General features: G+C 43.3%; 2 protein-coding genes across 2 annotated transcripts; both read right to left on the bottom strand.

Moving 5' to 3' along the window:
- Nucleotides 1-41,860: 41,860 nt before the first annotated feature.
- Nucleotides 41,861-65,952, bottom strand: MTHFS (methenyltetrahydrofolate synthetase). Its single transcript, XM_082060582.1, has 3 exons — nt 65,788-65,952; nt 62,198-62,462; nt 41,861-43,148 (listed from the first exon to the last, which is right to left on the bottom strand). Exons 1-3 carry the CDS (start codon nt 65,923-65,925, stop codon nt 42,925-42,927), a joined length of 627 nt encoding a protein of 208 aa, XP_081916708.1. The 5' UTR covers nt 65,926-65,952; the 3' UTR covers nt 41,861-42,924.
- A 2,258-nt stretch (nt 65,953-68,210) lies between these two features.
- On the bottom strand, nt 68,211-71,075 carry BCL2A1 (BCL2 related protein A1). Its single transcript, XM_082061143.1, has 2 exons — nt 70,581-71,075; nt 68,211-69,082 (listed from the first exon to the last, which is right to left on the bottom strand). Exons 1-2 carry the CDS (start codon nt 70,998-71,000, stop codon nt 68,978-68,980), a joined length of 525 nt encoding a protein of 174 aa, XP_081917269.1. The 5' UTR covers nt 71,001-71,075; the 3' UTR covers nt 68,211-68,977.
- Nucleotides 71,076-72,089: the final 1,014 nt, after the last annotated feature.

Here is a 72,089-nt window from a genome sequence, read left to right as displayed (position 1 = left end):
TAAAAATGGTTGAATGTGTGGTTGTGCCAGGCTCCAGATGGTGGATTCACATCTGTATTGGGAAAAATAAGGCGTATACCGCAACGAGGTGTTAATTTTTAAGCAAATTTAAAACAGAGCTAAGAAGAGTCTGTAGCTGAGAGTCTCGCAGTATCAAAGGTAAAGAGAAAATGCACAGAAACTATTTTTTTTTAATTTGAACTCATTTTAAAGTTAACTTCTGAAATACGAACCTTTTCTGCTCCTCAAGTCCAGGCTATGCCTGCTTTTATAGTTTCTGAGGGCTCATTCGTACTCTTGTAAGGTGCTGTGTCCCATTCTTATCAGCTGAAAGATTGTCTCTGGGAACAGTTTACTCTTTGCCAGTGGATCCTAAGGCATATGATCGGTTCAGTCATGAACGAGAAACTGTAATAAATGGGGCACTTCTTTCACTGACCCACTCTATCCTCTTGATGTAGCACTTGCAGGTTTGTTAAGGTGCTCAGAGATTAATGTAGACAAAAGGAAATACAGTGCAGGAACTCTGGCTTAACCATTCATTTTGAGGTAAAGAGTAATTACTTTAGAACAGTAGTTAGGGTGACAACCCGGGATTTAGGGAAGTTGTGTTCAGCTCCCTGCTTCACCATGTGTCATGTTGCACCTCTGTGCCACGGCTCCAAATCTATATAATGGGACAACTGTATTTTCGTACTTCATGGGGCTCTTGGGAGAATAAATGTCTTTAAAACTGTAAAATGTTCAGTTAACCTGACAATGAGATCGTATAAGTGTATTACATAGATTTGGCAGAATCCAATGAAGGTGGCTTTAAAATAATATTAACATATATCTTCTTGAGTTTGATTCTGTGAGGAGAGACTGTTCTGCATCTATATTTCAGGCTATTAATCATCTTGCTCATCCATCCATTGCTCAGGATGTTCCCTGGCCCTGAAAATCCAAAAGAGCTTTATCATGAACTGCGTATTAGAATATTTCTTCCATTTGACAGAACTCCTGGATCTGACATTTTCTTAAGTATCTTATATTTTTTGCTAAACTAACAGCAGTTAACAGAATACAGTGATGATTTTTACAAGGTGTCCTGTAACTCAGAGGACTAGTTTGCAGATCTGAACTTTGCTTGTCTTTCTAGATGTCTTGCCTGGGCTCTAGAGATAGGCCAATTCCAATGATTAAGAAGTTCTGTTAGTATCAGCACTATTCAGAGTTTCTGCTGCTTTATCTCTGTCTTGCTTTTAGTCCCAGCTGAAATCAAGAAGTAGAAAGGGAAATTGAAGGAGAGTGATTGTTATTAACTAAAAGAGAAAGTTAAAAAATTATCCAAACTTCTTTAGTGTCTCAAAAAAACGTTCAGGTATGTGATGTCTTAAGCTTCTTGAACAAGTTGATATCTATCCCTTCTTTATCTGGGTCCATTCAAGCATACCACACAGTTGATATGGGCCCCGTGTAGCTTTATCTGAATCAGTTCTCCCAAAGTCTTAAACTACATAATTAAGCTCTTTTTAGCCACTGGAAAACTGCCACTAAATTTGAAATCTGTCATGGTAATTTTGAGGCTAAAGGAATTAAATTTAACAAGAGATATTATTGCTAATTATTACCCTATCTCCAGTGTTTTGCACTTGCCTGAATTCTTTAAAAGTTTTGTCCCTTCCATAGCTGCCTGATCATCAGAATTTTAATTAACGCTAATCAGGATGTCTCAACCATGACTGCCTATAGATTACTCTGACTTAATAGTAGGTGTTCGTCTCAAAGCCTCATTGTATTTGCTACTTGGGGTGACATAGATGTCATGGTTTCCAGGTTTGATATAGCTTTTCCTGAAATTATTTGAATTGAATGAACTGAATTGAATTTGTAATTTCAAAGTAGATTACCACTTTTTTTGCATTATGGCAAGCTCACAAGAGGCTAAATCCTTTTTGGAACCACTTATTGTTGCCACTGATACCATATTTAGATGCAGGGTGTGATTTTTATCCCAGAGAAGTAGAGACGAACTGCTTATACTGGCCAATTTTTTGTTGGTAATTTAGTTTATTGACTTCAGCAAATATCTTCATTGATTCCCTGTAATTGTTGGCATCATATTTTTCAGTGGTATTTAATAAACTCCTCTGGAGTTCTTAATAGGTTGGGTATTATTAGAAAAGATAAATTCACATATGTGAAGAAGAGATGGGGATCCATCTTTCCTTCAAGGGGTGAACATCCATTGGAGAGCAGTGGTTGTACATCACAGGTCTTAATGAATAGGAAAGAAAATGTTGGCTGGGAGGATTTTTCACCAACTTATTCCCATTTATGAAATTGTTGTCTAGCCATAGTTTTCCTGGGGCCAACATTTGACTTTATAGCTATTGTTTTCCCTTTATTTCCCTTTTCATTTTCAGTAAATGATGCTGTTTACAGAAGAACACGACAACAGCTGTACTGGGCTGTTGCAAGAGACCCGATCCTGCAAAGTGTTCATTTATAAAGATTTTTGAAGGCAGTATTGAAAATGAGCGAGTTTTTTGCAAAAGAGGGCTGTGCTAAGACAGGTCTGCGTAGCAGGACAGGGTGGCCGGGTCACTGTGCCACATCAGGCGTGACATTCTCAGGAAACTGTAATGAGAAGCTCTGTACTGTGGTTGCTCTTTGTTAGCAACACTCAGGGTAACATAAAACCTGCTGCCAACATGGTAGAAATTGAATGAGAAAGAAATTATGGTAACCAATTGCCATTTAACGGGTAGAAAAAAACAAACCCAAGGTTTCTTCTGCATCTCAGCTTGTGGTCTGACATTCAGATAAAACACCATAACTTCCAGTGATTAACTGTGAAACACTGGAAGTGAGGCAGTTGAATTTGTTCTCAAATACAGCCTTACATCCTTGCGTCTAGGCACTTCTTTTGAATAGCACGGCCTTCTGTGACACTGTGGAGCATTTTTATGTGCAGACTTAATTGGAACAGTCTTATTTATAGTGGTGAATATTCATTCTTGTTAAAGGTGATTCTGAGGGAGGCTAATAAATGTTCTCGCTTTCCTTTGCATCAGCTAATGATCTGGAAAACAAATATACTGCCATTCCTTGGGAACCTGATTTTGCAGTGCTGGATTATGCTGGACAAAAGTTGTATTTCACCTTCTATTTATTTGTTATTCACGTCTCTCCAGTGCCCGAAGTTCCTACCATGATGCATCAGGCACAGACTCAATGGGCAGTCCATGTCCCAGAGCTGGCAATTTAAGTCTGAGACGAGAGACGATAGATGGAGCCAGAGAGACAAAGAAGTACGAGGAGATAATTAGACCAAATCCATCAATGCAACTGGCCATGGTCTTCGTGCACTAACGCTGTGGCAAAGGGTTGTGGCAGAAGAGTGTTTAAGGAGGGTCTTGTGAGACACATGTGGCATACTATGCTGAAATATTACTTTTGATATGAGGCAACTAAGAAAGATTGTTTTAATCAGAGAATTTGACTGCAGAGGGAGTTATTTTTATCACCGATCAGTGGCTGTTCTTTATGGTACTTAGTTCTCAGCTTAGCTATCTGTGGTTTATCAGACTAAAGGTTGGCTTATGACATGTCAAAGGAGACATCAGCCCTTTGTGCAGCTACAACACAACATGGAGCTGCAGCTTTTCACAGAGTGAGGTATCTCAGCATGGACATATGAACTTCCAAAGCTGAAAGCTGAACGGGACCGGTTGTGTAACTCTTTTTTTTTTTTTCTTCTGCAGTGATGGTGTTTCATAATTTAAATTGCCAGAAACAATCAGGACAGGCAGCAGTATCCTTTAACTCAGTTCTTTTATATAACCGAATGACACATTGCACTGCAGTGAGGGATTTGGGGAATCAGAGCCTGTCCTGGGCACTTACTCCCTCCTTTCTCAGCCAAGGAGAGAGGAGTGATACTGGCAGACGGAGCTCATGAATACTGAAATTTCATGGACCAATGCTCCTGTGAGCTGTCTGAGGACTTGAGCTGTGTCGCCTGGAAAAGGCCTGCACAGGAGCTACCCCTGCATGGGGGTCCCCGGGTAAAATGAATGACAAAGCATCAAAAATTATCACAGTCAGTGCTCTCCTCTAATGACTCCTGATGAGTGATCTCAGTCTGCCTCATAGATGCGTGCCCAGATAATTCAATCGAGATGTTCTTTATGGGACACCAAAATGTGTTGCTCTAACCTCAAAGTAAAGATCTCATCCAAAAATCAGGCCAGTATGAGGACTCAACCACAGCTCATTGTGTAGATGGGCTCTTTCCTGACTCATCCTGAGCAATGGCCAGGGTGTTACAAGTATTGATCCAACCCAGCAATTTGTAACTTTCAGAAACTATACCAAACTCTGACAGAAGTAACTCTGGAAAGTCATGAACAGACCAACGGTGGAATGAAAAGCTTCTGAATGGTAAAAACAACCTTACTTGCACCTTGTCTAATTCTTCTCTCTCCTTCCAAAAGTGGTTCCCTCTGCAAGCTTTTGAAATTAGCTCTCATTAGCCATTGACAATAAAGGAAGAGAAGGCATAAATTGGAAGCATGAATCATATCCCAATTTAGGCTGTCTCTTCTGCTAATAAAAAAAGCATATGCTTCTCAGATACTCCTCTGCATTAAGGCTAAGATGGAAGGTAGCAGAGGGAAAGCTGAACCATGCAGACTTTTACAATGAAGTGATTTCTATTTTACTTCAAACAAAAGAATAATAAATAAGAAAATTTTCTTCTTAGAACTGTCTTCATCTTGTATCAGGTATGTGCCTAAACTAGTTCTCCATATCCAAATGCGTGGGAGGAAAAGCTTGGTTTCTGGTTAAGTGCCTGCATGTCTGGGGTTAACTGTGCGGCTCTGATGCAGATTGTATGTGCTTGAGCAATCTTTATGTAATAATCTGCATTTTACAGCTGAGGAAATAAAAGTGCCCTGACACAGTTCATGGAAAGGGCTGTATGAGACCATTGCAGTAAGAGGGAGCTCGCCCGTGTGACCTGCAAGATCCTTTTAGCCTTAAATTCCTGAGCTCATGAGCTTGACAAGAGAATTAATATTTTTGAGGGCTTCGGGCACTATAATGATGGAATAGGTCAACAGAACAAAAGGACTTCTTTAAACAGACAGTAAGGATCTAAGAATCAAAACAACACCAGCTCCAAATAGTCCTTTTCTTGAAGGAACAGAGGTAACACGGATTAGGATTAGATTGTTGTAATGCTCAGTTGACAATGTAAAGCAAAGGCTCGTGAGAACACGCAAATACCTTTCAAGTAGCACACACGTACACCACCAGTGATGATACCCTAGATAGAAATAAAGTAACCCAGCTAACCCAACCAGGCTGTGGGCATACTGAAATAATCCAAATATTTTCTTTTGAAAAAACCATATTTTTATTCTGTTGCAGTGTTTTGTATAAGCATTCTGTAGTGCTGTACTACATTCATAGTGAAATGCTCTTCTTTTTCTTTTTCCTGCATAAGATCCTTCCAAGTACCACCTGGTGAAGTTACAAAACTATATTTAGTTTATAGAAAGTGGCAACATTTAAACAGGCCCAACCTATTTCACAGAAAGAATAAGATATCAGTAAAAACAAATGTGTAGTATCAAAACACAGACTAAATAATGATGACTTCCCAGATTCCACATGGTAGTAAAACAATGTTTGCTACTCCGGCAGCATAGCGACACGGCTGCTTAGAAACAACTTGGAAAAAACTCAGACTTTAAAATGTGCAAGCTAGCTGTGGCACTATTGTATGTTATTACAGCTTTTCAGGAGAGAAAGAAAAACAAGACAGTAGACAGAATGCTCTCTAAACTCTGTTTCTTTTCTCTTATGCTGCTAGTAGTGTATTAGTAGAAGAAGAATTTCTCATTTGAGTAAGTGCTAAAAATGAGCTTCTGGAAAAATGCAGTGGTACAATTCATTGCATTGCATTGCAAATCCCAAAGTCTACCAAGAGATGCAGTCAGTGGTGAACCACCTGGGGAGGAAGGTGATGAATGTAAAAAGTCATTATCCCTTGATTTTTTGGTGAAGTTAGATGAGGACCCAGTGATGCCCTGCGTGACATGACGGCAACGAAGTGGCAGTGTTTGCCCTTAACAAGTAACAAAACTTAAGAGTTCTGGGGTATAATTAGCACTGTTTCTTGAAATGGTCCATACCCCTCCCCACAGGCCAAAAAAGTCCCTTTCTTCCCAGAGTGACACACACAGGCAAACTGAGGAAACTGGGGTTTGGGACAGCATTTTTCCTTCTCTGAACCTTCTCATATGATGAAAATATACGGAAGTGGAAGTAAGTTGAAAAGTACAGTTTCTGAGTATCGAAAGTCCAGCCCCGTTCTGGTGTTCTCCAGTTGGGTCACCATTGGCCATGAAAACAGCTCCTGTTAGGGAAGTGAAGATGTGGTGTCTTCTCTGGAGGGTTTTTCTCTTTGCTGGAAAACTTCCCTTGGACTCCATCTGTCTTTGGCTCAAACCTTCCTGGTGTCCCAAAGGCTCCTGGATGCCCAGAAAGGGAATAACAACAGTAATGAGTCTTTCCCATTTCACAGCTGGCAGAAGATAGACTGGGTAATGCCTGGGTAAGAACAAGTAGAACAATTCACATTAGAAGTCCACAAATCCACTTGACTAACACAGCTCAGGCCAGCAGCACCAGATAATGAAAGTTATTATATGAAATACAGCCCTTATTTTAGAAGTTAATACTCATTTTAATCTCCTTAAAGTTCTTTCTGTGAAAAACATAAATGCTCCATCCTTCCCAGAGCCTTTTTGGGCCTGCTGCATGGACTGTATAATATACCAATGTTTAAGATTTTGTTCAATTTTATACTCGAAAGACTGAGCCCTCAGCTCTAATCTGTTAATGCCTGCTGCTTGTAGAGGTGAGACACCAGCAAATGCTTTCTGGCTGTTTGGGTAGTTTAGTAGTGGCACTGATTGCCCAGGGAGATGTTTAGGAAATGGCTTGAGACGTTTTTGTTGTAGTAATTTGGGTAGTGTTGCTTCTGCCATTGGGCAGCCTGGTAGAATAGATGACCTCTTGAAGAGGCCCGTCCTCCTTTCTGTCATTTACCTTTTCTTTCTTGCCTTGGTCATGATGACTTAGTCTTTCCCTTGGTGTTCTTTGGAACAGATTATGGCTCGTGTTGATGTCTCCTTGTAGCTGGGCTGGCATGGATGGGCTTTAAACCCGCCATACGAGGAATACAACCAGCTCATACACAACCAGGCCAGCAGCTCTACTTGTGTTTTGGAGAGGGATGCACATGGTGGTGCAGAATCCATGGGTGCCATAAGTGTCTCTAGAAGCTTTTACAAACTGAGGCCATTTAAAGCAGCCTGAAGCTTGCTCTACTTTGTACTGGTGGCAGATTTGGCCTTTGGCCCATGCCAGGATCAGAAGGAGTGGAAAAACATCTCTACCTATCTTTGCCTTCTTACAATAGCTACACTGAACAGCGCTCTACTCTGTTAAATCAAATTTCCTCAGTGCTATAGCTAGTGTAAACACAGAGGGTCGTCGAAGTTACACTGATTGCAAAACCAGTGTAAAAAGCAAGGAAAATTAGGTCTGTTCTTCTGCTAGCCAGTGTGTAATTTTTAGCTGGAGTGAGCATATTGCCACAAACCTGTCAGCAAACAAAATGTACAGCGATCAGAAATACCTGGGGAGAATGCGCTTATTGATGTGTGAAATGCCTCGGCTGTCACTCAAGTGATCCTTGCAGCTCCAAGGACAAATAAGCAGCATCTGCGCTAATGTTCTTTGCAGCGTTCAGTGCTGGCAGCTGTATTTTGGGAGGCTGGTTGTGCAGCGAGCCCTCACCGCTCTTGCATGGGCTGCGTTTTCATCTCGTGTGAGTGGTCTGTGCCTTCCAGGAGCTTCAGCACAGATGTTTTTCCCCCTTTGCCCAGCACCTTCTCAGGCCAAGTAAATCTCAGGCTGTGAGGAACACGGTTTTAGTCACTGCAAACCAGCGTTAGACGTTTCATGCTGTAATCAGAACTGGCAACTTCCAGTGAGCCTCTTTACTACTTAAAAGCAGAACTGGTTGTATAGTACTATAGCAAGGTTGAGATCATGAAGGAGCAATTTCTCTCACGTAGACCTATCTGGGGTAGTTAGATGACCTGCTCCGTAAGCTGTAATTTCAAAGCAGTTGGATAGAAAGCCAAATATAGGACTAAACCTTGAAATAATTTCTAGGATCCTCCTGAAAGTCCCGCAGCACGCATTAAAAGCCCCATCACTCATGGATTTCTGGATGTACAATTCTGGTACTCTGAGCTTTCCCTGTTCGGTTAGCAGATGTTGTTCATTGTTTGCAATCTGCATTCATCTGTCTACTTCTTTCTGCTCATCCATAATCAAGTTCTTGAGCTACAAATGAGCTACTCTACAACCCACAACCTTATGTTCATATCATAACCCATTAATCTTGAGCATGCTTTATAGGAGGTTTCTATTTCTAGAACAGTGGACAGAGGGTTAATAGATGTTGCACAGACACAAACATTTTGTGTTAAAGCTGGTTGTAATCATATCCCTTGAGGTGTTATTGGTAGAAATCAGCTGTGGTCATAACTGTATAACAATCCACATTTGATTATCCATCTCTTCAAATAACTATTAATTGTACATTAGTGCTTTAATAAGTATTTATATACTCATCCTTCATATAAAGCATTACTGCAATGTTAAAGTCTAGTATTAGATTAGTTAAATGTTAAATTAGTTAATGTTAAAGTCTAGTATTAGATTAGTCTAGTATTTACATTCAACCAATTCAAAACTCAATAAGAACAAGTTTTTGGAGCATTTGCATCTCTTTGACTGAAAGAGCTGAACATCAGGACTTAGTCCCAGATTTAAGTGGATGGGGGGGGACTTTGTCTAAACACTGTGTGTGTGTGTGTGTCTTGCCAAAGTTGTTCTCCTGTGTTGCCTCTGATGTTAGAGGAAAGACTATTATCAGAGCAAAATAGACCGAACCCACCTATTTCAGGTCCCAGGCTCAAGATGGGTCAAATCACTCTCTGACTCTGGAGGTGGCCAGCTGGGAGAAACACCAAAGAGCTGAGGTGAAGTGAGAGAATCCTCACCATCCCTGGCAGTGAAGACCTGATTCAGCAAAGTGCTCCAGGATATGCTCAAATCAAAGGGCTGGATGGAGCTGTAGCACTTAGCCAGGGCAGGGGAGCAGTGTGGTTTACAGGATATCTAAGCTTGCACAGTGGCTGAGAGTATTTAGTTGTCCACATGTGGAGTGAGGAGCTTAGATACCAGTGTAGGACATTCATCTTTATCATATCAGGAGGTTGGAGAAACCTTGGAAATTTCAGCAGGGCATTCAATTCCCAGGCATATTCATTGAAAGGTCTTTTGTCTTTGGCTGCAGCAACTTTCTCTCTGGCTCTTAAGACTAATAACAGGAAAGCTAGCTAATGCTTATGAAAATACTTTGTACAGCTTCCAAGCTGGGCACTGCACTCTTTCTGGTGCATTTACACTTCAGTCATCCTCCTTCATCATCTCTATATCCTACATCATCAGGCAGCAATGTGTCACAAGATTACATATCACAAATTAAACCTCATAACAAGCTGTTCTGAGCTGGGAACGTACAAGAAATATATTTGGGCAAATCATATGAGAAGCAAAGAAGAACAGCAGATGTTTCCAATGGGTAACGTTTTCAGTTTGGCTACGAGTCTGTGCTCTGGACCAATCTGTAGATAACATCCTCCAGCGTCATGCCAAGGGGAACAATGGCTCTTTAGATCCCTGTGCTGCCCTGGTATCTGCAAACCCTGGGAGGGCCAACCCAAATTCCTTCCAACCTCACGCTCATCCAAAGATGCCCAAGAATTTCTTTATTCTCTGTCCCTGGCTCTCCATGGCTATAATCCAACACCTGCATTTGAGCCACTGGAGGCAAATATCCAAAATACTCACAAGGGAAATAGTGAGAAGGCAAAAGACAATCTGCCATGATATAAGGTGGGTAATTCCCTATCAATGCCTGAGCAAACACACAGACACTGTGGCAGGGAGCCAGACAGATGGTTAGAGAGGAGCAATAGGCTTTTATTCACTGAGGCATGGCCACCTTCGATTTCTGTTTGAAACAAAGGTATAACCTGGATAACAGTTGTCTGCTTGTTTACTTATTCAGGCCCAAGTCGAGGGGATGGATGTTCACATGGAGTGTGCAGACACCAGGCAGGGTCCCCACCGGTTCTTCCTGTACATCCAAAAATGTCAGTCTATTTGTTCATCCCCTGGACTACTCTCCCTTTCCAACCCACCATCCCTTTCGGTGCTGGCATCTTGAGCTCGGTGCTCAGGTGCCAAGTCCTCAGCTGCTGTGCCTGGACACAGCCCCGCTGCCCGATTGCAGACGGTGCTGCAGCAATGGATCTTATCTTCCCTTTGGGGATGCCTGTGCTGTCCTTGGATGCTGTCCTGCTGTCCTGCTGTCCTGCCAGGCGATCCCACAGCTCCTTTGTGCCGGGTAAGAGAGCACCTGCCACCAGTGCAGCCTCCGAGCAGGTAGACAGTACCAGGGATGGGGAAGAAGCTGAATTCCTCCCCTTTTCTGGGTGAATTTCCAAGTGTCCAGCCTTGGGCAGCCCCCAGGGAAGGGTCTCTGGGAGGCAGGCAGCCCTGTGGCAGCCAGGCTGGCCCTGCAGCATCGCTCCAAGCAGGCAGAAAATACTTTAAAAGCTTGTATTTCATTCATTTTCTCTTTTCTTTCATCCAGCTATCAGTGCAGTCAGCTTACCTCTGATGTCGCCTTTAAAGTGATTTCCCTCGCCGCTTTTGCAAACACAAGTTTATCCCTCCTAGAGAGGTAAACCGGGGATATGTTTAATATGAAAAGAGAGAGGCGAGGTAATCAAACACCTGCTCCCACTAAAACAAAGCTTTTCCTCTTCACAGGCTATTGAGCACTGATGAGGAAAGGCAAAGGCTCACACCAACCCCAAGCTGGCGCGAGGTGCAGCCTTTGAAATGGGTAAATCTGGATTGTAAAAGTAGAAATACGAACCACACTCTGTGCTCGAGTCTCAGCTGCTCTGCCCAGGTTGGAGAATGTTTTGCAAACATTTCAAGTTGAAAACTACAGATGCTTTCCCTGCTGCCTGTTCCCATTGTCAGTCAGGGAAAGCACAAGTGTTAATTGGATTAATTTAAGAAAAATTACCTTTGTTATTTTCGCTGGAGCTCCTGGGGCTCGGATCCCACTGACTTCAGCCAGACCTGGCTGTGCTTGGCCTGTTTTGCTCAGGGCTTCGTGCTGGTCCTGGGGTCGCTGAGCTGATGCGGCCACAGGTCTGTGCTGGGAACCACCTCCATCTGCCCATGTAGCACGTATCTGTGACTCCCCAGCACTGCCCTGGTCGCTGTGGGGGACCCCAACTTCCAAACAAGCCCATGTGATGGGCATTTCTTGCTTCCCTGAAGGACTTGTCTCATGCAGGATTTCACACCTTGATGTGCAGCCTGCAGGTGAGGCTGCAGGTGACTTGGAGAATGATGTTTTACAGTATTGAGCGGAAAAAAAAGGATGGGATCAGAGGATTGAAAACAAGCCCAAAAGCTATAAGGATTTCTATACCTCAACTTTCCCACCGTTCACATGGCAATGACACTATGAAAGCAGACAAATAGTACTGGCTGGTCCTAGTACTTCATCAGGCGCCCTTTTCTTGCCCAGTGAAAGGCAGCAGTGCCCTCACAAATGTCAGAATCACTGGTTGTCCATGAATTTGAGATGGTTTCTCATGGCCTCTAATGGCCGACTTGCAATAATTTCAGTGGCACCTGCACATGATGCCTATCAGCAGGCAATCAGGCACCTCATGTTTCTCTTCTAACACACAATTCTCCATGCAGGATGGTCATTTTCTCTGGCCAGGAGCCCCCTGGCCCTTTGGCTGTTACCTTAGTCTGCAACTTAAAAGAAGAACTTTCTCTACAGCAAACACCAGCTAGGATCGACTGCCACGGAAATAAGCACATATATCATGTGGAATACAGTGACACCAGCCCCAGAGAGCTCTTTCCCAGATCAGATGTCCAAAAAAATCCCATCTGATGTTGGCTGCCCTGAAAGGCTGGAGATGCAGAGGTATGTATAATATTTCAGACAAGGAGCCCCCAAAGCTAATCTCTGCAAACCTCTATAGACTGCACTAATGCTTGAATTGTAACCAGAAGGAAATAGGCTGCCAAAATATAGCAGGGCTCAGGGATGTTATACACATAGCTGTTTTATATTCTCATCTGCGCGGTGAACATTGTGCACCACCTATTGTACTGCTCTCCTTGCCCGTATTTCATTATAGGTTTGCCATTTCTCAGAGTGTAAAAATAGGGTGTGCTGGCATGGTTTAAATGGTGCTAAGAGCACCGTGGAGAGGCACAGCGATAGCTGCGAGGGAAACAAGGAAACAGAGGAGTTGTCCTGAGCAAAGAGCAATATTGAGCAAACGCTGAACCGACAACCTCTGCTGCTGAAACCAAAATGCTCTGGCAAAAAGCCACCAACACATATACATTTTTTTATATATATATATACACACACACACACAAATACACACAGCAAGCTGCAGCCTCAAAGAGGAGAGCACATCAGAAATGCACTCAGTGAGTAAAGCCTCAGCTGTGTAAGACACTGCAGACAGGATAATCCTGCTGTTTCACCCACCTGTGGTAAACCGGGTTTGGATTTGGAGGGCTGTTTTCCATGGCTTTCCACCTGGTAAATTCAAAGGCAAGTGGCTGTACAGCGGTGCAGGTCTCACAGCTCCCCAGGGTCCAGGATGGTTGAAGGAAACCAAAGGGGAGGTCTCCAGGGCTGGTTTTCTGAACGTGTTGTGGTTTTGCTCCACTGCAGCATGGTGCAGTATTCAGTGCTATCCCGGACACCGAATTTTCAGTACCGAATGTCCCATGTAAGATCTGCTCCTGGTGGGCTTTTGTTTGATGCTGGGGCCGGTCTGCCCAACCTTGTGGTGGTGACATTCAGGGAACACAGACCTTCGGCTCTCTTTCAGATCCCTGGTGGAATAAGGACCATGTGTGGTCAGAGGAAAAGAAAATAAGGAGAAAACTGGTTGGAAGTGATCTTGGAGACTTGTTTGCCAGGATTTAATATGTTTTGGATAACTGACAGCTGGCCTTCCATAGTCACATTTTTCTCTCAAATCTTTCTATTTCCTCAAGCAACATTTACCTCTGCTTTTAAAAGAAAATACAGTCAGAAGCAGAACATCACAGTGCAGACTGATTGACGGCTTTCAGACAGCTCTCCAAGCCTCCTAAACACGTTAACCCACCTCTCCCTGGTGACCAGCTCCCAGGGATTTCAGCATGAATGAGGATGTATCTCTGCCAAGAAGCATCAGTGCAAGCATCATCATTCACAAGAGCCACTCACTATTTCTGGGCTGAAATTATCCACAACAATATTTTTATAATTCTGTTTTTAATTTCTAGTAGTGGGCACAAGAGTCACTCTTCCAGCTGCATAGATAGCTTTTCTCATTATCTAACACGTTAATATTTTTTCTTATAGTGAGAAACCAGTTAATGATCCGGATTTTTGGTTTTTATCCTAAGATAAATTACAACTTTGTATGAAAAGGATCATGTTTGTGTTTCACAGTAAAATGTGATATGTTTTGCTTGTAAAGCTGAATTTCATTTACAAATACTAAGGGATAAAAAGACAGTGTTTAGGTAAGGTATTTATATTAATGTTTGGGAGTGATGAATTAAAGAGGTTTTTGGCTGGGAAGAGACATGTAGGATATTTAAAATTTGCCAAATCTAGTGAGTAGATTGCTTTTCTCTTGGGTAGAATCATTTCTTTGATCCAGGGAATTAAAACTACTGCATCTGGATAGGAAAGACAACTTTGAGAGGCCAGTTAGTAACAAACCCCAAGATCTCTGGATCTGCTACAAATGTGATGAACTTGTAAATGAGAGATCCAGACATGCAACACTTTCCTGCAAGCCTAGGGAATTCAGTAAAACACAGCCCAGCCAGCTCACCCGTGGTTCGTCTGCACTCCCCAGCTTTAATTTCATCCCTTACCTGAAATACAGGAGACCAATGCCATAACTAAATCTCAGTATCACAAATTCAAGTTGCTAGGGCTGGTACATGGTCAGTGAGTCTCTGGTATATAGATACTCCCAGGTATATGGGCCTTTTTCTACTGCCAAATCTCCTCAGCAGCTGCACATGCTGGATTTATCAGACTTTATGAGATATGGCACCACAGAAATTGGTCTGAGACTGCCAGACTATTTACTACCCCTGTACCAGAATAATTCATATGTTTATTCTCCATCCTGAATACACCCAAACCTAAACCTCCCAGGTGAAGTTGCACTGATTTAAAGCTAACATAAATCTGTTGACCCTCAGTAAACCATGCTGTGCTTTTTTTTTTTGGTGAAGGGAGAGAACATGGATCTGTTCAGTGTTGTAAATAAGAAAGCAATTTTCCAACCGTATGCATCAAACAAATTTCCAGATCCTCTACGCTATCGCCTCCTTTCGCTTTTTCCTATTTGCTTTTATCTCCCAAACTCTCTACAGTCTCTCCTGCCCTCCCCTAAATTTTCTCCCCAGCCTCTTGCATAAGGAGAGCTATACACGGAAATGCTCTTGGTTTATTTGTTCCCCTCTAAGCAGGGAGGGCAAACAAAATAAAACCAGGTCCCTCTGCATGCTGTATATCAGTGCGTTCCATCAGCGTGGGCTGATTCACCGTCTGTGTCAGGCACTGCCCGATCCGGAGCTCTGTGGGGAGGAGGTGACCCTGGGCTGCTGCACTGGGAGTGGATAACTGATGTTTTATTACTGGGCTGATATTTTTCCCCTTTGGGATATCAAGTTGATTTAAGGGGGGGCTAAATTTTTCTCTTGCCTGCTGCTGGCCAGATTTTGGAAAGCCTCCCGATTTGGGACAGCCTGAGTCATTTTTAAGCTCGTTCTCAGCTCCCACTGGCTTCCCATTAAGCTTTTTTGTAGTTCACTTCCATGAATAGGAGCCTGTGTCATCCAGTGCTTCTCTGTCCCTTCATCACTTCCAATCTCTTACCTGCTTTCTGCACTTCGGACAAGAAAAGGAATAGGCCAGAGTTTATACAAATCTCTAAGTTCTTTTTACTGGTTTATTGCAATCGAAAAAAGATTTTCATGCTGTGAATGCATTAATACATTCTGATTAGCCTCAAATAGTGGTAGGAGGAGATAAGATAAACTCTTAACATCTTTCATAAGTATACAGCAATGTGTTAAATTGGTTTAGCAGCTTTTGGAAGAGTTTAAATGAGGTGTCTTTTTTTTTTTTTTTAAATGACATATTTAGAAAAAATTAGCCCTTTGGTTCTTTAATGACACATTCACTTATATCAGTTAATGTTGCATGCTACTTCTACAGGCATTGCTGCGTAAAGAGCATTGTTGCCATCCAAAGCAAATAACTACTTCCTTAGCTATTCCGCTGATTAGCTAATTTTAACAGTGCAGACTTTCTTCATGAAATTCTTGGCTAAACATGGCATTGACAAGAGTCTTCTGTGCAGCTGCAAGCACAGTGGCCCATGGCCATGACCTCCAAGGTTACTGATAATAATGAATTCAGAGGGTCCGGACCAAAGCAGTTTTTCCAAACTAGACCATTTCTGTACCAAAAATGGTTTGATGAAAACACTTCATCCCACCCACCACACCTTTCCTCCACAGCTTCAGACCTTCCCTGCACGCACCAGATAAAAAGATTTGTCCATGTCATCCAGTTGTCGGTCTCCATTCTGCCTGAATGTCCCGTATATACCAGGACTAGCGAGCAGTTCCACACCTAAGCCAAACGTACAGAGAGACCCGACAATGTCAAAAGAGCAGCTTGGGGGCAGCACTTGGTTTTCTTTTTGGCTGTTCCCTTGCAAGGGTCCCAGACCTGGTGAGCAGAAGAGGGGGGACGTGATGCCCATGGACTCTGGATCCTGCAGTAAACAAAAGAAACCCCCAGAACCTACAGGTTAATTTGGTTAGAAACGTTGGCCTTGGTGCGAGGGTGTATTTGTTGGGTTCTGATAACTGCCAAGGTTATAAAATGCAGATCTCCCACAGGGAGTTACATAGGCTGAACAAATTTCTCCTCCATCATAATTTTACCAAGAAAGTATCTGTTGGTATTTTTAAGGAATACTGAGGATAGGAGAAATTAATCCCTGTTTATTTTTATTTTTTAATTTATTTTGGAGTTACAGATTGATAAAAAAGGAATTGGATAAATTGGATGAATAACTATATCATCTATATTTTTCCCTGTCTTCTTTAAAATGTCGATAAGAATATGGGAGTTTTTTCCATGCCTTTTAGGAGACTATTTCACAGAGATTTTGTCCTGTTTCTTAGCTCAGACTTTCCCTTCTGTCATTTTTATCATGCTCCCCTTAGCATCACAATTTTGTACACACAAAATAATTCTTTTCAGTCTGCCTGAGCATAGTAACCATAACCCTAGTCATTACTCAGTGAAGCTATATATATTTAGTTCATCATCTTTTCTCATAATTCAATCTTTTCAACCCTCAAATCATTTTAACTGCTCTTTGAATTGTCTCCAATTTGTCTATTTTTTCCCTTGTAATGAGGTGGCCCAGAGCTGAATGCTGTATTCAAGGCAGGCTGCCACCAAAGTAATGGGAACCAGGATGATTTCCATTATCTGCTGTTTGACACAAAACTTCATGTGAATACATTGCAAGAAAAGGTCTGTTCTTGCAAATGTAATAGCACTGAAAACATACACAATCTTTATGTTCTGCATTTAACAATGGGGATCCCAACCATCTGGATTTCCTGGATTGTCCTGTTTGTCAATCCTGACTCTTTGTCCATGGGGAATTTGGCCTTTTGGCCCTGATTCCAGATGCCAGTGTCCAGGTAGCTGAGGACCTCCTGGTGCTACCCAAAGGTACAGGTTCACATCACCACTTCTGCAATGGTGGCTCTGGATCCAGGTGGTGTCAGGATCCCTCTTTACTCCTCAAATCCTGCCCTGTGGCAGGTCCCTGCCTCCTCGGTTGCACTGGGACAGCCGGGCAAGGCAGCGAGCTGGTCCAGATCCCACCAGCTCTGCTGCAGAAGGACTCTGTGCGCAGACCCAGACCTCAGGGATACCCTTTCAGGACTAACTCTCTTCCTGCAAACTGTAAGGCAAAGTCATGTCCTATTTTCCGCAGTGTGATATCAGTAAGACTGAGAACATCAGAGGACTGAAGTTGCAACATGCAAATGAAAAGCAAGCTCAAAACCACTGTGACATTTCAAACTTACCTTGGGCCCCTCTTACAGGGGAAAAGTTGGACTGAGCCTTGTTCCTAACACCCTGCAGGTCTCAGGTTTTCTTTTGCGTTATCCAGAAGTCCTGTTCCTCCTTGCCCTTCCAGAAATGCATCGTTCAGCTTCTGAAATCCTTCCTGAGCTTCAGCTCATGTCGGGTCATAGGACTCAGCTCAAGCCAAACTCTCCACTTGAAGCATCTACTGATCCATTTTTATGGTACAGCCGTCACATAAATACAGCACCAAGTTCTCTTTATGGCCATCGGGGGACTTGGTAGCCAGTCTAATAGCCCTGTTATTTTGATGTTAAATTGAGCAGCAACAGTAGAGAAAAACCAAAAATCAAAACCCAAGCAAAACAAGGTCCCCCCATCGTTAACAGGTTTTCTGAAAATTGTTATATTTCCTTCCATCCATGTGCCAGCATGACAATGGCTGTTCCATGTTCCTCGCATCAGTAATGGCAAAGAGCAAAAATCAATAGCAGGAAAGGAGGATCAATGCAAACAGAAATGGCAAGTTTTGTTTTAAAAGATTTTGGCAGAGGGGTTTTAAAAAAACGATGCCATCTGTGGTATTTCTTTACAATGACAGCATACGCTGTGGATAATGCCAGTCCCACATCAATAACATCTGCTAATGCCGCTTTCTGAGCGGCGTAATCAATCCTGCCCAGCGGGCCCTGAGGTAGAAAAGTCAGCTCACAAACTGTGTCTGCCATCTGCATCCCACCCCCCTGCACCCAAAATCTGGCAGCCCCCACCCAAAGCGCCTGATGAGGCCATTGCTCACGGCACAAGGCGTTTTGCTGGGCAGAACGAGTCGGCGCGGGGTTATCCTGCCATAGTGCCAAAACCCATAATTTAACCTTTTGCAGCTTCTCAGTCTTGAACGTAACCAGCGGTTTCCCGCAAGCAGCTTTGCTGGTTGGAACAATGCGGCTCCAGTGCCACAGCAAACCCCACATGTCACCGTGAGGATGGTCACTCGGGGACCCTGACATGTCACAGGGACAGAGTTGGGCTGTCACTGTGTTCTGGGAATGCAGGTGGGGCTGGGTAGCTGCATTTTGTTCTGCTCATGAACTATCTGAGGATGCGTTTTCAACACCCCCAGGGATGACAATGAAGGGATGCAGGGAATATTCTAACACACTGTTCAAGGCACTCAGCCCTGTGATACCTCTTGGCTCTTACCCCAAGAAGAAAGCCCAGGAGCTGCCTGCTGTTTGAGGTGGCCCTTGCAGAGAAGTTTCACCTGTTCTTTCTGCATGAAGTCTTTTGAAATCTGCTGAGATTTGAGGTACCACCCAACCATCAGCCTCACCCATCATTAAACACCCATTTTCCTGCTAGAACATTTTGTTTGCATCACCTTGGTCTGCACAGGCCCCAGGTGGCAACAGGACTGCTGGGAGTGCCTGTCACATCAAACAACAGTCCCTACATCCCCAAACTCCGACTCTCCAAATGCATTTATACAATGTTGCAGTTACAGGGGATTCTTTTGAATTTGATAGCAAAGTTCACTGGGTGGTAGCAGAAAGGAAGTGGGACGGGAACAGATGCATTTGCTCTTGGGGGCTGGATGGGCTGGTACCCTTCAGCATCCAAAAGGGTTTGCCAAAGCGTAATGGAGATTAGGATAAGTCAGATAAAATAAAAGTGGTCAAAACACACATATTTGATAGGTAATTCAAATATATGGAGGAACTGGCCTCCTAGTCTCATCTAATATCCCTTTCTACAGAAGCATGAGGTTAGGGCGCTGGGGGAGGGTGAAGCCGTAAAGTGCTGGTGTTGAAGGGAACATTAGGAATGGCTTTTCCCCAGAGGCTGAAATGTGTTTAATAAAAAAACCCAAAAGGTTTTACTTTTCATAGACCTGAAAATAGATTTCACATTGTCATCCATTTTTAGCCAGATTGTGAGCACTTATTGCTTTTTCTCCAAGTGCAGATAAAGCAAAAGCTCCCTTCAGAGTTGTTTGCTTTCAATAGCACAGAGCCAAGCAGCTGTTTTAATTAGAAGGTTTTCTATAGACAAGGGCATTTCCCTAATACCTTTTCTGTGTCAAGACTGAACACAATAGGAAACTTAGTGCAAAAATTGCTGGGAGTTATCTGTAACAACATGTACAGCCCAAAATAAAGGAAAACCTGGCCGATAGCTCACCCAGAACCCAAGCATCCAACCACTGCTGCTCGTCAGCAGTATCATAAATAGAAACCTCTGTCTGTCCAGCAAGCAATTAAGTGTTCACCATCTCACTGCATATCTCTGGTAGCAGCATCGCAGCAGCACAGACAATGCACAACCTTAAAAGCAGTTTTACCATTTTGGCACTTGCAGGAGTTTGGGAAAAGGGAGCAAAAAGGAGAAGGAGAATGATGTGGTGAACTTAGTGAGATAAAGTTTCATTTGTCAAAGAACGGTTGTGGAAAAAAAGGCTGATGTATTCCAGCCTGTTGTATAGTGTATTACAGAAGCAATCTATTTTTGTTCTGCTATTATGCCATGGAGAATTCATCTCTCTGCAACAGTAGAAGCAATAAGGGAAAAAATTGGCCCTTTTCCTGTAAATCAACTCCAGTATTTTGGGGTGGGTTGTACTTGCTTTCTTTGCAGCTGAATGCAAGCTTGTAAACTCCCGAAAGAACTCCATAGTGGAAGCCAAGGGGCTGTTGAAGATCAAGTGCAAAACTCAATGACCCAGGACAAGGGAACCAACCTGAGCTGGCTTCTGAACCACAAAGTAAATCAAACACTTGGAGCTTTGAAAAGTCCAAAAGGCTTTAGGAAAGATAAAGTCACTTGCCACCGACCTTCTTATTTAGAGTCTTGATTTTTGTTTGTTTGTTTTGTTTAAATAGAAAGAAATATTTCCAGGGAGCTGCTACAAATTCAGTGTCATCGTTTGGAACAAGAAAAAGCCAAAATTCTCTATCTGAGAGGAGGACTGAACCTCTAGATCCTGGAGGACATGAAGCCTTTGATGCCAGGCAAGATGAAGGCATTTGACGCATCCCCTATCAGAGGTACTCCCATGCACATTGAGATGCATCTCCTTGTGGTTATGACTTATAAGAACAGTCTTGAAACAACTCAAAGCAAAAGCAAGTATTTTGCATTCAGCCCATTTGTGCAGTGATATCAAAATCCATCCTAGAGCCACAAATGAAAAAAAAAGAGCTTTGGTAAATGTAGGCTTTTTTTTTTTCTTTTGTGTCACTGGTATGGGCTTCAGCCATGGGCATGGACCCTGCAGTACCATGCAGTGACTTAGGGTGGCCAAGACACTTTACTCTGAAAGATACGTACAGATGCACCTTCTCTTGGCCAGCAGCTGCACAATGCATGCCCTGTACTTCAGGGAGACTTAAAGAATAGCTCTTTGCCAAGAAATGCAAGGACAGGATATGACTACACCAGATTTGCAGATGCAACAAAGGGCAACAAAGATGATTAAGGGAGTGGAGCACTTCCCTTATGAAGAAAGGCTGAGGGAGCTGGGGCTCTTTAGTTTGGAGAAGAGGAGACTGAGGGGTGACCTTATTAATGTTTATAAATATATAAAGGGTGAGTGCCATGAGGATGGAGCCAGGCTCTTCTCGGTGGCAACCAATGATAGGACAAGGGGTAATGGGATCAAGCTGGAACACAAGAGGTTCCACTTAAATTTGAGAAAAAACTTCTTCTCAGTAAGGGTGACAGACACTGGCCCAGGCTGCCCAGGGAGGTTGTGGAGTCTCCTTCTCTGCAGACATTCCAACCCGCCTGGACATGTTCCTGTGCGACCTCACCCAGGCGTTCCTGCTCCATGGGGGGATTGGACTAGATGATCTTTTGAGGTCCCTTCCAATCCCAAACATACTGTGAAACTGTGCTGCTGTCCCTCACTGCTGGGAACGACTCTCCCAGGGGACACAACAGGCTCAGATCTCCCAGGATGGCTGCTTCTCCTGCTTAGAATCACAGAGTCATAGAATCATAGAACAGTTTGGGTTGGCAGAGACCTTCAAAGCTCATCCAGTCCAACCCCCTGCAATGAGCAGGGACATCTTCAACTAGACCAGGTTGCTCAGAGCCCCGTCCAGCCTGGCCTTGAATGTCTCCAGGGATGGGGCACTTACTGTGAGCGAACAAAAAAACATCGCCTCTGCCCCAGGAGAAGGCAAGTGATAGAAACAGTGATATCAACACCCCAGTTCCCAAACCCTGTCAGGCTGCTGTGGGTGTGCAAGGCAGTATCTAAACAACAGAGCCCCTGCAGCCTCCAGAAGGTCAGCCAGAAACCACACTTTCGCTGCTCCTGGGCTGCCAACAGCAAGGAGGTGTTTGGGGCTGGGCAAGCGAATGCTACACATGCTGGCCAACATGGGCTCTTGCTACCTGGAAGGCAAAGATGAACCTTGCTCTGATGATATTAGGATTAGTCTTTTTTTTTCACTGCAGAGCAGGGAATCTTGAGACAGGAGAGGTGTCTTCTGCTCAAGACAGGGACCCAGCTACAGCTGGCCAAAGAATATACAGGGGAGGGTGCACCAGGCTGCGGGGGGCTGCTCAGGGAGAGATGCTCTGGGGCCTGGAGAGGATAAGGTGGTTCCTGTGAGGATTTGGGAAGCTTTTAAAAAAAGAAGTGGGGAAAGAGAAAAGAGAAAGAAATCTGAAGGAAAAAGACGGAAAATAGAAAGGGAGCAGGGTATGAAAAGAAAGCAGAGACTGCTGTTGTCCCTGCTCTCTCTCTGGGAAGGAAGCAATGAGAGTGGAGCAGCAAGAGAGGGGATGAGGACATGGGGGGACAGTGTGGCGGGGAGGGAGCCGCAGTCGCTCCTGTCATGGGTGTCCCCTGGGAGCTGCTGAGCCAGCAGCACACAGCAGCATCGTTTCACCGAACAGAGGGGGAGAAGCCAGGAAAGCAGCCGAGGAGGGAGAAGCACGGAGGAGAGCACAAGGCTCTGAAGCAACGAGCTGGGGGAAGACCCGCCGGTGCTGCCTGGCCTCGGCTTTTCCCAGAGGCACCCAGAATAGCGACCGTCTCAGTCACACAAGGGTTACAGCAAGGTGTCATGCAGGAGCATCCTCCATGGAAAAGGATGGTGCTGTTTATGTGATTTATAGCCAGATAAGACGATTTATAATAATGAATAATGAATCTCTACACATGTTAACTGGAGCTGCAGCACAAACCTGACACCCTCTAAGAGCAAAGTGCTTGCTTTGACCCTGTCTACCTGTGTGCACCTTTCTCCAGCATTGCCCTGTTAGCACTTCCATTCATGTTTAATATTTATGCAGTGCTGGGTACCAGGAGATCAGTCAAGCCGGGGCAGCTGGCTGTGTCCTGTGTGCTGCTTTGGGACATCCTGAACCCTCCCTCCTGCCTCAGGCACCTCAGATGCCTTCTGCATTTGTTCTGCAAGGCATGCAAGCACCCCAGAAGCCTCCTTCCTGCAGTTTTAATAAGGGGTTTTTATTTACTGGGTGTTTGCGACATGCTCAGTGCTACAGAGGGGTCAAAATGAGTTTGACCCTGCTCCCAAGACGCTGGCCCAGGTGGGCTGAGGCAAGTAGGAGGTATCTGCAAACACCAAGCAAAGCAAATTACCTCCAGAAGTACCCTTCAGTCCTTCCCATGGGGTGCTGAGGGCCTTGGGGATGGAACAAGCTTTGAGTCCTCGCTGGCCACCTAAAAACCCCATGATGATGGTGATGATGATGGGCACAGCTCAGATGCAAGTTCCACGCCATGAGTCAGAAGGACAGGGAGAAACCTCCCTAAGGAGCTGCAGCCCTTGGTCCCACACGGGGTGATTATTTATTGACTGTTGATAATTCAGTTCTTGCGGGAATGAAGGGGAAAAGCAACTAAAAAGCCACGGTTTTGGAAGAGACGTAGGTTCTCATGGCCTTCCTGCTAACAGCCTGGGAGATGATTTTGGTGGTCGCTGCTGGAGGCAGAGGCTGTTTCTTAAATCTTAAAAGATATTTGCTAATATTTTTCCCAGTTGGCTGGGTTGTAGCGCCCCAATTTGCATTGCAGACACTTACACTTCTGCTCTATGTTTTCCATTTCTTGATTACAAACATTGTGTGGAACGAAAACAGGCATTTTTGAGCTGCACTAATTTTAATCTAATTTCAGGCAGGTTGGTAAGGTAAGGTCAGCATTCTGTCAATGACAAAATTAATGAAAATAAAGGTCCAGACACCAAAATGTTATGGAACTGGATAAGGCTTTTTGACTGCTGTCATTACAATTGATAGTTCTATTCAGTCACTTGAAATTTTATTGATTTTTTTTTCCAAGCACTCCACCTTAAACTTATTTTTCAGTTCAAGAAATCAATACTATAGATTCTTTGACACAAGGCATGCAGCATTCTGCCACAATATGTATTTCATAATGAAAGGAGCCGCGATATTTTTTTTTTCTGCTCACTTTTCCATCATGAAAACAAACTGAAAAATCTCAGTTACTTATAAAAATACAAATCTGGGGAAAACTTCCTGCCCTTGCTTCTCCGCACTAGATCACCTGTGCTGCTGTTGAGACTTTTTCCTGCAGACCTGCTGCTGGTGAGAGGGAGAGTTATGAATGTGCGATGAGGTTCATCTAACAGCTCTGGTAAGTGGAATTTTTTTTGTTATTATTATTCTGTCTGGTTTTCTTCTTTTTTTCCTCTCAATTCTGTTTCCCCGGTCAGAGGTAGAAAATCTTACTTTGCAATTTTGTCAATAGAGTGAAAACAAAACAGGTTTGGCACAGGTAAAGGCTCTGGGCTGGAGCTCCAGGTAACATCGCTGCTGCCAAGGCACGTATGGTCTGGGTTGGGGTACACGATGGGTAAGAAAACACGTAGGGTGATGGAGCGTTATCAGGGACAGGTCTCCAAGGAGCTGTCTGGTGAGACAGGCGTGACCAGGGGTGGGCGAGGAGCCTGGCCCACTGGGGACACCAGTTTGTTGACTGTGGGGACCAGTCTGCACCACCAAAACCACACTTTCAAGCCCACATTGGGTGGCCGTGGGCTGACCTGTCACCACCCACCCGTCCACACCGCACTGAGAGCACAGACGGATCACATAACGCGAGCTCAGGCGACTCAGCAGCGATAAAACCCTTGTTTTTAGGCAAAATGTGAGCAGCAGCAGACGGTGCTGCCCTTCATCACCAGCCTTGCAGTGGCCCTGATGGCCACCTTTGCTCTTCTCATTTGATGGATGAGGAACAGCCAGTGCCCACCTTTCACATCATGTCTCTATGCTACATTTTTCCTAGTAAATGTTTAATTTTCAAAGCCTAATCTGTGCTTGAATAATGCCTACCGCTTTCCTCTGCCAGGAAAGCTCTAGGGAACAGAAAGAGCAAGGTCAAACCCCTTCTCAGCCCAAAGGAGATGACCCTTCTGGTCAGCCGAGGCCCTTAGAAACACTCTGTACTGTGGATCCAGCCATCTTTCTGACTGATAAATAATTCAACTCTGCATGTTACGAATCCTTGGCTTTTTATGAGTATAGAAATTTATTACAAGTACAGAAAGTCTCACCTTTGTAAATAATTAAAGTTGGTTACACACAACGACTTTGTGAATGATCTGAAATTTAAGTGAAAAAACGGAGTATTTGTCCCTCTTTTTCAGAAAAAAATATAAAAGAGAGGCGAGGGAGTGATAACAATGTAAGGGCATATAGGAGGGGTGAGTGGACTACATCTTTCTTCAAAGTATCGCTCTGACCCAACAGATTTGTGACTACAGCTCTGTAATTTTGAGGTAAATAAGTTCAATTCAGAGAGAAGCAGGAGAGGAGAAAGAGGGTAGCTCACAGTCAGCATTCGTACAGGTGCAACAGGTACAAAAAGACAATATCCATCATCCATATCTTATTACATCCACCACTAAACCAGAATGCTATTAGCAGTCATGGCACAACAGAGAACGGGAGGGGAGATAAAGAAAGAAAAGAAATCAGGAGTGATGTTCTCTTCCTGTTTTTGTTATCTTACAGAAAACAGCAGCAGAATACAAATCAACCCACCCCACATACAGGAGGGTGGGATCCTTCAGGACTCTTGGTTTATGGATGAAATAAATTCAGTCACTGGGGGATGAAAGTCTCTAGATATGTAAAGAAAAACTAACCTTTCGCATGCTTTTTTCATCCAGTCAAGAGCTTTTGGAACAGAGAGTGGAGTCAAGGGAAACACTAAGAGTGGCTTGACCAAAGATGGTCACAATTTTCCCCTTATCAGAAGAAATCAGGTAGATTTCTTCCACTCCTTTCATGGCAGCTCCTTTCTGGACAACAGCAAAATGGCACACACAGAATTGCTACTCATTAAAAAAAGAACAAACAACCAACCAAAAGAAGCCTAAACCACTAAAACCAAAGCTTTTAAAGGGGAAATGAGCTGGCTAGGGAAAAGTATGTGGGCAAAAGTGGAAATTCCCCAAGTTTCAGCAGAGACTGGCAATCTGCTTCTCTCTAGTCTGCAGTTCTCCACCTGAAAACACAAGTTTATATGTGCTACAGACCAGATCAGCATCTGTTACACTTCGGAGGGAGTCTGTATCATCATGAGAACATGAAAACACAGTGAGCACCAGACTGGCAATGCGATCCCACCTCATCACCACCACCTCCTGCTCTGTGCTAGCGGCATTGCCGAGGTATTTCCCACATTACAACACACCTTGAACAGCCAGAGGGATTTCACAGATATCTATAGACTAGACACAGCAGCAAGAGCTCAAGTTGAACGGAAAATCTACATAAAATATTCTGTTTTTCATATCTCTTGTAGATTAACATACTGCGTGGACAGCTTTTAGGCTTGTGCCCTTTGATATATTCATTTGCAAGGTGGAGTCAATAAATTAGTCATTATTATGGTATCACTCATGAGCACACAGTCCTTAAACTTCCATCATAGCAAATACCCCAGAGCAACAGGGACTCTTGGGGTTTCCAAATACCTTGTGCCCTGAAGGTGGTTTCTCCATGAAATCAAACCACACTCTAAAACAAAGGGCACTTTTCAGATTGGTGATGAAATTCTTAATTATGCAGCATCACTGCAGCAGTACTGGGAAGAAGCAAATTCACTTACAAATTATGCACATACATCAAAACCACCCTCTGTTTCAGAGACAAATGCCCAATCAATCCAATCTATTTTGCCATCTACAGCAGACGCTGCATCAGGCTATTTTATAACTATAAATTTTAATGTGTCTTTCCTCCATATAGTCAGTCAACTTGTGATTATCCAGACTCAGGGAGGGAGCTGATCTAACCCAAATAAGGTAAAGCATAGTTAAACGAAACTGGTGTAAATCAGATGGTGAAAAGAAACGTTTTATTTTCTGTATTAATCTTAGTGAAAACTGGAGTGACGACATAGAAAAAGGTCAACAATGGGAATAAAAGTGTTTTATTTTTGCTGTAACGGTTCATTCACAACTGGATAATCTGCCCACACATAATTAAAAGTTGACAGCATCTGTATTGCGAGCTGGGCGAGGGGAAAAGCAAAGCTGATTTTGTTTCAGTCTTTGCTGGGGCTTTGCTGCTTGGTCCAGGTGATGGATTAAGACGGAGCTGGGATGCAATTTAGAGCTCTGTCCCATGGGCAGCCTTTCTGGGGAATGGAGAGCAGTGATGGAACAAGCGTAATCCTGATCGCTTGGCAAAACGTTAACATGCATCCAAAACAGAAGGGGCAGGGCCACAGACAAGGGTTTAAATAAAACCAGTTTGCGAGAGCAAGATTATTGCTAAGTCTAAGTCAAAGCTGGGTGGAGAGGATAGACCAAACGCAATGGTTTTGTCAGGAGAATTGGATCGAAGTGACCACCACACAGCTCCTCTGCTGCTATGATGTGTACACACAGGAGAGGCAGATAACTGTTAGAACAAATTCTGTACATTCAATAATCATCTTTTTCTGTAGATTTGATAATCATCCTTACAGAGATTTGATTCCCTATTACATCGTTCTGAATTATATTAGAGGTAGCACACAGAATAAAGATTGGGCTCCCTCATTCTTTTATGCCTTTAAACCCAGCTGGAGTGCAAGAAAACAATAAAGCTCCTTTCCCTTATTTTTTTTTCTTAATTTTTTTGTTCCCCTTTCTTTACTTAAAGGAAGAGGTGCTTAATAGTTTTAAGATTAAGAAGGAAATGGGTATTTAAAAAAGAAACATATTCCTCTTGGGTCACTATGAAAAGCTGTTTCATTATTGCCTAGAACCAATGGAAATAAAGCCAGCATGTCATCAAATTCTTAATACAGCATTAGATCTAATTGAATCTTTTGCATCTATTTTTAATGAGCAGCTCATTTGTTTAATGTGATGGCTACATAATTATGAGTTTGTTCTCTACTTGGGACATATTGGTTCTAATGCGATGATATTTAATTACTATCTCTCAAAGAATTATAAGAAACAAGCTGCCAAGCTTGAAAATATACAGTGATTTATTTCTTGTCCACTGGACTGAAGAGCCTGCACCCTGTTTACCTGTATCCTGTCCCTGAGGGGACCAAGACTTTCATCTCAGATTTCTTCATCAGCATCTAGCACTGCATCTCTGTACAGAAAACAGCCCAATACCAATACATGCAAATGTATTATTGGGTAAGACTTTCCATAAAAAGAATTAAAAGCCTCATTAAATGTGCCATAGCAAGCAATAGGAACAAGGATGCAATCCAGCTGTTGAGTCAGAAACAGAGGCGCACATGAGGAATACACATCTGTTTTCATGGAAATGGCATCAGCCGTTTTCCCTGCAGCCCTGTAACTCTGTTTCTGTCCACTCCAGCACCCAGAAATGGCTTTAAGAAGCCACCAAGACTCCTGCCGGGATCTGCCTGTCCCAGCTTCTGTCCCCTAGGCCCCCGACTGGAGGTGCTGTCCCTGCCACATGTCACCACTCAGCATCCCTGCGTATTCTTCCCCCCAGGGGCTCAGTTTGAAAAGCAGCTCCCAAGACGTACCTGCCCTTCTCACAGCTGTGGGGTTTGCCTCTGAGCCCTTCAATCACAAGCACCTGTTCCCTGATAAAAGTAATAAAACCCCTTAAAGATGCAACTAACAAAACTTCACCTTCAATCCAACCCTACCTCACAGGGAACAGCTCATGCCCCTCAACTTGTCCTTTTAAACTCCTATTGGTATTTATATTTTCACTAAAAACGGCTTTTCCAGTATTTTTGCTGAAGGGCTGTGTGCTGTGGTTACCCCTCCAGCCAGCCCGGAGGATGAAGGAGTTACCCATCCGTACATGCTCCGCGCAGCAGTGATTTCTCAGCCAGCCAATTTGCCATTCTCTCTCTTGATGCCATTACTCTTCCCTTCGGTGTAAGCCTCCCTCACATGCAACCCCATTAATAATGCTGAGCTCTGTTCCAAAAAAATAGCCATGGATCCTCACTGCTAATGCCCAGGCAGCTCTTGCTGAAGCAGAATGACTGTTTGGGGACTGGTGGCCACAAAGGAACCCCTTCAAAAATGCACGGTTTTCTTGAACAACATGTGCTACCAACTCCATTCTGGGCTATGGCAGCGGTACAAGTTATTGCAGAGCGATCAGGGAATAACGTCACTCCATTGACATGAATAACTGCAGAATTATCATTATTTCCAGCAGAGCTACAGTGCAGTGCCCACAAATAACTATACAATTGACTTATATAAACCCTGTTATTGTCCTTCAAATGTTTTCTAGATAACAGGAGCCATCATTGCGAGGGATTTCATAGGTATACATTAACAAAATTAAAGATTTATAGTTTAGCCAAAGTCAGAAATCTCATTGACATTACTGAATCAGACCTTGCTATTTTATTCATACAAGACAAATCCCATGTAACTCACGCAACTTTTTTTCCCAAATGAGGTAAGAAGGATTTAGCCAGTAAAACACACTGGATATACACAGCTTTCTTATGGACTACGCACAAACAGTGACCTAAAGGACATCCAGAGCAGTAGATTTGCATCTGTGGACAGGAGAACAAGTAGATCCCTCGAAGGTAGGAAAAAATCTATATGGACTGAGGATGCAAATGTCGAAGGGGAAACAGGGCTGACAAAGCCATTTTTGCCATTCTCATTATTTGCTCAAGCTTAGAGCAGCACTGCAAGGGTTGTGGGGTTTTCTGTTTTATTTTAAGAGTCGCATATTTTGTCGTTCCACCTACAAAAAAGGCAGCACACAGGAGGAGAAGGGACAGCACCGACTAAACCACCAGCTTGTGCTGGCAGTGAAATATCACACTCAAATGCCTGAATAACCCACAGCGAAGAGAAAATTAGACAAATTAACAATAAAACTGACTGTTTCATCTTGTCCTTAATGGACAGGAAAGTAATGAAAATCTCCCGGAAGATAAATGGTAAAGTTAGTTTAAAATGGACCTAATGAAAGTAAAAGAGGATGTGTGTTCATTCTAGGCTGCTGATTTATATTTTCTATATTTCAGTCTTCATAATCAAGTTCTGTCTCGTTAGCCATTAGAAGTTTCATACAGGGTTACACGTTCAGTTAAAATACAAGCAGATTTTAATACTTTGAAAGAGCACAATGCTGCATTTTGAAAGATTAGCAAGGGCATCCTTGGCTGGATCTTTGCATATTAAAAAGTGATCTTCAAACTCCAGTTTTTCTTGTGGGATGGGGAATAATTCAAACCATCGGCCCCTTTTTTTTCTTCCATTGAACTTGATCTAATGTAAAATTATACCAAACTTGCAACAAAAGGAATAAAGGTTTGCAAAGAATTAGCTTCAAAATTAGCGGCTCTTATGAAGATGAAACACGTTCCAAAATTAGCTGCTTTTTTAAAAAAAAAAAAATAAAAAATTCTATATTCTTTGTCTTTCAGCTGCTCGCATGTTCTACAAAGAATGAGCTAATTTTTCCCTCTGCTTCCTCTCAATATTTTTCCACTGTATAAATACTACATAACATTAACAATATTGGTTTTATTTGGAAAAAGCAGAATCTGTCTTGGTGTCAGAGCCAGGCTGGAGGCAACTACAACATGGATGCAGGTTATGCACCGTGACAAAAACCTCACGTTACACAGCAAGGACCACAAACCAGCCAACCCATCCTTGGCTAGATGTGCTGGAGGGACATCAATAAAGGGACACATAACCTTATAGATGGGCAAAAATGAGCAAAAGCCCTTTATAAAACAGGAGGCACAATACAAACACAGCGCCAGGCTGCCCACACGACCTCGCCAGTGACTCAGTGCCAAAACCGAGCCTCTCCTAGACCCGACCAGATAGCGCCGTCTCCTGTGACTCATCCCCAAAACAACAGCAAAGCTGCCAAAATGCCAACGGGACCTTGTGACAAAGGTGCTATGCACCAGTGTTCAGGGTGAGACCAACCCACCCGCTTCTTATAGGAAAAGGCAGCAATTTTAAGTTGGCAGAACTGACCTGGGAGCGAGCAGGTCTTCATCTCTGCAGGACGTGGGCAAGACAAGGCAGCTGCCATGGCCAACCAGATGCCAATTAGCTAACAGTAATAAACTAATAAGTAATAGTAATTGGCTAATTAGCTAATAAGTAATTTAGAGCACTGGAGGCCCTCTAAGCTCCCTGGCTGCAGTCAGAGGGTATGAATCCTGATCTCTGCATATTGACAGGAGTTTTCTTCATCTTTTTAGTTGTATAAACAAGTAAACAAATCGCACATGCGCACAGTCCTTCAGAAACTAATAGGAATTTTCCACACATGGTCAAGGTGCAACTTTCTACTTAAGGTTTCCTCCCCTCCGTGTCCTCAGGACTCCCACGTAACACAGGATCCTGCTCCAGCCTCTGCCCACATCTCTGAATCTCCTCTACTGCCATAAAGCAGCTGTCAGCACTAAGTGACTTTCTGCACCAGCGGTCTTCTCGGGAGCAACACTGATTTTTCTTTCCCTTAGCAACTGAAGATGCAGGGTCTGACTTCAGTCAACTGATTTTGATGGGGATCGCATCCACCTGCACTGGGAGGAATTGGATGCGCCAAGAGTGTCTCAGTCCCCGAATGAACAATTGTAGTAACAGCAAGGATGCAAAGGCAACAGATCTCAGGCAGCAGTAACAGTCAATCACCTGCATGAAATGATTGTGTTACAGTAAATCCTCCTGTGCCGTGGAGTGAAACCATCCTGTTCCTGGCCTCTTCAGAGCCAAAGAAGCCACTTATTTCTTGATGGAACTCAGCTGGGCTTCGGTTCCCCATGGGAACCTGTTGCACAGTAACTTTGCAATCCATGATCAAAATGAAGGAATGCAACCCTGGCAAAGCGAGTGCTTTTAGATGTAAATCCCCCCAGTGCCCGCTCACTGTTCTGCACTCTTATTCTGGTGTGTTAGTATTTATAAACCACAAACTGCTTTTTCTGGGTATATATTTCTTGACCTCAGCCAAGACCTCAGTCCTGTTGCAAAGCTGTGGCAGATGAGCTCCCAGAAAACAGCCGCACCGTCATGTCCCATGCAGGGAAGGTGACCTCTGTCCCGTGGCAGTCACACCATGCTGGGCAGGGGTTGTCTGGGCACAGCCACATCCCAGCTGATCCACAGATGTGGAGAACCTGGCCATGGGTGTCCTGCTGCCCTGGGGTGGGTTTCTGGACACTTTTAACCCTAAAAACCCAGTGGGTACAAGTGGGAGGCTCTCACACGTCACAGGGCAGTGAATTGGGTGCCCTCTTCTCCAGGCCCTACCAGCACTGTGCGTTTTTCTCCCTGGTGCAGGAGGAGCAAATAAATATATTACCCACCACAGCAAATGCCAGACAAATAAACACAGGCACTTTTCAGGCCCTGATGAGTCGGGCACATCTCTCCCCAGAGAATAATCTCCCAGAAATCGACAGATAACATTGAAAGACAAATGAGAATGAAAAGGTCTCTCATATTTAATAGCCTCCATGAATTACACTGCCTTTCGTCTACATGGACTGTCACTCTTTCCATTAAAGGGTCCTGTCATCAGTAATCCATTTTAAGATTTATGGATGTGGAGATTTATAGACTTACTGTTCTTATCTGCTTCTTTTTCCCATGCATCTCCACGGGCCCCCAAAAGGTGGGATTCTGTCCAAAACCTCCGCCCTGCATCTGAAAATATAAACCCATGATGGGATGGCAGGCTTTTGAATTGGATGCCAACAAAAGTAATAATGCTGATAAGGATAGCAAGGACGATAACATAGCAGGGTGGGGGACGGGGAGATGACAAGGACAAGAAAGGATAAAATATGAGCAGGAGAAAATAAGAGATGGATAATCGAGGTTTTAATTTATTTTTCTCAAATTCTCACTCTATAAATTCCATAATTTCTTGAAATAAATATAATAATTAAGTTACTTTTCCTCCTTGGTCACTTTTTCCTTAAGAGAAAAAAAAACCTTGCATCTTTGAAGTGAATATATTCAGATCGAACTTTTGCATCCAGGAAGGCCACTTTACAGTGTTCACAATAAAGAATGTACTCAGGTGGGAGTACACTGACATTATAAAGTCTCATCAAACAACTAGAGGAATTTTAGTATAAATGAGCCTCAAGCTACCTGCTTTGCATATTTTTATCTGATTCTAGTGCAGTTGCACAGTTTGTTCTGATAGTAATTGAATACCCATATGTGGATTAATACCTCCAGCACAAAAGAATTTGAATATGTTTGTGCTGCTTGAAACTAGTCTGTTTGCATGTGCAACTCAATACTGGGTAAAATTGCAAATACTTACGTGACTTAGAAATCAAAGTGCTGTTCAAAAAGCTTCTAACTCATTCTGAGTCTGGTTTTGGGATGTGTGTGTAAGAAACAGATCTACTTATCCTCACTCCATTATTCTGCATATTACACTGACAGCAGGTAGTGTTCGAGGCAGCTCTAAAAAAGTAGAATTGGACAAAATTCCTCCGGTAACCTTTAAAATCTCTCCTCCTTCTAAGTACTGCTTGGTATTTTTCTACGTGCTTGTCTGCAGGGAGAATTAGGACAAGTCTTTTTCCAAGTTTGGTTGCTGTATTCAAGAAAGCTGCTGTATTTGGTGAGCTACCAAGCAAAATGCTTCGGTTCAAATGGCTAGGGTGTAAATCAATGGAAGACTGCAGGCAATATTACCCGTGTAGATTAAAAATAAGGCTCTTTCCCAAATGCAAATTTGCTTAAAGAACAGTGAACTGTGGGGACTGAATGTGTAATGCATTCTAATTAGCTTCCTCTTAATCATAGCTGTTAGCACGAGCTATCGTTGTATTGGAAGCTGTGTCTGTGCTGATCCTTTACAACATGCCCATGTGACAGCTGTCCAAGTAATTATCAGCACAAATTTCACTTTCTATTTGTATTTTCTAGCTCCAGACAGAGAGAAACTTTACTGGTGGATTAATTTTGCTGTGATCCTGGGGAAAGGCAGAACAGTGCTCAGACTCATTTTAAATTGATCCTGCTGAAGCTCTTCAGCAGATGGGGTTGTGACCCAGGAATTCAAGAGCTGGCTTCCTGCACTCTTCTGTGTTACATGGGAAGGAAACTACAAAGCCAAATCTGTTAGAGTCTCCTCCTTGAACAAATAGTTTCCTAAAGAACTGCCCTGGGCTCATCGCTTTTAATAATCCCTTGACTGAATGTCATTAATATGTGCATATTTTTCTCCCAACAGCATCGCTCTCTTGCAGTACAGTTTCTACACTAGGTCTTTTATGCACAGCACCTTCTGCATGGCACAACAGCTATTTGAGAAATAAAATTAAACAGGTCAGAATGGGAAATGAGGGCAGTTTAGCGTGCTTGCATCACTCTAGTCTCATCTTGAAGGTGACAGTGAACAGAGGTCATTTCATGGAGCAACAGCACTGCAGGGGCCTTGCAAAGAAGTGGGATGCTCAGCTGCAGCCAAATCCTTCCTCTCTGGGAAGCACGTTACTGTATTTTGAGCACCAAGAGATTAATTGTGTTGTTTCATCGACTAAGAAAACGGAAAAACAGTGTAGAGCTTGCTCTGTGGTGGCCTCCTCCTCATCCTCCTCTACCTGACAACAGCTGTTGCATGAACTGGCAGTCACGGCATCTTCCCAAACCCATGGATCTTGCAGATCTAGGCAGAAAGAAGACATGGTACCTGGAAGCACAGAAGTTGCCTGTAGCTGCCCCACCAAAGGCTGTTTTTCCAAACCTGCTGCCACACAACGAGCTGCCCCGTCGTGCCAGTGCAGCAGTTAGATGGATGTTTCCCACCTGAATCCGCAGCAGAAGATCCTCATCTCCCTTGGTTTGCCCCAAATCGCTGGGCAGGGCCAGTCATTCCGGAGACCTGAGGGAGAGGGGGGCACACGGGAGGCAGCAGCCTCTGTGCCCACGTGAGAGCTGCCAGAAGAGCACGTGTGATCAGTTATTAAATACATTTGCAAACAAAGCAGGTGATTGAAAATGCCATTTTGCAGCGTCCTGGCAGTAGTCGCCACACTGACAGGGAGCAATGCGGCATCAGACAGTGGCAGAGCCCAAAACTCATTTTTTACACACACATCCCCACTACTTCAGGCGGTGATTTAGAGATCAGAGGAAGGACTTGACAGTTTAATATTTAAACAATTTGTTGTGTGTTTAGACCATCACCTTAATGATCTGCGTGTCACAACAATAATCAAGTGGGGTAGCAACACGCTTGCAATTAGCCATGTCTCCTGTCACAGCACACAGGCCTATGGCTTCTAATTTTAGCCAAACGCTTGCTTTAAAATCTAATTTACATTCTGTCTTCCCCCCAAAATTCACAAATGCTTGTGTTCCCCATGGCTCTGTATATAAAGTCTCTTGATGGACAGGAGATGAGTCTGTGACAGCCCCTGCTGCAGGGCTGGTCCCTTCCCTCCTCCCTGGCCATTCACCCTTGCAGCTCCATGTTCCCCCACCACGATGCCCAGACACCTGCAGTCCTCTCCCTGCTGTCCCGAGAGAAAAGCATTTAATTTCTGAGTAACACACAGAGCAAGACACCTGCCACCCCTCTCACGCTTCTGTCCGTGCACCATAGAGTATCTTACAAATTTTGAAGGACACTGTTATTCCAAAAGATTGGGTATTCATCAGGGAAAAGTGAGGCAAACCATACAGCTGTATACCCAGGCTGTGTTTTGAGCTATTCAATTGGTGAGAAAATAGCCTGACTGGTCCTGCTGCTGCTCCACAGCCTTTACTCAAAACCAGATTTAAGCCTCTTGCATTAAAATACCCTCTTCTTGCCTCTTTATTATCCTGCTTCAATAATGTGCATTGTGCTGGTGTTAATCCCAGCCAGAGGCCTGTTGTGCTGGAGACTGTGCATACAGAGCTAAGACCAGTGCCCTAAAGAGCTTTAAACCTCACTTTAATTTTGGTGCAAATTACGCAAAACAAAGTGTTCGCAGCACTGTTCAACAAGCTGGGGAAATTCTTCAGGAATTCGTATTATGTTGAAAAATTATGCTGGACTCTTTTTCTTTCTTTAAATAAAAGCAAAACAATAACCTCGCTACCAAAACCAGTTTTTACCAACAGTAACCTGCATCATTTTTACAACAGCAGAGAGTTTTTGACTGATTGTCCTGTGCATATCAAATCTCAGCTCTGCTGTGGTGCAGACCTGAGTAACAATATCCACAGCAACCCGCCGCCTGCACCTCTTCAACATCTTTATTAATGATGTACAGCCCAGCCCCTGCTGCTCGCCGGCTCTTACCACCAGATTTATGGCTAACTTCCAGGGCCTTTCCCACTACTTTTAATTTATTATAACAACAGTGGTCATACAGAAGCATTTTGTGTTAGGGAGACAGCAACACGTCGGTAGCATTACAGCAGATAAAGTCTATTAAAAGCCTGACCAGTTCAGGCAGCCAAAGTCTCATGGAAGCAAGTCTCCCAAAGCTAACGAGCTGCCAGGTTGCTTACTTAGCCCTTGTAAAGTGGAAGCTGATTTTTTTTAGCCTTTGCAAAGTGTTTATCACAGTCATAAAGGAGTATTTTGCATCTGGCCACTGACTCCTGCAAGGTGTCCCCAGGAGGGCGGCTGAAAAACTGCTGAAGTCTGAGCTAAGCCCTTTGGTCTCCCACGAAGCCACTGCAGCTCAGCTTGCAGAAGGTAATCTCTTTTTTCCCCTTTTCCAGCATGATTTGATTATATCTAAACCTCCCCAAATTCCCACCTCAGCTCCTGCTTCCTGTTAAATTTACCTGCTTTCTCCAGACATATTTTTTACTCTTGTCCCACACTGTATTAAAGGGTTGGTGGGCTCCAAGGGTGATGTTGGCAGAGGACTGCAGACCTTCCCCACACCAGAAATGATATAAAATCTCTAAGACTGAAGAGCCTAGTCCAGCCTCTGCACAGCCTGATCCTACCACCAACCCTAAAGAGATAAAATGGAGCCGTCTCCTTCTCTCTTGCCATCCCTGCCTGATGTGCCACCTCAGACATGGAGCTTCACTGGCCTCAGGGGTCTCCTGGAGATGACATTCCCACCGCTCTCTGTGAGGGCTGGAGGTCAGGAGCTGATCTCCGGGGTCAGCCCTGGGGAAGCAAAGCCCTCGCAGCTGTGAAGGGTTGGCAGCCTCATCCTTCACCATCAGCGCACCTGAAGCTTGGGTTTGCCACCACTAGCATGACTTGAAGGTGATTTGCTCTGTCAGATGACACTTCTGGACCAATTCCTTCAACCAGCGTGGCCAGAGGCGCCACCTGACTCCCCTCCCCTTGTTAAACCCCATCTCATCTTGCTCAAAAGTACATGCACAAGACCATCTCATCCCTGCCCCATCGCTCAGGCAGCTCCCAGCCCCGCTCCCATTACCCCAGGCATGGACCAGGACAACAGCGATAGAAAACCAGCTGGGAAACTTGCAGCAATAGTGAAGACTCTCCATAGTTTATCTGTAATTACATTTTCCAGCTGTATCCAAAATGAAAAAGCCTTACACATTTTAATATGGCCTAATAACAATCACTCTATGAATCCAAACTATTTAATAGTAAATGATCATTTCCAGTATTTTTTTTTCAGCCATTCTAATAGAATTTCTTTATTAGTAGTTTTTTATTAAATTTGACAAGGTGATAACAAAGGGGTATAGAAAAGTATTCAGCTTTAGTATAGTCTATAGTACTTTTCCATAAAGGTTAATATGGATTCACCACTCCTAATAATTAAATAATTAAAAACGCTGAGACTATTCAAACCTTATAGTTCTGCCTTTTCAAGAACAGTCCTTCATTTTACATTTATGTTCTACTCCATTCTTGCTCTGTGGTGTTCCCCATCGATAAGCTACATTTGCAGAAATTTAGGGAGGTCTTCTCGCTCCTCCCCAAGGATTACTCCATAGGCTATACTAAAATACAAAATAAAATCTACTGATCAAGACAATTCTAAAGCTGTCAACATATTTTGTTCCCTAACTATATATCTGAATAATATCAAAAGTATTGTAGTATTCTCTTGGAGCTGATAAGCCATTTAATGTATTATTCTGGTGACAGACAAGCTGGCATTCACTACAAGCATTTTTATGATTCAGTAGTTTTCAGAGAGACTAGAAAACTAAGCAGCAGATTTACACTATAACAAAATAAAAGCAGAGATCTCATCTGCCTGATGAATGACTAAAGCAGCTTTCATCTGCAGATTTTTCAGTTAGTTTGCCTGAAGGGGGAGAACTTATTGTTTAGGACGTGATAACGGTACCCTCAGGCTATACCCAAGTGCCATGTGTTGAAGACTGTACACATGCAGGGGGTAGAGAGACTGTTAACTCCGGGGCAGTTTCCAGCTTAAACAAGAGCTGTAAGTGCCATAAATTTGAAAGAAAAAGGAGGCAAGGAAAAGAGAAGCACTATATGCATGTATATGGGCTAACAAGCCTTTATGCACCAGCAGCCGTGCCTGGGTGGCTGCTCTGCTCAGCCAGTTGGCTCTTTGCAAGGGTGCCACAGCAGATGTGGTTTCTTCAGAAAGAAAGAAATGCAAGGACAACGGCAGCTGAAAGGCCATTACATACATTAAATCTGGCAGCAACAGTCAGGCAGATATAGTATTGCTGGCTGCCTTATTCCTTAGCAAACAGATATTAGATAATGCCTCCCCCTCTGCCAAGCAGTGAGTCAGTGGTTGAGATGGAGAGCTCTTGAATTCCATTCTCCACACCTGACCAGGGATCACACCAACAAAGCCCAACTCCAGGGGCCAGCTTTGGTAGGCAACGCTTAAGCCGTGTTTCATGTGGGAGGGCAAGCAAGTCAGGTGTCACCCATGCATTTCAAAAAGCCACATCACTAATGGCACGGGTGCCTGTCTCTCAGCACCAAGCACGACATTCAGCCCACCTTCTATTGAGGGTTAACAAGGCTGTTTTGAGATAAAATGCCATAGATGGTGTGAGCGGGATGGAAAATTCGTAGTGCCAGCATCCTCTTATTATGCTTTTCCATCACCTCTAACCTTTCACCCCCTCTGCTGGAACTTTATCCGTACCCTATCAAAATCCCATAACAACCAGTTCCTCCCCTCACAAGGCAAAAGGCCACGAGGACATGAAGCACTATCAGATCTGGACTGCCCAGAACGTCTTCCGAGGCCAGTGGGAATACTGGACAAACCCAGTGGCTTCATTTTCTACACACGGACATTTTGGTACTTTCCGTATGATTTTTAAACCATAATGCCAGCTTCCAAAGATTTGTCCTATATTTGAACCTTGCTCTCAGTCTTCCACTCGCTTAGCCATGAGCATGATTTCAACAAAGCCATTTCAACCTCTTAGCTAATTTGTTTCTGAGGCCTTTCTCTTTCAGAGTGTGTAATTAAACTAAAAGAACCTGGAAAAACCCCTTACAGTAAATAATTTACAAGTTCCTCCCTGGGGACATTTTTTAATTATAACTCCACTGGTCAGATCTTACTGAATACTCTGAGATAGCATTCCCTGCTGAGATCCTGAAATATAATTAACTTATTCCTTTGGTAATGGTATTTTTCCGTAGTCTATCAATTTCCTATGCAGGGCAGGCAGATTTGTTTATAAACAAAGCAGAGATTGATAGACGCTTTGTCATGAGAATAGTGATAATGGCACCCACTGCAACAGACTGGGGCACGTCCATTTGAGGAGAGATGATACTGTTTTGAAGCGATCTTTATAAATCCTACCCTGACAATCCAGCATGGAGAGATACAAGAGAGCAACCAGACAGCCCCGATTCCTCTCCGTCTTGGCAGCCTGCCTTGCTCCCCAAGTGCCATTTCATGCATAGCAAACGTAAATAATTCTGACGCACCCACCGACCCCCTAACCTTTGTGCTTCAGCAACACTGCTATATACTATCAAACTGACAGTGATTTCATGTTATGTGGCGAGAAGAAAAACCCTGAGCGACAGCAGCAAGGCTGGGGATGTCAAATGAAAGCTGTCACATTTATTTAGCTCCATGATTCTCAAGACAATATACATAAATATTGTTTTACTATCCCCAGCAGCCAAATGTTAAGAGCTGTCTGCACTAGGCAGGGTCCTGCGGCTCCCCAGGCCTGGCCGACGAGCCTGTGATCATGTCCTCCCGACCAGAACAGCCTGGCAAGAAACAAAGCACCAGCTCTTGTTCCCAATGATCCAGTACATTCAATAGTTTCCTCATCCTTTCCCGCTGGAGCTGTCGCCGAAAGGATGGTTTGGAGTGAAAGCCGGGGAGAATGGCTCCATGATGTACTGAAATGTCATCTACGAGATATAAAGTTTGGGGACACATGTTGCCTCAAGCCCTGAAATCCTCCAAAGCTCACATGCTTTTCCTATACCAATTAGTTCCAGCAACTCCAGTGAGCCCACAAGGACAAAGCCTGGTGCCATCTGCAGCTGTGCTGGACAGGGACGTGTATTTTGCATCCAAACTCTTGCTTTTTACTTTTTCCCCCTATTTTGAGCTCCCAAGCAACAAAATGTATGCCCAAGTCCTTGTGTCCCTCTAAGCACTGTGTTTCTGTACAGTTGTTAGTGCTGGCCCTGAAGTCTCTTCATCATATGCTGGTCTTTTTATGCACAGTTGTTCACCTGCTATCACCTGTAGGGAAACACATACAAGTCAAGCCAGCCCTTATTCTAGTGAATAAATCACAGCTCAGACAGCAAGATCAAAAGCTAATCCAAAAGGGCCGTAAAGTTTTGTGAATAAACTCGTATCTAACTGGGCAAAGAATAAAAATAAACAACCCCTCTTATGTAATGTCTCAGAAAAGCAAAGCCACAAGGCACAGAGACTTTGGATGAAAAGTTTGCTTTCATGGTAGCCATTTGATTTATGTGGCACAAGGTATCCTAATAAAACACAGATTATAAAAATAGTATTCAGCTTTAAAGCCAAACATCATGGCTTTCCCTCAGCTTGAACATCGCACCAAGAGGTCATTAGCCTCTGATTATGTTCTGTTACGCTGACATGGCCTCTTAATTTTGTGCCTAATGTTAGCATTCATGCATCCATGCTAACCAAAAACATGTAAACACGTCTCAGGATTCCAGGTAAAGCACCATGGTTAAACCTGGAGGCAGGACACCACTAAAAGCACCCACTGGTTTTGGTGGGGTGGAAGCAGGCAGCTTCTTGAATGAGGCTGGACTTAATATATGCATTTAAAACATTTTTGATCCAGGTTTCTGCTGTGAAAAATACTGGCTTTGATGTAGCTTTGTTGATGTCCAGGGCAGGCTGTGCCATATGGCACAGAGTCGAGCCCAATGTGATGGGTGAGCTCAGACAGCCTTGCAGACAAACCCAGAATCAGGTCTGCTACACACAAAGCCCGCTCCATCTCTTTGTGTTGTTGCTCTCCATGCACCAACAGAAGTTCAGAAATGAAGAAGGGATTAAAATACCACCAGGGCTGAGCTGGAGAATGCTGCAACAAACACACCGGCACCAATACGGTCATCGCAACTCCTTCTTGCACAAACCTGTGTGAACACGTGAACGCACCTTACTCTGCATCTTTCATTTGATGGAGTGAGCCAGTGCAATAAAGAGCTGGTGCAAAGTCAAGGCTGATCACCATCATTTTACTAAATAGTCCGTATTGCAAACTGCTCCCAGCTGTCTTGTTCAGGTTGGAGGCCCAGCAGGACAATGCTGAAATTATCGTCACCCCATCCGTGTTAACGTAGGATGGAGAAGCACCAGGGAGCACAGCACAGAGAGAACGGAGTTGCTAAGCTGGTGTTAACTCCTGAGTAAGAGGGTTTAACCAGTTACTGTATTGGCAAAATGGAAATAAAACTGAATATAGGCATTTTGAGATGAAAAGGTTATTTCTGAGGAAGCCTTGAGCGCATTCTGCTCCAAGCTGGGCCTTGAGAATCCATGGAATTTTCAATGATGACACGGAACAGTTTGGTTAAAATAAATGGACTGATTTATTGATTGAGAGGAGTTAAACATTCTAGAAAAAAAAAGTGAAGTTGCATTGAAGAAGGAAAAGAAGCTTTTGACTGTTTGATTATTCCGGATTAGAAATCCTGTGTTCTGTTTCCACGAGCACAGCGTACAGAGGAAAACCATCTTCTTCCTCCCACCCAAAAGCTTACTCAATCCATAAAACCTGTTCCCTGCAATTCTTAGCATCTCTTTATCCTTTAAAATAGTATCCAAGCTTCCCACAGTATTCAAGGACATTATAAACATCCTATGTATCAAATTTAAATACTTGAACTAATTCTTAATATTATTTTGCAAAAAAGAGTAGTTTTTCTCCAGACTGAGGACTCAACAACCACATTTTATACTACACTACAATCTTAGATAAAAGAAAGAGATATATACCAAAGCTATGGATTTTTTAAAATTATTTAACAGATACTTCTTTTACTATAAGAGAACTTCAAGGAGCAAAGTAAATAGTCACATTATGTTATGCAATAAAATAAATTAAGGCTTTTTTCCTAGCACTCTTTTTTCCCCAGCTTACTATGGGACTTATCTGTCAGCTTCTTGTTTTGCTCATGGATAAACATACTATTTAAGTACTACGAACTTTTACTATAAGACATATATAATTCTAACATTGGTCAAGAACTGTCATGAGTAGACATTTCAATCTTAAACTGGAATAATAAAACTGTTAAGCATCAGGTAGCTTGTTCCTCAAAAGCATGATAAGGAATGGTGCTCACCATAACAAACAGCCACAGATTCTTGTTTCTATTGATTCTAGAATAACACTGCATACCAGATATTTGCTAATTAGAAGCAAAACAATGCGATCTTTGCTACTATTACCACATTTACACTGGTTTTTGGTTGGTTGGTTTTGGGTTTTGTTTGTTTGTTTGTGTTTGGTTTTGTTCAAACACAAATAGTCTATTTTATTGTTCCCAAAGTCAATTAAAAAGTCGCGATGGTTGGATCTGATGTTTTTGCTTGGTCGCTCTGCAGGTGGGCTGGTATCAGGGTATTTTCAGGAGTCTTCATAAAGGACTTCATCTATTTGAATATCATGTTCTGCTGCAGGCACTGATTCACAAATCTGTTCCTTAAAAGCCAAGGCAATCGTGTAAGGCTTTCCACTGGGATGTTTCATACATCTTTCGAGATAGATATCATAATACCCTTTTCCTCTTCCCAATCTGTTGCCTTTTTTGTCGAATCCAAGGCCTGGCATGAAGATAAGGTCAAGACCCCCTGTCGAAAAATGAAATAAACATTAGTGGATGCACTGTGGATTTCCCGATGGCTTGACTACATCTGCAAAAATGCAAGCTTTGTGTTTTGTAAAATGCTCCCCTCTCTTTGATCAGGAGAAAAATACTTTGAATACTAAACCTGTAAATTTACATTTTCATCTTATCAATTGCATACTAGATCAGTCACAAAATAATTAGACCTTGAAAAGCTAGACAGAAAAAAAACCTACCTTATAACAAATTTATTTTATCATTTTAACCCCACACTTCCAAATACTAATGATTATGACTCTAAATCCAGGCAGAGATTGAACTCAAGGAATTAAATGCAGGAGGAATCCGAAAATCAAATGAACTTCAACATCAGACACAATAGAAAAGGGAAAAAGAATGAAGACGTGTGAGAGCAAGCGTATCTTCCTGACACAACTGTAAGATGTCATGAACCCCCACTCAGCCTCCCAAAACCAAAGAGCCTTGAATACAATATATTCTCAAAGTGGGTATTTGCCCTCTGATATCGAGATCAAGATCTGAAGGCTCGTCTCTTCATGACATCAGGTTCCTCTTCTCCCACATGACTTTTCTTCCTGAGCCTCCTTTTCACTGTTGCTCCAGCAACATCCTCAGGAATTCTGCTCGCTGTCCCCAATACCGGGACGTATGGGCTCCCCGAGACGCTGAGATTGCACTTGATTAGAGCTCAAAATCAGTTAAAAACCACAAACAAGCTGCATAAGCTGCCAATCACCTGGACAAATCAGAACCAGCCGACTGGTGAAATCCTGACAAAAGACCCCACCAAACAGCTCCCGATAAAAAGGCAAGACCAGCTAAGCCCAGGCTTTGTTCCTACTCTGTGAAGGGATGTCAAGGGCCTCATGCCAGGTAGCCAGCTACAATTTACACTCGGCTGCCCACTCGTGTCAGAGTTAAGTCACATCACTGCCAGGTAGGCGAAGACACACTGAGTGACCAGCAGGCACAGGGGCAGCCAGCGAGCAGATCCCTGTTACTCATGCAAGGCTTGTTTGTTTAGTGTGAGAAGTCTTGCAAGGACATCCTCTAAACAAATGAGCTTGGCTGGCCGGGTGCTGACCACTGAACCCAGGAACATCCCACTTACTAGTTTCACAATGCAAAGAAAGACTTTTGTTGCTGCTGTAGCGGACAGACACTTCAGGAAGGAAGGGCAGGAACAGTAGTGCAAAGCCAGCGCAGACTAAAACGCAGTTGACACGAGTCTGGAAAGAAAGCAAATACTGCATCTCAGTCCACTGTTTCTTCCTGCTTCCAAGAATGGTACTTAACCTTAAGCAATTTTTCTATAACGACCTTGTGCTCCTTCACCAGGGCTGGGATGTGTCAGGTATTTTTCTGCCCACTCCTGCTGTTTTGGACTTAGCTGTTCTCACTACATCTAGATGAGGAGTGATGCCAAACACCCAAGGGGATGTATAGGAGCATGTACTGGAAGAGCCAGAGCTAAGCAGAGTTTTTCAGTTCCCAAGGAGTTCCATCTGAGATCACGTATCAACTCCAAACTCAGCCTGGAACAGCATGTTAAAAGTTCACATAAGACCAAATCATCTGCACACACTTGCCGGCCTCCTGGGCATTTCCTTCCACTGTTCATCGTTCAGAGAAGAGTCACTGACATGAAGGCCCATCCATCATGACCTGATGACCTAATTAGAACATTGACCTAAAATATGCAAGGCAACACAGTTTGAAATGCTTAGAGAAGACCAGTCTTGCAAATCCGGCATCATACAGTTAAGAAGCACGGGTTTTTAAAAGAAGTCAGGGGAGTAAGATGAGGGAATTAGCTAAAGGGCAGACCACAGAATATTACTGGTTGAAATTAAAAGGAGTCTGAGTGTTTTACCACACTGCAGTCAGCTTTTGACTCATAGGACAGCCAAATGGCAAATGGCAAACAAAGAGGAACAGAAGCACAAGGGCAGAAGTATGATCTCACCTGAAAAGAGATGCCATTTTCATGGCATCACCATGTCCATCATGTTGGATGTACCGTATCCCCTCAGTTTGCAAGTTAAAATATATATTTGCCAGATGTCAAGCCTACAGACTAGGACCAGCTCATCTTCTCCCCGTTAGCATGGTCTGCAAGAGGTTCTGCAGATCAAATCCTCCTCGAGTTACTCCTGAGCACACTGCTTATTCTCTCCATAATTTGCCTCACATCGGTTTTATGCAGGTGTCCCAGAAATCAATATCTGCTAAACACTACCACTGTACAGAAAGGAACACACGCTGCCTTACACTTTTTTTAGCTGTTTTCACTCCATGTGGCTCTCATGGCAAAAAGTAGGAAATATGTGCAGTCACTACTGCTGGCAGGTAAGAATGCCCACAAAGGGCAAATCTGCAGAGCATTTCTCCTTACATTTGTATTACAGACAGGGAGAAAACAAGTCAGAGGAAGCACTAAGGAAAGAGGGAATCAGCAGGAACAGTGCAGGGAAGAAAGATATTTTCTGTATAGTTTAACTGATAGCACCAGGCACACTCGAGTGAATTTAGATGTATTAAAGCACTTTGTTTTCTTCTGGGTTCTGTGAAGAAACAGAGACTGTTTTAATGCGTCAGCTCCTCTATAATCATGGATCTTTATGCCGAATAACTCAAACAAGCTTGCACAAATCTCAATATGAAAAATCCTGCTGTAAATACTGTAATAGTTACCCTTATACTTTTCTTCCACTGTGATACTGACTGCCTTTGCTCCGACTCACAACGTGCTGTCTGATTCCCATGCAACTCACACCACACAAGATTTAAGTAAAATGCCAAACAAGAGTTTCAGTAGAAAAATAACACAGCTTCCCTACATGGAGCCTTAAAGCAGTACAGGCAGCATTAGCCCCAAATCCTACCCCAGGATCTCGAATGAATGGCAGAGAGCTGCGTGGAGAAAACGTTTCCCTGCCGCATAACTGGGGGAGCAACAAAACCTCTTGTGGTGCCTGCGGCAGCGCGGGGGAAGAGCTGTCACAGGATGAGAGGTGACACACAGATGAGACCAAGATTGCAGACACAGATGAGACCAAGATTGCAGACACATGAGATTACTATCAGCAATGAGAGTACATCAACAGGATGGCAGGTGAGGGTAAGAACATCTTACTCCTCTTGGCGCTCATGCTCCCAGGCCCTTCCAGCCCTGCAGGACCACAACTTGCCACTCGGGATGCCCTGCAAGCTTGGTCCATTCCCACATCCTCCTCCCACAGCCCACTGTGTGAAATGGCATCCTTGTCCCCGAGGGGACAGGGCAGGTATTTGGGCATTAAAACACCACATCAGTGTTTAGTGCCTTGTAATACAGCCTACGAGAGGTCTCATGATCACCTACTTCTATCTCTTTCCTCATAATGTCCACTGTCCCCCATGTGTCCATAGTCATTAACTGTTGGCTCTTGGATCCCTGAGGGTCCAGAAGCCCAGGAAAGAAAACCGAGAAAAGCACACTCACAGTCCTGAAGGCTTTTGCTATAGGTAACCTGTGCTGCTTCTGGAACACTTGCACGTGGTCTGCAAACTGCTAAAGGCTGAAAACACAGTCTTCAGCAACCTCAGTCTGGGCCTTCTATATAGAGAATATCAATGCTTGTTATAAACTTTAATTAAGCCACTTGGTATCCTGGGAAGGTTGGCAATAATAAAGACAGTCACCTAATACTTGCTGTATCTCTGACATGAGCTCTTGTAGCAACAGCTCCTTCAACTGTGTAGCACCATGCGTGAAATAATATACCCTGACTTATCTATCAATGTGGGCATACAGCCACGCTGACACGGCCACACGGGTTTCATTTATACTGCTAAATACAGCAGGGCCGGAAAACAAATTGATTTACTGGATCACGGGTGGTCAACCCTGTTTAATTGTCAGCACGCAGCCTGGCACTGCTGGCCCAAGTGACACCCACGCCTGCTCCAGGGGACAGGATTCCCACCATAGCAGAGACAGGACAGTATGGGTCTGGCTCCTTCCACCCCGGGCAGTCCTCCTACACCAACAAAACTGGTTTCGCTCCTCCAGACACAGACACAGGCTTTCCTGCCACATGCCAGAATATGCAACGCAAATCCTCGCACAGATGCTATGAAAATAATGCTGTGATGGTCTGCGATAAGGCCTCATATTATTAAAGATGCTATGAACTGGGGAAAAGATTAAAAAATAAATGAATAGTATTGCCTTAGGCCCACAGAGGCATCACACGAGACCAAAAAAGATCAAGTTCTGTGTAGTGTGGACCAGAACAGTCTGTGCCACTTAGCCCTGTGTTACTTAGTGTAAATACAGTTGTAGCTTCAGAACCTGCCATGTGGGTGTACAGGCACGCTCTATTTGCACTGACTTGCATACATCTATGTAGACATACCTTATGTCATAGAGAAGCGAACTGACTTGCCCAAAGACTCAGGAAATGTGTAGCAAAAGTACACGCAAAATGCAGGTGTACAAGCTGTGTGTCCTCTGACTTACCCAGCAGACCAAAACTGCAGCATCCTCTCTCTGGTGTTTTAAATAGGAATATGCGGTTTCAATTCCTCCAGGCAGCTGCAGTGAATCTCCTCAGTTCGGCAGTGCATTTCTCATTACCCTTCATGATGATATCAGGTTTGATTTGTTCCCCAGGGAAGGATTTTCTCCTTGCACCTCATTACCTCTCTTCTCCTTAATCTGATGTTCCTATTTGAAATGCCAGGCGGCATTTTCAGAAGTGTTCTTGACAATGGTTAATTACAGACGAGTCCATCAAACAGCACAGATACAGGTCATAGAAAGACTGCTGGGGACTTGTCCTGTGCTCAGAAGGAGCAGCCAGTATGGCCCCTCTCCTCCCAGGTTTCAAAAGGCTCCATCAGTGCATTGCCACCTACCATAGGGGTCATTCATCTCCCCCTGCACAGCTAGACAGTCCTAATGGAAGAGGAAACCGAAATAATCTGTCATCCCACCTTCTTATCCCTCACCATCCCTTGCTTTGTGGACACAGCAAAGCACCTGGGAGCCATCAAAGTGGGAGCCAGGACTCTTCTGATCCTCACCTCCAAAGCACTTACAAGAGGATGAGGCACAGGCTGAGCTGCAGCAGCTCCTGCGTCCCTGTGAAGAACCTGCTCATAACAATCACACTCACAGCACAGACACTTTTGGAGCTCAGGCCAACAAGAGCAGGTCAGCAATCAGCTCTGCAAGCCACCCCTGCTGCTCCTCACTGCAGCAGTTGTGCAGTTTGAGCTTCTCCCTGAAGCACAGAAGTTCGTGCATCATTTACAATGTCCCCACAAGGATGTCTTGATTCTCCCAGACTGGTACCTTGGTCACAAATGAGTTTTTAGGCAGCTGGGTTTTTTCCATGCACAGCTCACTCTGCACTGGTAGCCAGGGACTCCCCATGCTTTGCTGGGATGTAAACGATCACGTTAAGGTGCAGGACCAGAAGAACCAGGATAAGAACAGCTTTCTGGTTAAAGGAAAGGAGTGTTTATGGTGTTACGTATGGCATAAACAATGTCAGATCAGTCTACACACAACTTGCATGGAGCTGACAAATATTTGAAAGCTGTTCATTTACAAGGAATGAAAGCTTACTCTGATCCTTTTCTGATCTAGCAGGAACCACAATGGAGAAAACAAACAAACAAACAACAACAACAACAAAACACAAACCCTTTGGCAGGAGCACCTTACTTTTCAGAATGAAAAGGGTGCAGTGACCACCTGCTGCCCCTGGCACAGAAGAAGAAATTATCTCAGTCACTTGATTCTAACATTGAAAGTATCAGCCTTGGTGACATGCAGGGTATAAGCCAATGAGTTGGAATAATTCAGAAAGTTCTAATTAATTACAATTGTTACCGTAACTTTCATTATTGTCACCATCATCATAGTTCGGCCTCTTGGGTAGGTGTTAGCTTCTCAACATATCCTCTATAGGGCACAGATCATTGTCTTGTTCTGTATTTACACAACACCTAACACTGTGGTCTGGATTAATCACCAGACTTGGGGGAAAACAGCTCCACAGAAGTAAATATTTCAATTATGCTGCAGCAAAACAAATCCCTTCCCCTTTATGACTTGTGTTAAGCCTTCTCTGCAGAATGCCCCGGGTGCCCCTCGCACTGCTCCTTGAGTTGGTATTTCCTTCCAGATAAAACTTTGCTGCCCTTTGGAAAAAACCTGCCCTTGGTCTCTGCTATTACACACTTGCCTTGGTATAAGGTCAAAAAGGGAAATGCCAGATCTGTCACTACAGGCCTAAATCAGACCCTACTGGGGTACGTACTTCTAGAAGGGCTGGGATTGCTTCCAGCCGAAACCAACTCCTTGTCCTGGCTAAGCCCTGGAGAAGCCAAATAGTGTTATATCCCCAATCAAATGAGCAAGGGGACAAAAGCATTACACTTCGCTGCAATTAATAAGCATTTGAAAAAAAAAAGTTATTCATCCAAAACGAGTGATGCTGATTTCTTCCAGTAACATAGGGGACTGCAGACATGAACAGTTACATTGCTTAACTGTGCCACAGCCAGTCTGCTGAAAGGTAAATACAACCCCTTAAACAGAAAGGAAACTCTTATTCAATAATTCCTATTTGCTCAGATAATACAGGCTTTGAAAATCAATACCAGAAGATCAGCATGAATCCTCATCTCCTTGGAAACCCAAGTTACAATGCAAAGGATCAGATCCTCGGGTACTGTACATCAGCGTTGCCCCATCAACTCCCCTCTGCACTGACCTTGGGAACTACATGGAAAATATCCCGAGTTACTGACATCAGTTTGAGAAAAATCAGTTCTGTAAATATTTGTTGCTGGTTGTTCATAAACAGCTCTCCTCTAGTGCTTTTCTATAGCGCTCACTCTGTAGTCTCCTCAAGATCCCAAACAGTTACTAACACGACTACAAGCTGTGTTTTGTATCAGATTGAGAACACAGCCCATTCTAAACCGCAGTCAGTAGCTTTTCCTCCAGGTGCTTCCCCCGTGTGCACACCTTTCATTGTGCACTGCTGCAGCACTTCAGCAGGACTCCCTGTCTTCTAACCATTCATAGACACCTGTTGCTTTAGAAGAAAAGCCAGAGCTTTATATCCAGCACACGCTAGCCAGGCACAGGAATCAAAAATCAAAGTATCACATTCAAATCCCATGGGCTCTATCCACAGTCTCCTGTTACAGGGCACACTCTGAGGCCCCCATGCTAATTAATGCTCAGCTCATCCAGGGATAAACGGTTTTAACACAAGGGGCAGCCATTCGCTTGATTTTAATTCCTATTTGTGTGTAGGAATTGCAGGCACCAGGTAGGTTTTGTGTCCTTTTGTCTTCTAAAAATCTTTTTATGCACCTCCATTGATACCCATAACCCACTAATCTACCTTTCACACACACACAGACGCCAAGCAGACTGTCTCCTGCAATCCAGTGCCCAAATGGTCCACTGGCATGACTGAGACAGCTTCTGTTATTACTTCAATAAAATATTTTGCAGAAAATAGAACCATCAGCAGAATCTACAAACAAGCACCAAGCAACTCAGCGTTTATCTGTCTACTCATCCATGTCAGTGCTCTGTGTCAGCATGAAACATCGGTCTCCACAGTTCACATTTGCCCTTCTGAACTACAGCACAATAAAATATTTATACTTCTCCCTGAGAAGCGAGATGATACCCATCAGTCATACAGGTTTAAAACAACGGAGTGGCAGCCGCTCTTCCATTATTAAACCTGCAAAACACACTACTAAAGCTATCTCACCAGCTTCTGTGCTACTAAGCTACAATCAAGCAAACACCCCCCTATTTTGAATTCATTTAAAACAAAATCTTATCAATTTAGTGCCGATGCATTTGAAAGGTAAAGTGCACAGCACAGCGTCAGCTGTGATATGTCAGCCCCGCATGAAAAAACCCTCTTCTGCCTGCTCCAAAAAACAAATATCCTTTCATGTGTCATCAGGGAAGTTACTGTATAAGGGTTAAGACTTGGGTTCAAATTCTAGCTGGTTTCACAACCTGGCAAGACTGTGCGAGGCTGTAACCACACACTCATTTCCCCTGAGGTTTAACTTACACTCAGCTGAGGTCTTGTGTCTCATTTTCGGAACTTGCCAAATGTCTACCCAAATGAAAATTTGAACAAGTGCTTTTCTATTTCACTATTATTCATCAAGTCTGCGTAAGTCCCGTAAATAAACCATAATCACTCAATGCCACCTACAAAAATGTCTGGTTTTGCAAATTCAGAGGAAATGAAAGAATTGCTTAAAAATGCTTTAGTTATCAGTTTGTGAAAAATGACTTATCTGCTCCTGATATTCAGATATGTGAGCAGAGTTAGAACAGTCTGATTGGGAAAACATAGGCAACGGAAAATGTTTGGTTCAAAGGTTTGCACCTGGGTTCTCCTGCCATTTTAAACCACCAAAATACTCTGAAACAAGATGTACCACAGAGCAATTCCAAAGAGAGGACAAAAGGCATTAGAGCTACTTCAACACATCTTGTTAAATCAGCAAATGCTGGCTGCAAATCCACTCCTTTAGGGAAACTCAGAAGACATTGGTGCTTGAACTGTTTATGTCGGGATTGTCCTAACACTGCTGCAGCCTAAAATACCAGGACCTCTGTGTATCTTTATTTTAAGATCTTATCAGCTACACCTCCCATAGTGTTTGTCTGAGCTCTTATTTAAATACTTCCACTCATACATGTGCGCTACTTCACTTCTTCACTCTCAGTCCTCTTTTGCATGTTGCTGTCTGGATATTTTTAAATCAAAATACAACAGAAGTGAATCATTTGGGGATTTTTTCAATACATCATGCATCACTATTGATATTTCCAACGCGCTTTGACTCACTCAGCAGATTGCCTATCATAAAATATGCAAAATTGCTTGTGAAATGTAAACAGTTAAGACATCCAACTTCATTGGCGCATAAACCTGCCTCCTGTGGGGAGTCACAGCACTCGATGGAACATCAGGCACACTTACAGGCAGGGCTTATTGAACATGTTTAGCTGGTTTAGAGGCGATGGCACCTCCAGTGTCAGTGCCAAACGTTAACATCACAACAGCTGAGAAATCCAGCTTCTTCCATCACAAGGTTTTCTTTTGTAATTTTAAGCTTGCACAGCTTAAAAAACCCAACTCTCTCAAGAATCCTCCACGTCCCTTACTCCAGCGCTGATTTTTTGGAGACATTAGGCTGGATCGCTTGTTCTCCCGTGTGCATAAGTACAATGCCTGGATGAGATTTTAACGACAGGAAAGCAGCCTTAAAGGACACCAATGCTCCACAGTAAATGTATGGAATACTGACACCTGCCGGCAAAGGGCTTCATGTCACTCCTGGACAGAAACTCGCTCTCCATCTACACCCCAAAAAGCTGATTCCCACCTCACATGCACAACAACCAGCATAAGCAGGAACTGGGTCGAGTTGTGATGCCAAACATGAAGTGCAGGAGCTCCCCTTCCACCGTGAAACTGCGAGCCAGTGGCTCTCGGCCAGGTCCAAGGAATTTCCCACCGTACAGGGGAAACGACGGTGTATTTTGAATCTCAGCAAAGACAGCGGGGATTAACTGTGCCAGGGAGACAAATCTTCTGTAGCTGGAAAAGTGCTGACCTGATTTAATAGCCCACTAAGTTGGCAGAAGATCAATCCTAGGAAAAAGGAGGGAAGGAAGGAGGGAAGGAGGGAAGGAAGGAGGGAAGGAGGGAAGGACATGAGCTCAGTGCTGGCTCTTCCTTTCCAAAAATGAAAATAAGGGGAGACAAAAATGTCTGTTTGGGTTAATTATTGCAGCCAGAGATATTTGCGTGTTTGCATTTCTCTGGTATGAGCTTGTTGTACAGACTCGTGTCACACTCCTCGTCTTTGCTTCTGAGAGACTCCCGTCTCTAGGAAACAGTATGAAGAAAATGACAGTGCTACTTTTTCACATTCACCGTAGCAAAATCAACCCTGTTAGAAACAAACTACTTGAGAGTCGCTTGCAGTGAATTTAAAGCCCTCGCTGATGTTGCTTTCATTTCTCTTTAAACTTTAATTGATTACAGCAGAAGTAATCTTTTTAGTTGTTTTGCTGAGTGCAAGGAGAATGTTTTCTGCAAGAAGGCAAACATGGATGTGACACTTAAGATGATTACAAGGAAAAGCACTCTTTTAAAACCTTAATGAACTTTATGAAAGCAAAAAGCTGTAGTGTTCCAGAGCTCTCGGCCTTCCAGGTTCACTGCAGGATACACTGGCACAGGTGCTATTAAAATCAAACCACACAGTGTTGATGGTTTAGTCTGCACCAAGGAAATTCAGGACATGAGGACACCAAAGGGCGTTACAAAGTGATGCCACGCAGACACATCAACTTTTGCATTTCAGAGCATTTTTCCAAAAGCCTTTCAAAGAAAGAGACTCTGTGATCTTGCCTTACCTGTTTCTAAACAGAAGCACTGAAGAAGCTCAGCTAAAAGTGTCTGCATCCACCTGGCTAATTGGGTGCTGATTGTTACTAAGCTATGAAGCTGTTTCAGAGTTGTGGAAGCTGGCACAGACACCAGGGGAAGGGCAACCCCAGCAGCCGGGATGGAGTCCCACATCTTTCCAACTGAAGGCTGGGATGCAGAAAAACCCTAAAGGAAAGAGTTGCTGTCACAGCTGGGTCCAACACCTGAAATCTTTTATTTCCAAGCACACATTTCACTAGCTCTACCTGTTACAGAACATGCCAGACAGAATAATGTAAAATTATTTTATGGATCTTTAATACTAGAATAGGCATTTTTGTAATGATGCGTCACTGTGGGATACCTGTGTGGAAATCAGGAAAAAGGAACTGCCCAGTGAGCTGATTTGAAAAGCAGTGTTACAGTATATTCAGAATTAACCTCTACAGTGCCACTACATATATTTTGCAGTATTTCTTTTTACTTGGGGATAAAATTTTCTCTTAGGCATCTTTTTCTCCAAAATAACATCAGAGAGATTGCAAAGGTTGAAAGAGCAATGGCTGTAACTCTTACAGATCTGGAAAAGCTTTTATATGAGAATAAGAAAACAGACAAAGTTTGAAAGAAAGAAAATACAATAGCTATAATGCAGGTTTAACTAAACAATGAATAAAAAGAAAGTAAATTAAACAACTGTATTTACTTATCACAGAAGAATGAGGTATCACTTGAACTGAAAGCAGCAAATTTAAAATTAGTAGAAGGAACATAATATTTCACACATCACAGGAACATAATATAGTATTAACATAATAAGGAACATAATATTTCACATTACAACTAACTAACCAGAACAACTCACAGCTGTCAGAAGGCAGTGGAGCCAAGGACTTAATACAAATAAAATTAGATGCTTAGAGGAACACTGAATGCCCACGGACTGACAGAAACCAGAACCTGTGTGGAAGGAGATAACCTGGGGGCTGCAGCTGCAGAGACAGGAAGAAATTTCAGTTATTGCTCCATCGCTACAAGTTGTGAGATTCCTGACTCCCATAAAACACGCGCCCTGGACAGGATGCCCAGTGCTCCCATCCTGCCCTGCATGGGGGGACGTGTCCTCTCTGCACAAGGAGACCCATCACCAGAATGTTAACGCCTCACTTGCACTGAATTTGTTCTCCTTACGCATATCAAAGTACTATGGCTCATTGTCTCCAAGCAGAAGTTCATTCCAAACTTTAAATCATTTCATTAAAAAATAAATTACATTAAGAGCTAAGCCTTGATTTTCAATTTTGTTTCGTGCCATGCTCTCAGGTTTTCTTTTTTAAGACCAGTGTAAAAAGATTTTAAATTATAATCTATCCCTTGACATATATTGTACTTTAAGTTTTAATCGAGTCTCCCAGAGGAAAAGAAAATCTAATAGCACCCTCAATCACTTTACAATCTTGTTTGGGCTATTTTTTTTTTTTCATAAGCAGTAATATTTAACATCTGTGCTTTTCACCTATCCATATTTCATTTATTCCAGATACATTCCAATCTACAAATATCTCATTTAAATATTCATTGTTACCCCTGAGCATTATTTACTACATGTCTTTTTTCAGAATGATTAGCATCATTTTGTATGGTCCCATTACGCTTTCATGTACCACTGTACAACATCTAATGGAGGTGAAGTCGCATATTAGACCTTCCCTGTGCTTCAAGATGCAGCATTTCCTCCTCACACTGTTTTTTATTTCTAAACTCTAATGCGCTTCATATTTCAAAACCTTCCCATTTCTGGTGCATCTTTTTTTCGGAGGGGGGGTGGGGTGTCCCTCCCATTATCTTTTTTTACATCCCATTTTATTTTGCACCTGTAAGTTAAACCTATTCCTCTTAAGGTTATATTGCTACCACTTCAGTCACAGTTCTTAAGAACTGTGTTAAAAATTGGAATAACTAAGAATACTGATGGCATCACAAGGCCATCAGTCCTGGCAGCAAACGGGGCCTCTTTGAATGTATGAATAAATAGCAGGAGTTTAAAGACAGGTGAAAAAGAGCTGCTGCAAACTAAAATGTTTCTGCAGGGCAGATCCCAATGGCAAAGTTTAAAATAGAGCTAATGGTCACTTGGGAATAATTTCAAACTACTTGAGGTTGTGCGGAACTGTATCCCAGATGCAGCCAGCATTTGCCTTGCAAGAGGGTCACACTTCCCAGAACAAATAGCCCTCATAAACCAAATACAATCCATGCAGGCAAGCTGGCCCTGGCTGTCCCTCCTACCAGCGTGTTATTGTAATTTATGTAACAACAAGTCTCAAAGTGTTCTGGAAGTTATTAAGGGCAGAAAGATCTAACTGCCCAAACCTCAAAAGCCAGCATCCAAAGGGTTATGTGAAAATGAAGCAGCAAGAAGTCGCTGCTAGACATACATCAGTATTTCTCCACCTTGTCTGAAATGCAGCTCTTTCCTTATTATTAATTATAAATATACTGTCATTTGAAGCATGGGTTATCTAGTTAACATTTCACTAATTATCTTGAAGGTACAACACAAATATTGTGATCGGCAGGCTGCCAGATTTCCAGTACTGAAAATGCCAGAAGTCCTCAAACTAAATTACAAAATACAAGTTCAGTTCTTAATATATTCATTTCTGGGAGCAAAAAATACATTATGCTTTCATAGAGTAGTAGCACATTATTCAGAATTCCCCATTACATATAAGATGCTATATTTTCAAGTGCTGCCGTTTTTCAGCCTGGGTATTTATGCCAAACTGAGGGGAGGGTTATGCTTCTTTTATTTCAGGCAAAATGGTTCACTGGTTTCTAAGAACAAACCGAGCAAAAAACAACGATGGGAAAAGCTCTGCTGCTCCATGCTTTGAGGCAAGAACTTGAAATCACAGAATCACAGAATCACAGAATCGACTGGGTTGGAAAAGACCTCAGAGATCATCGAGTCCAACCCTTGGTCCAACTCTAGTCCGTTTATTAGATCATGGCACTAAGTGCCATGTCCAATCTCAGTTTAAAAACCTCCAGGGACGGCGAGTCCAGCACCTCCCTGGGCAGCCATTCCAATGCCTGACCACTCTCTCTGTAAAGAATTTCTTTCTAATATCCAGCCTAAATTTCCCCTGGCAGAGTTTAAGCCCATGCCCCCTTGTCCTATTGCTGACTGCCTGGGAGAAGAGACCAATCCCCACCTGGCTATAACTTCCCTTCAGGTAGTTAATCTTGCTTGCAGCACCCTCCATGTCAGCAATGTGGCTTTAGCCCTGTTTAAATGCATTTGAGCTGGACTTTTTGTTGTACACGTTTGAAAACCTGCCATTTGCACAGTCTTAGGAAAGACGTGTCAGGGTGAGCGCTGGGTGTCTCTGAAGATGTCACCACGCTCTGCAAACCGCTGCTGGAGTCTCAGTGGCATGGGTGGCCCCATGACTCTCTCTAGGAACCAGTGCCAGTTTCCAGGGGACATTTCCACCCCACATTGCAGTGATACGGCCACATTATAAACTGGATCCACTCATCTGGGTTAAAAAAAATTCCCAACTAAAACAGGGTGGAGGAGAGGAGGAAAATACCCTTCATATAGAGCAGCAAGCTGATCCAGCTTACCACAGGGCGGGCAGGGATGTGCGGAAAACACAAAGAGGCCAAACTCCTTAAGCCACTATTGCTGCAAAGACAGGGCAGATGGAGCTGCAGGCTCAGCTCCTCCTGCCAGCCCCGCTACAAACTGCGAGGACTTGGAAGGACTTTGATTTTGGTGGCTGCTCCTCGTCCCACTGACTGGGGCAAGACTGGGAACTGAAACACGGAAGGAAATGAGGACTGAAGTTTCACAAAGATTTTTTTTTTTGGCATGTCACTCGTTTACGCAACACTTCATCACCAGCTTCTACCAGCCCTTCTGTTCATCAGTCCAAATCTGAGTGGTGGCCCTGTCTGAGAGAAGAAGAGCCTTTTACTGGTGATGCGTTACTTCTAACCAAGACCATTCTCCCAGTATAGCTCCCAGTGTGGCTGCTGGGGCATCTGCGTTGGCACAGGAAAGGAGCCGGGGGGACCAAGAGGAATACAGCAGCCGCTTATTTAATCAGGCACTGCCCAAAAGAAACAATCACAAAACAATGCCATTTGTACTGTTTAGTACAAAAAGTACTGTTTAACAGAGAAGTTCTTCTAAGCCAATATAAAAGAGAAAGAAGCCAGCACAGCAGGGAAGGAAATGAGTAAACTGGGATGGGGAATCTTGTATGCGTGGAAGCAGACAAGTGAAAGAAGACAAAGCAGATGATCTCCTCCCTTTTGGCAGGGGTGAGCTATTTATGTTGGCCCAGCTGGCCCTGAAATGACGGGCTCAGACTGAGAGCAGGAGGAATTGGGGAACATGGTCAGAAGGGTCAGAAAAGGACACTCGGAGAGGGACATTGAGATGGGCTGGGCAAAGCAGAAGAATGGAGAGGGGCACTATGTGGGTAGAGAAGTTAAAGCTTGGAAAAGGGATCTAGCCCAATGATGAGACAAGCCTGGGAAATGATAATTTTTGGAGGGAACAGAGAAGAAACTGTAATGTTTGGAAAAACAAGCAAAAGAGTCTGTGTTCACTGGGGGCAGCTCCTCTGCAGAGCCCAGACTGGAACCAGGATCCTGAGCCTCTGCTGCTCCTCCATCAGCAAATCCCAGTTAACACCTTTCAGTCATCGAACGCCGTAGTGATGAAGAGCCTATACAGCAAGGTTTGAATAACACAGAGTAAAAAGGGCCTGCAGCTCTAACCTGGACAACAGGGAGAAAACAACTGAGCACATACTTGTTAGTGGCATTCATTAACAGCAAGCAGTCTTCATCTTCTGAATCTTTGAAAGAGCAGCTTTGCAGCTGGGTTCATCTTTAAATGAGCCCAGATCCAACAGGCAAGGACTATGTAATAATATACATAAAGACTGGAGCAGAATTTGCACAGATAAAAAGGCTGAATTAAGTTTGTACACATAACCCCATTTCTTAGTAGAGAACCTCACAACACATTAGAGTAAGCAGATTCATAGCCATAATTTCTAATAACCCTTCATTTTTCAGCCAAAGAAAAATATCTAGGCCAAAACCCCTTTCCTATCAACTAGGTGAACGTTTTAAAAGTTGTCTATAATTTATTGCACCACTCCAACTACTAGGCAGTACTTTAGTTCGGTTATGAACATTTAAGCATAATATTTACTCGGGTCCAAGACTTCCAGCTGAGATCCGTCAGTCCAAAGTTGGCCACTTGCCTCCTTTCAAAGAAGCCACCTCCAAGCATTTTACTCTATGGAGATACTCAACCCAGTCCATTTTTTTGAGTCCCAGTAAGAATAATCTCTTTTTCGGAGGAATAACTTAGCTTTTGACCCCTAGTTCTCAAAGCAGGTTTAAGTAATAATAAATAACATTACAAATGAGGAAACCCATGTCCAGCCCGCTGAATCACACCGCCTCCCTAAACCACATTGAAATTAGAGCTGCTGGGGAAGTGTCCTTTAAATTTCTGTAGGAGTCATGATAAAAAGCAAACAGGGAGCATGGTTTTATCTGATTTACTCCTTCCAAAGTTGCACAAGGTAGCTACACTCCTGTAAACAATTGCTGCAGCCTGCCTGAACTTTCACCAAAACTATTACCTTGGGCAAAACCCAATACCGGTGCACCTTGATACTTCTGGTGGGCAAGGATACAAATGGGAATTGCTGCCTATGAAGAAAATGTACCACTGGCTTGCTCCAAAAGTTGTCTAAATTTTCAGCAGGTATGGCTGGAAATGAACCACGTCACGCACCCACGTACAGCCCTACTCCCAACAAAATAATTGAATATATTCCACCTTTGTTCTTTCTGTTACTGTGTCCACTTAGCCTAAAGAAATCAACTTCTCATCTGACAATTACCATCACCACGCATGGCAGAGAAGATGACAGACTTTCTACTACCAAAAGTGCAGTGACGCTTGCTTTTACCAACAAGGTGTAATGTGGTGTACTGCCAAGATGAAAATGGGTAAAGACCAATCCAACAGAAAAAGGACCAGCTCCAAAAGGAAGAGTTAATGTCTGTTCAACATAACTTGTGAGTACTACCAAAGACTGGGAAACTCTGTGCCAAAAATATGCCTAGTCTTATACTTGAGCTATTCTTCACAATGAGCATGCCTGAAGTTTTAAGGACAGTGTGAATTTAAGCTTTTTGTCATGCAAAATGAATACACCCAGAAGTGACATGACTTATTTATGTACCTGCAGGGTATTTCTTGGAAATTACATTGCAACTTATGCCAGCAATGGGAACATTACTACTAGAACACCATATTATCTCCTTATAACAATGTAAACGCCTCAGATCACCACAGTATTTGATAACATCACAGAGATAAATGTTTCATCCGTGCATAATTCCAACAATGGAGGAAGGATGTAGCAGCAAGGCGATTTGCATTCCTGCAAATGTACCCAAGTTCAAAAAATTTAATAATTGACATAAAAAATACAGCAAAAGGAATTTAAAGACACACTGAAATGTAGATATAACATTATTGAAAATAAAAAAGAAACAAACACAGTGAAGTGTTCTGGGAAAGTACATTGGCATCCTAAAGCAAGCACGAGGCCAAGTGCAACCAGAGTCACAGAAATGTTACGTCCCTTTGTCAAGCATTAAAAAGCTGGTGAGTCTGTGAAGTGCAGAAACTGGCTGCATGGTGAACTGCCACCTAGAGAAAATTGTCCCAGACTGAGGTTTCAAGCATGAGTTCAACATGAGTTTTCCATTAATAACATTGAAGATTTCTGCAGATGTTTCAGGAAGATATTAATGTGTTTACAAAAAGATTGTAAATAATGATTTCAGACACAGAAAAGGTTAGTTTGTTTACAAGTTTGTACAAGTCGGAGAATCTTAGTTTAAGCAACAGAGAGGTTATTTTGGAACAAAAACACACATGCCACTAGCTACATCTAAATTACCTTTTAACTTTTCAACCCTATGAAGAATCCAGTGTCAGAGACAGCATTATAAGATGAAAATAAAAATGTGAGAGAATAATGAGGGAAAAGACTTTGCAACATTCATCCAAGCCTATGAGAAAGTCCTTTTATTTGCTGTCTAAGGTCTCAGTCTGGAGAGCTGTTCTTCATGGGCAGGCTCTGTAACAGCACTGTGATTCATCCATGCAATACAATTTGCAGGATCAAAGATTTCAGAAAATTCTCATGTCAGCCTACAGGCATCACTTGAAAAGTTCCCCTTCTTTCAGGCAGCACAAACTAAAGTTCTCATAGTGCATCCTAAAACTGCGAATCCCCCATGACTTTCAACAGCAACCCAAGACACTCCCAGCAAGCTCCTGTCTCTGTCATGAGCCCCTATGTTGCGCTTGGAGAGACTGCACTGAGACGTCCATGACCTGGAGCAGGGAGGTCATTTATCCAGAGGGCTGGGTTTCCTTCAGCTGGATCAACTGTGCAGCCTTGCTCCTGTTCTGCTGGCACACCACCAGCTTGGCACAGGGTAGAGAAAAACAGGCAAGAGAAACTAGCAACTGCTGACATTGACATAAGCAGGCTGGAGAGTTGGGCGGGGAATAACCTAATGAAATTTAACAAGGGAAAGTGTAGAGTCCTGCATCTGGGCAGGAACAACCCCAGGTTCCAATATAGGTTGGGAAATTACATATTAGAGAGCAGTGTAGGGGAAAGGGACCTGGGGGTCCTGGTGGACAACAGGATGACCATGAGCCAGCACTGGGCCCTTGTGGCCAGGAAGGCCAATGGCATCCTGGGGTGTATTACAAGGGGGGTGGTTAGTAGATCGAGAGAGGTTCTCCTTCCCCTCTACTCCGCCCTGGTGAGACCACATCTGGAATATTGTGTCCAGTTCTGGGCCCCCCAGTTCAAGAAGGACAGGGAACTGCTGGAGAGGGTCCAGCGCAGGGCAACAAAGATGATTAAGGGAGTGGAGCACCTCCCTTATGAAGAAAGGCTGAGGGAGCTGGGTCTCTTTAGTTTGGAGAAGAGGAGACTGAGGGGTGACCTCATTAATGTTTATAAATATATAAAGGGTGAGTGCCATGAGGATGGAGCCAGGCTCTTCTCGGTGGCAACCAATGATAGGACAAGGGGTAATGGGATCAAGCTGGAACACAAGAGGTTCCACTTAAATTTGAGAAAAAACTTCTTCTCAGTAAGGGTGACAGAGCCTGGCCCAGGCTGCCCAGGGGGGTTGTGGAGTCTCCTTCTCTGGAGACATTCCAACCCGCCTGGACATGTTCCTGTGCGACCTCACCTGGGCGTTCCTGCTCCAGCAGGGGGATTGGAGTAGATGATCTTTTGAGGTCTCTTCCAATCCCAAACATACTGTGATACTGTGAAGCACCTCTACAACGTATAAAACCCATGCGCAGTGTTTCATTTCACTCTTGCTATCAGATTATTTCCTACTGGCCTCCAGGCTACTCCTGCCCAACAACCCCACACGGCAGGAAGGAAACACTCACCACCAGCCAGAGCCTCCTCTCTGGTACTGTCATCATCACTGGGCTGAAGGATATTCCAGGATGTCAAAGTAAATGAAGAAATGTCTTCAGCTGATGATATCTTCAGCATGTCCATGTGAGTGCCGAGAGGGTCGTAACGTGGGATGAAACACTCTTTGCCTTGCTTAAAAATGTCCTTCATGATTTCTTCTGTCTGGATTTCATCTGGCGTGCTCAGGTAGATTGCAATTCTTTTGGATTCTTTGTACTTGGGATGGCCAATCACCTACGTGGGAAATTGATGCAATCAGCTGATGAAAAGTTTACTAAAAGATCCACTTACTTTATTTTAAATAAACATGCAGCTGCAGTGAAATAGCAATTGAAAAGGGTAGAGCTACAAACTACCATGCATCAAAAAGAGAATAAACTGACTTTGTTTCCCACTCCAACATTTCTAACATCAGCAAAATCTAAATAGGCAAATTTTTGCACGCAGTGATCAAAACATTGTAACACAGGTTTGGGTCAGCAAAAAAAACAATTTTGGACAATCTTCTGATCCCTTAAATATTTCTGCCATAGAGTGCAGACATCCTCAAATGCCCAACATCACGGGAGAAAGATGCTGCAGGTCAGAACTGCCGGCTTAAGCAAGACATGAGGTTTTTGCTTTCCTTCCATCCTTTCGACATGCTGCAGCTCTCAACTGGGCCTGGGTAGAATGAGAAGCACATCGATGATAATAACTCAAAAGAAAATTATCATCAGAGCAGATGACTGTGGAGCACCAAGTCTTCCAAGACTAGGTCTCTCTTTTTTTAACCTCAAATGTCTTCCCTACAGCAAGTTGTGATATACGACTTCAAACGTCACCTGCTTCTAATAGGTGATCTTATTACTGCACATTTCTCAGAGCTTGAAGGAAAGGTGGCCTTGCCATTTTTTTATTTTCATGAGGGCTTATAAAAGACTAAATATAGGAAGGAAAATAAAAAACACTTGTATGGTGAAAAAGTGTTAAGAGATTCATACCTCGCTACATCTCTTCCCAATTTCAGATTGAATACCACATTAACATTTGAGAGGAGGTTTTTAAAAGCTTGTCTGCTCATTCTCCAGCACCTAAAGATTTTGTTACTTAGATCTGGACAAAACAAATGTGTCCCTTCCCATTTAAATGTGATTTATTCTTATTCTACACACTTGTAAAAAAATATCAGACAATGAGAAACTGTGCTTATGTACGGAACAGAGAGCACCAAATCCTCTGCTCTTGTTTGCCTAACTGTGGAGTAACTTGCTCTTCTGAGCTGTAGCCTTTGCCCTGGCCCCGTTCTAAGAGATAAATGTCCCTCTCCAAGTTGAGATTTGGGTCTAACTCCTTTTTTTTCTTTCTTTCCAGCACAGCAGTTAAAAGCCCAGCTGAAATATTCAGAAGATGGATATACTTTTGTAAGGAAAAAAAAACAACACTCCAGACTGAATTATGGTAATGTGTTGCCTGGCCATAGAAACATCTTAACAATTCAAACCCATATTTTACTTTCTTTTGTAATTTGCCCAACCTTACACATAGATTTTTCCAACTAAGTGATTAAGCTCTTAAACAACAGAATTTCCATGGTAGCTTTTGACTGAAAGAATGGACCATTTAGTCAAATTGCAGACTCCAGACAATGCCTGTGATTCATGTTGCTGAGGGTCTCCAGAGCTGAATCTTCTCATGGGTTTGGAGCAGAGAGAAACTCAGACAAAAACCTCTGCTCTTTCAACGTGGTGCTGTGGGCACCACACTCGTCCAACCTGCTCTGACGTGCCCAGTAACACATTGGTTATGCCGTACAGAAAAAAACGAGGTTGAAGATGTAAAACCACATGCTAGCAGGAAAACACAATTTCAGGTATTTTCAGAACTGTGAAGATGAAGCTATGACTCGGAGCAGTTTCTGAGAAGAGCGAAAAAATTTCCACGCTTAACAAATATTATCTGCCCTTTGTTCACCAGCTGGTGGCTATTTTTGTGGAATCAGAACATGCAAGCAGCATGACTTCAATCATGAACATAAACGTTAAAGAAGAATAATCATCCAGAAGCTAATTAAATACTAGTGGCTAGGTCAGCCTGTGAAGCAATTTCACTTTGAATTTAAAGATCCTTTTGAGATGAGTTTTATGACTAAAAATATTGTTCAGGTATTATAAAATAACCTACTCACTTGTATTAGCTGCAGGCACTGCTATATGTTATAAAGCTACAATTTTTTGCCTTATCTATCTATCTTCCAAATATCTTCTCAGCATTTTCAAAAATTTCTTCACGTTTGCTGTATTAACCTCCCGTAAGGAAACCAGCTCTATTTTCTGCCACTCGCGCAATGCCACTCTGTCTCAAGCAACCTCAGGATTTTCAATTTGTGTCAGATTATTAACATGGTAAGATAACATCGATTTATATGTCATATATCCCGATGCCTTCTTTCAAGCAAAACAAAAGCTGTATCTTCTAGTGTGCTCTCACTAGCAGAAATGAGGGCTCTGTTGCTGAGTTTATCAGCTGCAGTCAAAGGGTGAAGGCTCCTAAAACTTGGCTGTGACATGGGCTACGTGCTTATAAAGTTGTCAGAGGACTCTGCATTTTTGAAAAGGATGCATGCCAGTATTTTCTAAAAATTGAGAGATTTAAGTCTAGGATGTGTTATTACTAAAACGCATTTTCATGATAGTAACACGTTTTGTTTTAAAAAGCATTCCCAATGAAGAAAAAGCTTACATGAGTTCCAGTTACACTTGCTGTGATCTAAAGTTTCTGTGCTGCCACCACACTCCACTCATAAAGCGGCTACACATTAAGTGAAGTCTACAAAATTATTTGAGATCCTCTGGCAGGAAAATAACATTATAAATGTAGATCATCTAGAAGTACCCCCTGCTGCTGAAGAAAAAGGGGGAATGTGCTATATTACATGCAGTGACTGCAAAATACAATTTTATTGTGTTTATTAAAATGATAGAATGCATCTATATAAAAACCTTATAACCCAAACAGGACATTTCAGAAGTACACGCTGATAGCATGCTGTGCTAGGATACCAGTTAGGTAAACCCTGCTTGATATCTCTTAAAGTATAGAAAATACATTAGCCATGAAATGGCACAGAAGAAATCTCACTGAAAGATACAGGAGGGAAACGACACCCAGTTAAACAAGAGACCAAATCGAGGCCGTCACCAAATTTTTATATGTATTGCAAGGAGCTGCCCGTAAAGCTGCCCCGATGTGATACCCCTGAGACAAACACCCCCCGTGGTGCAAAGAGAAACGCGCCGCTTTGGGCTCCCCGACAGCTCGCGTTCAGTTCCCCCCCGTACACCCCTGCCCATGGCGGTCACTGCTCATGAGCAGCCATGGGGTCAGGCGGGGCCAGGCGAGCTCACACCCCGCGCTGGAGCCACGGCCGCGGCTGGAGAGCCGCCCGGTCCCCTGCGGAGCCCGGGAAGTCCCCAGCGGGCTTCCCCGGCCCGGCCCGCGGCCTGGCCCGGCTCCGCGGTCCTCCGGCCGCCCCCGGGCCCGCTGTTCGCGGAACCGCCGTGCCGCGGCCCGCACCCACCTTGCTTGTCAGCAGGCGGGACTGGCGCTGCTTCTCGGCCGCGCCCAGCGCCCGCAGCCGCTGCTGCAGCGCGGCCCGCAGGGCCTGCTTGGCGGCCCGCACCGCCGCCATGTCGCCGCGCTGCCCCGCCGGCTCCATGTGCCGAGGGAAGGCGGGCCGCGGGGCGGGCCTCGCCCTCCCGGGCAGGGCTCCCGGGGACGGGCCGGTTCCGGGAAGGGCCCCGAGTCGGTGCCGTGAGGCCTGGGCGCTGCCATCTCCGCTTGGTCCCAGCCACCGCCACCCGTGAGGGTGCTGGAGGGACAGCCCGGGCCCCACCAACTCCCTGGCAAGGACCGTCTTTATTTTTGAGTGGCGTAGATTACAAAGAATTTTCCCTTTCCTAGTTTTGTTGTAGAAAAGGAAGTTATATTTCGGCGGGATATTTTGCCACGGTCTACCCAACGGTTTCATATCCCCACAGCCTGGGCTGTGAGGGACGTGTGGGGAAGGAAAGGGGACAGGTGACATTCACAGGGTGGCTTGGGACACTATCCCAGCCCGCAGGTGTGCTGACCTGCACAGCTGTGTCCAAAGGGCGGCAGACACCGGAGGCTTCGTTTTGGCGCATTTAACGATCCGACCCACCTTTAAGTGCAGAAAGGGACGTTTCTACAGGAGAACAGTTCTTTCCATAAACGTGTTCTAGGTGGTGTTTTGTTTGGTGACATCTCAATTTAGCCGCTGTGTGCATTAAGTTATCAGCTGTCCCACCCTGCACATCTTTGCCCTCGTGTTTCGCTCTAGAACGCGGTGTCGTGCTCTCCTGTGTGTCACCTGGCAGCCGTAGGGACCCCTGGAACAGCGGGACGCTGCTCCGTGTCATGGACAGATAACTTCTTGACAGTTAAAGCGTATCTATACTATATAAAAAGACTCAGCTAATAGTCGTGTTAGCATCCAGGTTGTGCATCTCATCACTGCTCTTCTTGCTCTTAAATGCAGAGCAAATGGAAGTTTTGTCCTGGTGAAGATAATCTGGAGCCCTCTGGACTGGTAATGATCCAGGTTTCTGTTTAAGCCCAGGCCTTACCATGAAGGCAAGGACTAAAATCATTGCATCTCCTAGATTTTGAAAAGGCTAGGCTAGGTTAGCCTTTGATATTTAACTTTAAAATTGTACTCCCTAGTATAAAATAGGTTACTAGATGAGTGTAAAAGGAAGTGAATGTGGTATTAATAGACTGGTGTTAGCCACTACAGTATGTGCTTATAACAGTGCACAAAAAGGAACTAAATAACATGAAGACTTAGACTGCAAATAAATAAATATATGTCAAAATATGTTGTAAATGTCATTTGTGACGGGAACTTCCATAGGTGTTCTGGGGGTGGGCATTTCCCTTCAGCAGCCCTCTTTTCCTTAGGAAGGTGTCATCTCTTCTTCAACATCAGCAAAATTTGTCTCAGGAGTCCTGCTATACATGCTAAATAATCTTTGTTTTCATTGGGGATGGAGAGAGAGAAAGAGAGAGAGCACAATACAGGTTCTAGCAAATGTTGACGTCTGTGTTGTGTGGTTGAACACACCAAGTCAGAGCACAGAATCATGGAATAGCCCAGTTTGGAAGGGACCTCAAGAGATCATCTGGTCCAACCTTCATGAGAAAGGGAGCCCAGATGAGGTTATCTAGCACCCTGCCCAATCACATCTTGAAAACCTTCAGCAACTGGGATTCTACCATGTCCCAGGGGAGGTTGTTCCCATAAATGATTGTTCTTACTGTAAAAAACTTCTTATGTTGAGATGAGAGGTGGAGAACCCGTTACCAGAAGGAGGCTGGTTCATTCTCCTGTTACTATAAAACCTTGTTGTTCTAGAGGATTTGTCTCCTAGAATAATGCTGTTGTGTGCCCCAGGCAACTGCTGCCTCAGTTTGGTTCACCTCCCTACATGTCTACAAAAGAAAAAGACTGTTTAAACCCAGCCTAGGTTGCCTAACATAGGAGATTCACTATGGCTAAAGAAAACTCTTCTAGAATGAATTATTGAAGAACTAGTGTTGAACCTTTAAAAGCAAATAGAATTTCAGTCAAAACAACAGTTGGCCTGGACTATAAAAGCCTGTAAGTCTGTTGGGTCCTTCTCGTGAACTTGCTGCATTTTGCAGTGTATCCCAAAACACTAATTACCATCATCAGGGCTGACCCAGTTCATTTATTTTGCCACAAGTTATCTGTTTCTTATACAAGCTACATATAATACGTAAGAAGTACTGCAGAAAATTCAAAGTCTTGATATCTGTGGGCTTCAGGTCAAGCTCATATACTACTTGGATTCTCCAAGATCACTGTGATAGCTTTTCTAAGAATTATCTTACTCAGGTAGATCTTTTCCTATCCTCCAATTTTTCTGAAGGAAATGAGACCAATCATAAGACTTTAAAATACATATTTTAATGTATTTTTCAAAAGTATTAGTGTATTTACACAAATTTCTCATTTAAAAAATATTTTGTGCCTGCCTATTTTGAAACATCTAGTTTAAAAAAAGTTCAGCCAGATGGCTACATTACACAAATCTGAAAGAACATTCAGTGCAGATACGAGCAAATTAAAAAATACAACAAAGAAACACATACCATTGCATTAACAGTAAGTGAATGCACATTTTTAAGTTGCTAGCTTCCACAAATTGTTCTTCCCATAAAAATTGCTTAGTCTGTGTCAGTAACTTGTACCCACTTTTACACTAGAATTTGCCTTTCCTTTTTCTTCACAGAAATCCCCCCCGGTTGCTTACACAAAGGTTGCAATAAAATGCATTACAGTAGTATTTCATTTACAAAACAAATGACATTAAAACTTGTTTCTTAACCCATTGGATTGTATTTCAGTAAAACAATGTCCTTTCATGGAGGTGCGACAGAGATTCCGAGAGCTGTCTGGGTGCGGAGAACAATCTCTCCCTCGAAGCAATCCTGCCTGGAAAGGGTGACTTGAATTGCTGTGCCGATTCCTCTTTGGAGGGATCTCATATTCGGGTTTGGCCATTAGGGTAGCGTGTTAAACATTGTATTTAGTCAAAATAAATACAAATAAATTAAAAAACAAATTATGGAAGAAAATTATTTTCTTGTTGATATTGCTTGGAGGAAAGCTTAGCAATGAAGCTTGTGGCAATATCTAGATTCTACATGAAGGTCCATTTATTTCAGTAGTACTCTCTCAACAAGGAAAAAATAGCTATGAACATGGCTGTAATTTTGGAGAAAGACAGTAGTGATCTTCTTTCGAACTTTGTTAGGAAGCCATTTTCCTATGGAAAAGAACACTCACGGTTAGGGACAGCTTAAAAATAACGTTTAGGAAAGCACACCACTGTCTGCTAGTGTCAGATTAACAGAGTGCTACCCCACTGTGCAGGGAGGGACAGGTTTGCAGAGCCCAACCTCCAAAAGATGAATAGGGCTTTAAAAACAGTAGCTGAAAATAGCTGCACCTTGCTGCATGTTTGTTTTATTTCCAAGTCAAGTCTGCGCCCTCCCTGCTTAAATAGAAAATGAATGTGAACTATATCATCTAAGCCCACATCTTAAAGGAAGATACAAGTACAATGTTTCTGATGTAGCAATATACTTTCAAATATCTTCCTTTAAGCCTCCTTATTCTACTAGGATGACCCACGTATTTTGACAGAATGTTGCCAGGAGTTGATACTTCTCATAAATAAAATTGACTCTATTTCAAAGAGATGGAGAGAGAAGCCTTTACAGTAAATCGGGTGCATCAAAGGTTCATGATTCATTGTCACTTTGGGGTTTTTTTTACTGCTACCAGGCAGAGATGGAGCAAAACAAGCCAAGAGAAAGAAAGAAAAGCAAAACTCTAGAAAACAAATGAGGGAAAAAAGTAAAGCAAATAGGAAGTAGAAGTGGGACGAGAGAGCGGTGGAAAGAGAAAGTAACATTTACATCTAGGTGAAGGAAAAAAGTACCAGGGAAATAACTGACTCTGATGTCATTGATTCTGTGCTTCCTCTTACTGCAAAAGAAAAAGGTATTGGCGCGATGAAACTCTGCAAAGCAAAAGGGACCTCCCCTCCACTGGCAGAAGGGAATTCCAGCAGCTTGGCAAAATAATCCACATATTGACAAATGCTTTTCTCAGCACTGACCATTTATAGATGGAAATTCTGGGATTATCTCAGTCCAAACAAATAAAAAAGATTTAACCCCAATTGTACTTACCTGTACATTGGTTTAAGTAAAACTAATTTGGGGGATTAAATAATGGCTTTGTTGAAATCCATAGCAAAAGTACTGACTTCAGCCATGAGGATCACACCTGTGTATTCTTCCCTTTACTTTGAACTTCAGAGTTTTTGAACCAGCTCCTCTATGGAAGCCAAATTGCTGCACTAACTTTAGAATGCCACTTGATTTTTGATTTAATAATGGGATATTTCATGGCATGCATAGTTTAATTTGCTTTGAGCAAGAGGCTGGACCAGATGATTTCCTAAGTTCCCTCTAAACCTGAATTGTCATACTATTCTGTGATTCAAGACTAAGTCCAGGGTTTTCACTGTTACAGGAAAGTGCCTTTTAGAAAATAAAGTTGTGGTTTAGCATTGCTCTATTTAAAGCAGAAGCAAAGCTTTCACTGTAAGTCTCAAGGAGACACTTGAGACATCAAATATTAAACCACCAAATAAAACATGGAATAAAATTATTTTGGCAGCATCTGAAACAATAGTTTTCCTTTATTAAACAAAATCTCCTAATCTAGACTTGGGTGGAAAGTGAGAAACTTACCCAGCCACCATTCGCATCTATCCATTCAGCTTTGTTATTTATTATGTACTCCGTGATGAAATAAGAAATCTGCTCCTTCTCCTCTCCAGTCAGCTGAACTCCATGCTCTTGAAGCTTCTTAGTGAGAAGACCTCCAAACGTAAATATGGTCATAATTCGTCCCCAGTTAGTATTTCCATCAGCAAACTTTTCTTCCATGACCCCATTGAAAATTCTCTTGGCAACAGCTACAGAGGTGATATCGATCCTGTCCAAGAACGGTCTGAGAGCCTCCTCGGTTTGGTCTTGCAGCGAAGATGCAATGTTTCGCAAGACATGAGCAACCCTGGTTTTGGCTGGTCCACGATGTGATTCCTGAAGCACATATTGCAGATAATCTTGAGCTAAGTAATAGACGTAATAGAACTCGGCAGTTTCCATTTAGAATGAAATGCAGAGAGCAGTGCAGCGCTCTTAATCAGGGTCAGTAATGAGCAGCCCCAGAACACGCACACAGCTTTGTACTCTCTGGTTTAATGGAATTTTTTTTCTTTTACACAGAAGTTCCTGTAAAAACCTAGTGACTTAATGATTGTGTGGGCTGTGGAATATGTCACAGCGGAAATGAAAGTGTCTCCTCAGTGGGGGAAAAACATGTCTTCTTGAGTGATTTATTATATTTCTCTAAATAGTATCATTCCACAACTAAACTACCAGCTTTCTCCACATTCTTTAACAGTATAAATTGGCATTTTCTAGCGATTTTTGCTGCATAACACTAGAAAAATGTAGGCATGTGGCTTGAAAAAACATGCCTAAAAAGTGTATGCTAGAGGAGCATGCAGCCACCACCTCTTCCCCCACCCCAGTCTCTTCGTTGCCAGGGGTTAAGGCTGCAATCTGTATTGCAGGCTTATGGGTTATTTCTGGTTCACAACTTTTTCGAGAAACTGGTAGACATTTTCAACAGGATGGAAGAATGGATAAACTTTCTTCAGCACTCTGGGAGATTTACATAACTGCAAAAAGTGGAAACACAACAGCGGTACAAGTATGGACGGAAAAAGGGGAAAGCCAGCTTTATAGCATTATCCCCTGTTCCAAAGTTTCCCACACTCTCTCTACAAGTGCTCTTCAAGGTCCTTCTTTGAAGATTAGAATGAGTAGCTTCAAAGATTTCTTTCCCCCACAGGGCGTTCTGCTGTGAAAGACAGTATTAGTCTGAAAGACAATGCTAATGCAGTCAGCGTGTCAGAACATGGGGTGGAGAATAAGGGGCCAAGCTAGTGATGTGTGATACCATCTGAATCTTTCATGACAGGTAACAAAGAAGTATCGTGATACCTACAACAGCTGCTCTTAGATTGAAATTTTCGGTCCAGCAGCTATGTTTTGGGAGAAGGGGTGGGGGTGCCCATTCTTTCCTTACAAACCTCTTCTCCTGAGGCTAGCTGATCTTTTTAGAGGGTCAGGATGTGTCTGTAGAGAACCTCACCCCATTGCAAAGGCTTCAGAGCAGCAAACAATTTG

Source organism: Streptopelia decaocto, assembly GCF_964273445.1.
Source record: "Streptopelia decaocto genome assembly, chromosome: 9".
In the NCBI taxonomy this organism is placed as follows: domain Eukaryota; kingdom Metazoa; phylum Chordata; class Aves; order Columbiformes; family Columbidae; genus Streptopelia; species Streptopelia decaocto.
The sequence above is the reverse complement of the archived record's forward strand: the minus strand, read 5'-3'. Positions and strand labels throughout refer to the sequence as shown.

What these genes read in the sequence shown, in the direction of transcription:
- MTHFS (XM_082060582.1), bottom strand. Translation starts at nt 65,925, where the DNA reads ATGGAGCCGGCGGGGCAGCGCGGCGACATGGCGGCGGTGCGGGCCGCC. An exon ending in CCCGCCTGCTGACAAGCAAG is followed by an intron (nt 62,463 to 65,787) that starts GTGGGTGCGGGC and finishes TTTCCCACGTAG; the next exon opens with GTGATTGGCCATCCCAAGTA. An exon ending in AGAGGAGGCTCTGGCTGGTG is followed by an intron (nt 43,149 to 62,197) that starts GTGAGTGTTTCC and finishes ATTTTTCGACAG; the next exon opens with GGGGTCTTGACCTTATCTTC.
- BCL2A1 (XM_082061143.1), bottom strand. Translation starts at nt 71,000, where the DNA reads ATGGAAACTGCCGAGTTCTATTACGTCTATTACTTAGCTCAAGATTAT. An exon ending in TAGATGCGAATGGTGGCTGG is followed by an intron (nt 69,083 to 70,580) that starts GTAAGTTTCTCA and finishes TCTTTTCCATAG; the next exon opens with GAAAATGGCTTCCTAACAAA.